Genomic DNA, 72,089 nt, shown 5'->3' with positions numbered 1-72,089 from the left:
TGGGTTTGAAGGCGTGTGTGTGTGTGTGTGTGCATGTGTGTGTGTGTAATTCTCATACAACAGCTCTATGAACTAAATCTTAATATCATTCCCCCTTCTATGGACAAGGAAACTGAGAAGTTAGGTAACTGACCCAAAGTCACACAGCTAGTGCTTGTCTAAGTGCAGTTAGTCTGCCCCAGACACTACACCCCAAACCACCATTTGATACCATTTCTATAGCAAAGACTATTGTGTGGGTCTTGTTTTCCACCGCCCTCCACTGAAGTACCCAACCGAGGTATGGGTTAAGTAAGAGTTAATCCATAACCTGGGGCTAGCCTGGGTCCTGAACCGCCATTTGTAATATTATTTCTATGGAAAAAAAATGTCCTGGTGCATTCCAAATGACTGACTTACAAATGAAATTTCTGAATCGTCTATTTGCAAGTCGGGGGTTGCCGGTCTATCTCACAAGGAAATCATTTCCAGGGGAAAGACATGTGTTTCCATCCAAAATCAATGTCTGGAAATTATTTGGCCTTTGAATAAACTCAGGCCATCCATCTCTGGCCAGGAATTTACTGCGAGGTCTCTTCATCAAGTACTTACAATGTGAATACAGATTTTTCAGAAGGCTGACAGCGAGTCACAGAAATGGTTCTGGAAGCCTTAGCATTTTCACATGGGCACACACATGCTTCTAGAAGAGAGTCCCCCTTGGCTGCCTGGCTCCTTTAAGAAGAGGCAAAAAAGCACGAATGCTGAGCTTTTCCTGACCCTTTCAGAAGTAGATTGGTGTTGGGTTCTGTCCTTCCACAAAGATAAGATATCCAGGAGAGAGAAAAGGCTGAAGGTCAGGAGAACTTTAAATTTGCATAATTTTTATTGTTTTTAAGTGAATTCTCATCCATGCTTGGATTTGCCTGATGGAAATAAGCCCCGCAATCCACAGTTTATAAAAACTACTTCAATTTCGGTCCAACCTCTAATTGCAATAAACAGAATCCGATTTTGCTTCATTTCACTTTCCTAAAGGTAAAGCTGTCATTGAATTTCATAATTGCGTAAAAGCAGTAAAACAATCTCATATCGTATCCTTAGAAAGATGTATTTTCGCTTATACACATTTTCTCCTTCATCTGGCAGAGAAAGTGGGGCGGCTCAGCAGTCATAGCAGAAACCTCCCTGGAAGAAAATAAAACCAGGAAAAACGAAGGATACAATCTAACGGTGAAAAACTACTTGGTGGAGAAAAACAAAAGAAGCAAAACCCACTGTCCCAAACTGCAAGGACACAAACCAAGTTGTCACAAAGTGGAAATTTCACAAGATTAGGAAAGAACAAAATCAAAATCTATACTTATTATGGAAGAAACGATCGTAGTCAACTGAAGTCTCACAAAGAACCCTGGCCAGCTTTATTACCAAAAGGAGAAATTCAGAATTAGACAATCGTAACCTTCACTGGGAATGGCTAAGAAACTGGTTATCACTGAACATTTGTGTCCCCCAGAATTGATATTTTGAAACCCCCTCTCCCTGTGTGACAGCATTAGTAGGTGAGGCCTTTGGGGGTGATTAGGTCATGAGGGCGGAGTCATGAATGAGAGTAATGCTCATACAAAACAGACTCGGAGAGCTCTCCGGCCGTGTCCACCGCGAGGACACAGCAAGAGGATGGCCGTCCATGAACCAGGACGTGAGCTCTTGTCAGACACCGAACCTGCCGGGGCCTTGATCTTGGACCTCCCAGCCTCCAGGACTGTGTAAAATAAAAGTTTGTTGTTTAAGCCACCTAGTCTATGGTATTTTTCGTTATAGCAGCCCAGGACTGCTAAGGTGTTCACTCTTTACACGTTCTTTATATACTTTCATTAAGTGTTTGGAAACAATTTGCTAAAACAGGCACATAATTTTGATATGTGTGTTTCTCACGTGTCAAAAGGTAAACTGAGGCATATTTAACATGTTGAGTTTATCTGAGCAAAAATCAATTCAAATCGGGCAACACCAAACTGCAAGTGCTCCACGGGCAGGAGTGAGGGAAAAGACTTGTATAAAGACGGGAAGAAGCAAAGGAAGTTAACGATTTGATTGGCTGTGTCGCCTTATTTGGGGAAGGCTGACTCGCTGTTTGTGATTCGCTGTCCTCATGTTGGATTTCTTCACCTTGAGACATTTCAGGCTTAGGTTATGGTTTGCTTACCTAGGCAGGTGAGGCATTGGAGACATCTGAGTCTAAGGGCCTCCTTATTTAATTAATTTAACAATAGTAATGAATGCCTCATTTTACAGAGTAAAAAGCTGGGATGAAGCTTGGTTCAGGCAACTTGCCCAAGGCCCTGTAGCCCAAGGCCCTGTAGCCACTGGGAGTCAAGCCAAGCATTCCAGGTCCAGAGACTGCATTCTCAACCACTGTTCCCCGCACCCTCTCACAGCTAATCTCTGAAAAAGACTTAAATTTCTGAGTTAATCCTCACAACATCTTCTAAAGTTCCGAGGAAGACAGAGGCTCAGGATGGCTTCCATAACTTGCCCGAGATGGTGTGGCTATTCACCGTTCCATTATTCTGCTTCCCAAATCATCCTGGAAAATAAAGTAGGGTCAATCCATAGAGAGCTTTCAGTACAAGGATGAATAATCAGGCAGATCTGTGATCATTCCCCAGTTCACTCCTCTTCATCCCCCAGCCTCACCGTGTCCTGTAGCACACCACCCACTCACCACCTTTGACTCCTTTTTTACAACCAGCCTCATATTTGTCTTCTTCTCTCCAATGGTCTACCTTCTTTTCTTCATCCTTCTTCCACTAACTTCAACAGTACTAGACATTTGACAACTGTCCTACTGTTTCCACTTTTCCCACCTCTGTTTTACAGGTGGGTGGATGGAATTGACTCCAACAGCTTCACAGACCATCTTGATTGCCCTAAACCAATCAGCCTGGCTTATCAATCTATTTACGATGATGGTTCAGGGATAGGAATAGTAGGATACTGGAACCATCTCTCATGGGCTTCAGAGAGTCATTTGTGTGGACCTCTTCCCAACTCTGGCTTCAGTGACATCACATTGGTAGTATGAAATCAGCCATGGTGAGAGTATTTATGCCATGGAAATCAAATGCTACAATCAGGGCTTGTTTTTCTCTTTTCTCTTTCTCTCTTTCTTTTTTGAGAGAGACAAAAAGCACACAGCAATTGTTAAACACTCACCTGCACACTACTGGATGGACATGACTTGATTTAGGTCCCTGAGATCCGAGGAGATAGTTAATCAGGCTTTGGGGAAACCATTGAAGACCCTATTTCTCCAAGAAGAAGGTTATAAAGAAATGAGATCTCAGATGACTGAAGCTACTTTGGCCACCATCAGATGACCCATCAGAAGATGAAGTTGACACACATGAAAGGATCAAAGCAATCTGGAGTCAGAGCCCTGATTGTGTGGACTTCTGAACCAACCCCTCTGCAACCCATATACGTTTTTACTCTTGAGTGTAAAATGAGACAGTAGAGTCTCTCTTTTGAAACCAGTTTGAACTGGGATTTTTTATCATCATCAATGGTAACTCAGTGATCTTGAGTTGATACACAGAGTTACGAGCAAGGCCACCCATATGGTACAACCCCAAGAGGATCATTCACGTTGACGTCATTGTAGAGAGCAGTCCTTGGAGTTGGGCAGGACACAGCCTGTGCAGGCTCACGTGGTAAATGGGGTGGGCAGACCTAAGAAACCCATCTACTCATTCCCTGTAATTCAGCAAGAGCCCAACCCTTCCCCCCTCCTCCCGCTAGTTCCCCCTTGGTTCCATTTATTTCATGGCGCCATTTTGATTAATCTCTTCCTATTACCCTGCCACAAGTGAGACACTCATTCCTCTATTTTTATTTCCTCACTTCTTCCAACAACCAACCTTTACTGCCTTCTATCCTTATTTCATGTTCTCTGTGGCCTCCGGGAATTCCTAGAAAGAATGAATAGACTCTTTAATGCTGGCCAGCTCCATCGATTAACCACAGTTTTCCCACCAGTCTTGCAAACATTTATCCTGTTATTTTCCTTTCCAGCTCCTCCATATTGGCCAAAAGGTCCTATTCGTCATCCTCCAAATATGTCCAACGAAGCTGTGTTTCAGAACCTCTGTGTGTGTTGCTCTTCTTGCCTTGAATTCCACGGTCCCTTCATCTTTCCCTATTGAAATCTTATGTTTCCAGCAACTCCCAATTCAAATCCCTTCCCTTATGACTGTCTAAGTCCAATATTATTAAATGAAACAGACCTCTTTAGCCAAAAGAGCTAATCTGTTGGATTAAAAAAAAACACACACACACAGTGCTCACTCGCAGAACCTAGGGCACCAAATACAGACAGGTCCCATATGAGACCAGAGTCAGAGGAACCAGGAGAATCAGGGATGGAAGTTATTCTCTCCATCTCTGGGGCCCCGCATCTCCACTTGTCTGTTTCTCCCTTCATGTCTGCTTTGTTGTTCTCACTCCTTCACACCAGCTCTCTGTCTTTTGTATCTGATGGTGTATTTGTCGCATCAATTTCAGAGGCCAATGGAAACAGTAGATTCTCCATCTGTCCTGATTTCCCAACTGCTTGGAGAGAGAAGCCGATAGGTCCAGCTGAGCCAATGGGTAAGCTCCCTTCAGTCTGATGCCCACCCCTTGACCGGTGACGGGAAGAAAGTGCATGATTACATAGCAACTTTGGCTCGTCCATCCAGGGATGTGGGAAGAACTGACTCTTGAAAGAGGAGGTGTCCAGGCATGGAAGAAGTGATTGGCATCCCACAAATCATTCCACGTGGAGTGATCTGAACTCCCACTACCCCCACTTCTTATTACATGTATCTTACACGGCAGTGACTTTATTCATGTCTCACTTCTCCCACTAGGGTACAGGGAACACACCTTAATTTATTTTATGTGCATTTATGTAAGAACAACCATTGTAGTTGGGTTCTCCAGAGGGCAGACTCTAGTTTACAGTTTATGTGCAGGATGTTTATTAAAAGAATGCCCTGGGTATCAAGACCCATGGAAGGGAGAAGAAGGAAGCAGGGCTGGGCAGAGGGCAGCAATGAGCTGCCAGGAAGACCAAATGACAACTCGGTGTATTCTACAGACTGCTGGGGAGCTATTGTGTAACTTGAGCGTTGTCCTAGTGACGTTGAGATAACCAGGCCTCTGGACCCTGCATCCATGAGCCATTGGCTGTGAGGATCTCCAGAAAGGGGCATGTATTTGAGCAAGCGGGGCTTTCTGAAGCTGAGGCATCCTGGAGGGGCCAACAGCTGGGGGCTGTGTGCCGACAACACGCCCAGCAGCTGCAGCCAGGAGTCCTACATTGCAGTCGCCACTGTGCATCACACAAGGCATGAGTTTGCATATCTGTTGGTGACTTCAAAGCAGAGAGGGGACAGGGAGTGAGAAGGGAAGAAGGGAGAGAGAGGGGGAGAGAGAATGAGAATAATTGCTGAGTGGAAGAATAGATGGATGGATATACACAAATAAGTCATTTTTGCACAGATCCTACTGGAAAAAAATTGAGAAAAGAAAAAAAAAAAAATTCCCGAAGTCTGAAGTTAGCCATGTGGGCAAATTCCAGATCGGTCACTTCCGATGACTTTAACCAAGTCACTAAGCATCTCTGTTACTTCTCTGCTGTCCCCATCTGATTAAAGCAAATATGCTCCCAGCATGTCTGTCCCTAATGTTTGTGTGACCTGGAGAAGGATACAAATGGGGGTCCCCACCCCACGTGTCTGAGTCAGCACCTCAACGCACACAACCAAGTCCTGCCCACACGCCTTCCCCAACTCTCTCACTAGCAGCAGCCCTGTGGACACCCATGGGCCTCGAGGGGGGTCCCGTGGGGTGGGCCACCCTCGGGTGAACAGACCCAGAACAGAGGCTCTCAGGCTCTGAGGGGCACTCCTCTTTGTCCCCCAGTCTCCTGGCTTTGTGGGGAGGAGGCTGGAATGAGGAAGGGAAAGCGAGCCCCTCTAAATTATTAACTGGTTGAAACATTTCAGACCCTCATCTGTCGATGGCTTTGCTTGATTCCAGCAGTGCTCCACTGACTTCACAAAGTTCTGGGTACCAGATCCACGGAAAAGCTCCCTTCTGGGAGATGCTGGGGCTCCTGATCTGACAAAGGGAAAGCTCATGCCAGCCTCCATCCCTAGAGACTGTTCCCCCGTGATCCTAGATGTGTGTGTGAAATTCGATGCCTGCCCTCAGGCCGATGCTTTCATATAAGCAGGTGACCCTCCATCACTTTCAGTCTGGGTTCCATCAGCTGCCACTGAGCTGAGCCCTGGGGCGGGTGAGTCTGAGTTGAGGAGCCTCCAAGAGCCATTTCTCAGATCCTTACATTCCTGTGGGTCTCAGGATGTGAGCCCCATTGGTTTTCAAAGTTAGATGTTTGGGAGGCTTGTCTCTCGCGTGTACGTCTTAAAAGTCGGGAGGCCTGACATGGGGTTGGAACCCTTCGCTGTTCAGGGAGAAGCTCTGGGTTTTGAACTCCCTCCCAGTTGGGGGACGCTGTGTTGTGGGTGGGGTTTAGGGTGAGGTTGTTCCAGCCTCTCCTACCCACTTTGATGAGGGTTTCTTCTTGTTTGCCTGATTTGTAGTTGTCACTCAGCCAGCTCTTAGGTTTTTTGAAGCGGAAATTGTTCCATAGGTGGCTGTAGACTCAGTGTGTCCGTGGAAGGGGGTGAGTTCAGGATCTTTCTACATCACCACCTTGCTCAGATACTATGCCTCGTGTCATGTCCAGCCTCAATACCACCCAGGATTCTCTGTGACCGACCCTAACCTTACAGTTCAGTAGAAGGAAGTCTCATGAGGATCTCACCAGGCCAAGATCAAGGTGGCAGCAGGGTACATTACTTCCTGGAGGCTCTCCTTACCTCGTCCAGCTTTTGGAGGCTACCTGCTTCCTTGGCTGGTCCCCTGCCTCCATCCTCAAATCCACGATGTCAGGACTTGCAAAGCCTCTTCAGGCTGCCTTTATGTGAAGGGACTGGACCAGAACACCCATCCTGGTCCTACAGACAGAGAAGTGGGCTTTTGGGGGTGAGTTCTACGCAGCTCTCCATAGCCTGAGCCAGGAAGAGACATGGATAGAAGCCAAAAGAGAGAGATCGAAGAAACAAACCCCTTCCCGTACATCAGGCAGAGGAAAAGCAGCCCCACTTCCTACTTGGACCACCAACCAGTCTAGAGAGTTCTACCAGTGAAGATAAAAGATAGTCTCAGTCTGAGGCCCCAGTTGTTTTGTTTCTAATGAGGATCTTGTGTGAAGAAAAGATACTGTCACATCCAACTGTTTGGCAACCGATGGCCTCAGTTAAATGGAAACAGAAAAAATATTAAAAAAGCATTGGGGAAAGTAAAGAAAAAAGAAATAGCGTTTCCATTTCAACACCTCACCCAGTCTACAACTCTCTCTGGTGCCTCAAGCTTCAAATCAATGGTTGTGACTATTTACAATAACCAAGACAAGGAAGCAACCTAAATGTCCATCAACAGATGACTGGATAAAGAAGATGTAGTATATATATATATATATACACACACACACACACACCATGGAATACTACTCAGCCATAAAAAAGAATGAAATAATGCCATTTGCAGCAACATGGATACACCTAGAGATTATCATACTAAGTGAAGTGAGTCAGAGAAAGACAAATACCAAAGCATACCACTTATACGTGGAATCTAAAATGTGATACAAATGAACTTATTTACAAAATAGAAACAGACTCACAGGCATAGCAAACAAACTTATGGTTACCAAAGGGGAAAAGGGGTGGGGGAGGGATAAATTAGTAGTTTGGGATTAATAGATACAAACTACTATATATAAAATAAACAATAAGGATCTACTGTAGAGCACAGGGAACCATATTGAATATCTTGTAATAACCTATAAGGGAAAAGAATCTGAAACAGTATATATATATATATATATATATATATATATATATATATATAGTAAGTCAACTATACTTCAATTTAGTTGAAGTATACATTGTATACTTCATTGTAAATCATTGTAAATGATTGTAAATTTACATTTACAATGTAAATGAAACATTGTAAATCAACTATAATTTTTTTAAGTTAATTTCTGATTTATTATATTTTTTTCAACAGTTCTTAGCTGGCTAAAAAGAGATCTGATTACTTGACAGATGTAGGTTACAAGTAAAGAATCTCTAACTTACAGATTTAAAGGCTCAAGCCACGCTATGTGCCTAGAATTCTGAGAAAAGCTTGATTAAAACAGTGGCTCAGGAGGGAGCATTTCCACCTAATGGCGCTACATACGGACGTTCTGCAGGTCATTTTGACCTCATCGTGTGCAAACTGGAACTCCCCAGTCTGCCCGCAATAACTCCCCCCGCCCCATGGCCCCTCTCAGGGGGTGATTCAGCGGCCTGAGCCTGCAACCCAGGAGCACCCCAGACTCTCCCCTGCCCCTCGCTGCAGGTGTCACACCTGACAACCCACACGACCCGGAGAGTCAGGGTCCTCGCCGTCTGCGGTCTGCCACCTCTCCCCATCACCGCGGCACCTCCTCGTTCCGGCCACCGGGATCTCTCCCCTGAGAGACTCCAGCCCCAATGCCCGCTCTGGCTCTACCTCCAGCCTGGCCCCTTTGCCACTCTGCAGCCGGAGTGATCGTCGCAACAAGAAAATCCAATCATGTTACTTTCCTGCCTAGAAGCCTTTCCAGGGACGTCCCTGGTGGTCCAGGGTTAAGACTCCGCGCTCCCAATGCAGGGGCCGCGGATTCGAGCCCTGGTCTGGAAACCAGATCCCACGTGCTTCTCGGCACCGCCAAGAAAGAAAAAATGAATAAAAAATAAAATAAAAAACTTTTTAAAAGCCTTTGCTTGGCTCCCCACTGCCCTCAGGATGAAGTTCCAACTCCTCAGCAGAACATAAAAAGACCTTCCATTTTTGCCTCCTATTTACTACTGTGGCTTTAAAAAAAAATACATCACACACATATATTTATTTATATACTATATTCCACATACAAGTATAATATATACATAAGTGTGTATACATACAATGTATAGTCTGCACATATCATGTATACACATACACACACATGTGTGTGTGTGTACAGAATATTCCCACATACAGCTAAGTGTATTCCCACATACAAAGAAAATACAAAACAGACACCAGTGTACAATGACTTAGATTTAACAAACATTACCATTTTGTCCTACTTATTTCTGTAATTTTGGATACTATTTGAAAGAAATAAAATATGGCAAATATACTTGAAAACCCTACACCCCAGCCCCAAATCCCACCCCTTCCTAACCCAGACTTTGCCAGGTGGAATTTACCTTTACTTTTTCCCACCAGCAAAGTCCAGCGCAGCCTTTAGTGAATGGTCTGTCCTTTCCACACACATTTGCAGAAATTCTCTTCTGCCTGTCTCTGTCCTGTATCAGCTGATTCTCAACCCTCATTTCTGTAATTCTGATCCACTGGTCTGTCTATCTGTCTCTCTCTCTCCTCTCTCTCACACACACAGAGTTTTCATTACTATCAATTTAAAACATTTTGAGAAAAAAAAAATACTTGCCACTTACTGACCCCACGTGCCTGTGTCATGTAGCTCTGAGTGAAAAAAAATTCCAGCAAAAAGAGGATGAAAAATAACAGCGCTTCAGGGAAATATGTTGATCTTGTCAAACATAATTTTGGTGTGTCCTCAGCTACATGTCTCAAAAACATTTCAGAAATTAAGAAAGCATCATCTTTGGAAGCAATCCGGTAAAAATGATGAAGAAACCAATGTATATCTCCAAATCAGCTTTACTTTCTTTTGATTAGAAGGAAAAAAAAAATACATTAAACCTAAGGTCAGCCCTTATTAAGAGGAAAGAAGCAGAAAGCACTAATGGTTAGGTGCAAGTGCCCCAAATATTCTTAACTTTCACAGCCAGGTCCTTTTTCTTAATGTTTTCTCAAATTTTTTGACGTTTCCTCCTGTTGAGGCAGTTTTCTTTCAGCTATTCTTATTCAGTAACTTTAAGAAACTGTCTCCATGAGGGTCCCACTGCCTGTGGCTTTGCTTCCCGGGATGCTATGCCCCTGGCAGCTGGATCCCAAAAGACATCACTGACCCCCCCGGTCTGCCCTGTGTCCCTGTGTCCCATAGACTAAATACTCAGATTCTCCTCTGGGGGTAGGTTTTCTTTCATTTAAAAATTTTTTCAATCTCTTCATCCATCTGTATTCCTTTTGGCCATCAAGTCAAAGTGAGATGGACAGCTGCTGACCGTTGTTACAGCTGCTGCTGGGCACCGGTTACCTTAGCAACGGAGAGAAAACAAACATAGGCATTCCAAGGAGCCGTACGGGACACCCCTCACCTCTAGGCTTCTGAAAATTTGAGGAGTAAATGAATCGCAAGCCCTCCCCACATCTGTCTGGCTGACATCGCAGCTGCATTAACAAGATGCAGAGGAAGGTAACGGAGACAGTAGCTGGGGGAAAACAGAAGTCGATTGTTACCAACAGTTGAGGGTGGAAAGCTCTGCGCTTCTTTTAAGCACTTTGATTTATAGCTTGTGATCTTATGTGCAAGAGTACCCATAACCCCAAGTGTTTTGTGTCCTGACCTGTGACAATGTCTATTAACCCTAATCAATCTCCCATTACGCAGAGGTGTCTGGAATTTAGCAAGCAAAGGGGTGCCGAGGTCTTGCGGGGGCAGGAACTAACCATTGTCTTCGGCCATCAGCAGGGTTTTTGCACAAGCAAGATTATCATTTCGATTAATGCAGTGGGGGAGGGGCTTCCATCTTTTAATGAGAAAATGGAGGATTGTTTTCATTTTTAATTGCTGGGGCTCATTAAGGCCTGGGGCTCTGGTGTGGACCAGGACCCCTGTGGGTGTGCGTTCCCAGACACCTCTGCAGACCCTCACCCCAGCTGTGGGTAAGCCGCCTGCCCCTGCCCTTACAACTTCCTGCTGCAATTAGTAAGGGCTTCTATTCAGGTTAAGTACTTTATTACAGAAGCTAATTGTGAAGTCTATAGCTGGTTCGCTGTGCCTTAGGAGGGATTTCCTTGCGCTTTGTGAGGGGAATTCTAAGGGTGGGTGTAGTTTCAAACTTTGAAGGACAAAGGTAGGAGCTGGCGCACCACACGGATGGTCAAGCGTTAATCTATCCGTGGAAAATGGAAATATTTTAAATCCACACCAGGAAAACCAAGCCAGCAAAGCTCCTTTTCAACTGAGATTTGGATTGGGGGTTAGAGAGGAAACACACGCTATCGTCTACCAGCACCTACAAACTGTTACAACAAAAGATCCATCTCAGATCCCCACACAGACCCCGGGGTAAGGAATCTGTGCTTTGTCTAATATATTAACCCAGGGTGAAATCATGTAGTAAAAGGGTTTCAGTAGTAACTACATATTTTATCCTGTAATAGTCTGTTCATTCCTGTTTTCTCAGAATCACCAAGGTATTTGGAGAAAAGACAAATAGCGAAGAAGAATGAAACTGGGAAAGATCGGGAATCTGTAATACTGTTTAGTTGTTTTTTATGTCATTCATCTTAAAGCCCTTTTGATAAAGAGAATTAAGAAAAGGCTTGTTCTTTCTTTATCAGATATGTCTTTCTAATTCTATATGGATTCCTTATATTTCTAGAGAGATAGAGATATCTATACAGACATCTATAAAATATAGACAGATGAAAGATAGATAGATATTAGAGTTTTGTCTGTTTGTTTGGGTTTTGTGGAATGTGTGTGTGTGTATAAGGTTTAGGAATTTGAAGGCTCCACCCCTTCTCTTTGCAAATGAAGAAATTGAAGTTCAAGGATGGCAAGTCTTGTGATCAAGGGAATTCACTATAGTGGTGATCGATCCCAAGCTTCCAGCAAGCCTGCTGAGTGCAGAATTAATCAGTTCACCTGGGTTTCATGACTGTTTAAATATCTCAACCGATTCTAACATTGTGTACAAAACTGTCATGATCCTACAAACCATTTTGCAATTTTAGTTGTAGTCGGGTCCACCCAGCACAAATCAAACCACTGTCAAGGCTGTCGCTTCTGTCTTTCCCAGTCTTGGAATTCCATTCTGAGAGGGGTTACCTGCCTGAAGGGTTTGTATCTTCACCTGGCTCAAGGCTCCAACCTCTCATAAATACTCCTGCAAACTAGTTTGCCAGGCTGTATGATAGAGGACTGTCTTTAAAAATCAAAACTAGAGGTTTTGGTACATCTCTGCAAAATGGGGACAAAGCACTAATCAATATATCTAGCCTCCCAGATGACCTGGATATTGGAAATGACACATGCAAACACCTTCATTGAAAAATGGATAAAACTAGGAGAAATTACTGTCAGATTTAGTGTAGGGTGGGTCTGGTTTAAGGAAGCACATTTCATTGAGTCACGATCCCCACTTCCCATCAAAAACTAGAGTGGCCTTGGAAGTGGAGAAGACCCCGACAAACTTTGCTAACACTTCCTTCCTTGGAGGGGGAAGGGCAGACAGTGGGACCTCAACACGCAGGGTGCAGGCCGGGCCCCCAGCCCCACGCCACTTAATTCCTCCCGGGTGCTCTCATTAGCTTCAGCCAACACAGACAGGGAGATATCCTTTTGCACGAGGGCGAGTTTCCCAGCTGTGACTCCCTAAACCCCATCTCTCAACATCCACTCACACCCCCAAGCTACGGAATTCCTAATAAAAATGCATACTCGTGTCTATTTTCTGTTCTCCCCTCATATAGAACTGCAGAATTTGAGCAGGAACCCCCATCTACTTTTGACAGAATATTATCATTTTTATGGTTTAAACAAACACAGAACTTCCTCTAAAAGAATTGGCCTAAAGGAGAAAAAAGTCCCAGCATCTAAAATGATACTGCTATGCAAAGAAAGCACCCCTTCTGAAAAACTAGAGAAAACGCCTCTCTATGAAATGCATTTGCCACAAGAAATAACAAGATTTTAGAAGACGGGTTGTCCATGGACTTAAATTTCAAGTGGGTATTGCATTTATTAATCCCATTAAGCAGTTCTGAGAAGAAAATCATCTCTGAGCAAGAGAGATGGGCATTGAAAAACATAAGTTGCTAAACTTACGGTTACCAAAGGGGAAAGCGGGGTGGCAGGGAGGGATAAATTAGGAGTTTGGGAATTACATATGCACACTACTATATATAAAATAGATAACCAGCAAGGACCTACTGTATAGCACAGGGAATTACACTCAATGTTTTGCAATAACCTATAAGGGAAAAGAGTCTGAAAAAAAATTTTTATATTATATGTATATGTACACACTCACACAACTGAATCACTGCTGTACATTGGAAACTAACACAACGTTGTAAATCAACTATACTTCAGTTAAAAAAATAAATATATCAAAAAAATTAAAATAAAAATAAATTTTAAAATACATGAATTTTAAAATACATAAATTGTGAAGCTTAAATATATGTAAATATCTGATGAGGAAAAAGAGGTGCATTCACAAAAAGTCACTTAAAAATCAATATACCTGATTACATTAAAATGTAAACGTTTCTGCCTCAAGAAATGAAAAGATGCTTTTAGTTAAGAGATTAAGAGTCACAATATATAAATATACCTTATAGGACACTAAAAAGACATTTATTCTAGTATAAATATAGGCCATGGATGTAAACAAAATTACAGAAGAATTAGAAAAGACCACTAAACATATGCCAGAAAAAGGAAAAAAAAAAAGAAAACCCGGAGAGTAAAGAAGGAATGCAAATTTTAAAACAAATTTCCTTTTTCTAATTTTCACATGGCAAAGATTTTTTGTCTTTTGCTCTTGTTGTTGTGTTCACATGATTCCTTGATGAGAGGAAGAGAGAATTCTTTTGCTCGTACGCTGCCTGTACAACGGTCAGTAACGTAATTTTTCTGATGTTTAATTTGGCAAAGTGTGCTTTGAAAGCCTGAAAAATGTTTATATTCTTCAACCCAGTAATAATAATTTTGTATTTTTATAATGAAGAAATCATCAGAGCTGCACACCAAGATGTGTAGGGTTCTTGGTATAATTTATGATATGAAAAATAAGAAAGAATTTACATGTTCCTTAGAAGCTTGGTTAAACACAATTGAATATGTACAGGCATTAAAAAAACATATTTGAAGAATTTTTATGAATTTTTAAGGAACGGGAAAATGCCAAGGATAACTTATGTAAAAGCTCAGCTTATATAGAGCAAGACACAATTGTGTATAGATAAAGCAAAGATGAAACACATTTATAAAGGGAAAGAAAGGCCAAATGCTACAGTGTTAACAATGTGTATCTCTGGGTTGTAATATTATGGAGTATTATTATTATTATCCAAATGTTCTGCAATAAACATTTATTACTAGTGTAATCAGAAAAAAATTATTTTAAAAAATCCTCGTAAGTCAACTATACTTCAATAAATAAAAAAAGGAAAAAATAAAATAAAACAAAACAAAACAAAAAATAAAATAAAATCCTCATTCAACCTACTCCTTCCACCTGGGAATGATTTGTGATTCTTTCCCTAGTAATACTGGCTTAGAAAAATAAAACATCCACACCTCAATTATTTTATTATTCCTGTCTCCAGCCAGATCAAACCTGACCTCAAATCGACAATGAACTTGTAGGAATCAAATATCACCAACATCCCTTGCCAGAGCTTTTTAGAAGAATTTCTCAGACACTGAAAAAGAAGTGCGTCCCTTTGAGAAGGCTTTGGGGGAGTGTCCAGGTGCAGCAATCACCCCAGGAATGGATGGTGGGTTAGAACAGGTGCACCAAGAGCAACTGATGCCGTGATGGGGACAAGGACGAGGTTATAAAAGATGGCTATGTTTGCCTACAGCCTCCATGTCAATCCAGGCAGGGCTTTCCAACAGAGGTTGGTATAAGTGAAGGAAAGGAATTACCATCACTCATGGACTGTTTTTTAACAGATAGCCATTTTAGACTTTTGAAAACGCAAGTCGTATTTGGACATTTCATTTCTGAATGAAAGATAACAAAAGGGCAGATGGGTCCAAGTGGCTCTTCTAGGGCAATGTGTCACCACATAGTCTCATGCATTTGCTAGGTGTGTTTAGTGACAGGTCCCCCAGCAACCAATCAGGATGAGAAATGGAATCTATTAGTGGACTTGTCGAGCATCCCTGGTCGCTGTGGATGACAGCCGAGTATCTGCCTTTCGCTGCAAACATTAAATCATTCTCCCCAGAAAGTTACCAGGCAGGAGTCACACAATACTAGAAAAATCTGAACAGTGATTGCTTTATTTTGGAGATGACATTGAGAACACCAGAAGTTCTGGTTAGAAACACATGGAGATATATTTTGGGGGGTTTTAAGCCTCAGGAATGATTTACAGGGCAACCCCTGAGACAAAGTAATAATTCACCATCGACCCATGGGGCTGTGTCTAGGTTCTGAAGCCTTGAGAATACAAGATTCATCTTTTATTATGTCTGTGGTCGTGAAAGTGAATGCTGAAAGTTAGCGATCAGTAGGAACTCTGTCATACTAATGTATAGTCTCGCCGGTTTCAAAATTAATACTCCTTCACCAGTGTGCCCAGAGGCTCCTGGATTCACCTATCTTGACTTCTTTGTACCATGCATCACATTGAGTTGAAAACATAATTTTGTATTGGATGAAAAAGACGAATGTGGTCCTTCAGTAATTAACTGAGTGTCACTGATCCTTCTAACAAACAGGGAAGCATGCCCCATCGGTAAACTAAGCTCACGAGCAATCAGTAACCCACAGAGTTAGTCATGCTGAGATGATATTTGACTATGACTGAGAAACCTCCACTTCAGACAAAGGCAAATGCATTTATCACTTGTCAGTGCTTCGGTCTCCACACCCTTGCTATCTCAGGGCACATGTGTTTATTATAACCTACTAGATCTGTCTCTTAAAGTATGGTTGTGATGCCTGGCCATTTCATTTATCCAGTAGTCCTTGGATCGTTCAGTTTTTCCAGATGAAAAAAATATATATACCATGTTGGTCACAGAGATTTCACAAATCTATTTCACAAATATAATCGTCAGATGATGATTTCCTCCAAATCTCTACAAGTTCCCTATCACCGTTATTTCAATAAAGGTGGCACAGGGACCGCATTGCTTGGGCAGTTCCCACCGTCCCACCCCCCGGCCCCCACTCCCACTGACATTCCAGAAGCTATATCCCTTCACTTACAGGTTATCACTGATTTTTGTTAAGTGTGCATTTCTAGCTCTGATTGTTGGATTGCATTATAATCTCGATCCACATGAATGGGAAAAAGCCAACCGTTAATTGTGAAAACAGTGTTGCCTACAAAGGGCACTGCTACTCTACATTTTGAGATTACTTGGGTCACATACAAGAATTCTTTCTCCTACCAAGTCTAGATTTCAAATTTCTTCTCAGATAAGGGCTCTCGCTTTTTTTTTTAACCCTTGACTTGGGCAGCTACATTTACAGTTTGAGGTTCCAAATATGCCTGCCCACAGCTCAGCATGTAATCTCTTAGCCCTGGTCCTAGTAGATCTCTGCTTGCGTTTTAGGGTTTTAATGCTGGGTTCTCATCCAGTGCCAAAACTGTGTGCTCCCCACTGGGCTGAAGACAGTGGTGTGGAGGTGGTCTTGTCAATGCAGAGGGGAACATTTGGAAGGGTAGGATATAAATCAAACTATTACCAGCAGTGAACACTGAGGAGTGGGGCTGGGAGAGACTGGTGTGAAAAGAGGAATAAACTCACCTTTTACTCTGTGCATCTTTGTTCCAATTCATTCCTAGATCTTTCCAAAGCCCCTTGCTATGTGCTGGGAGAGAATGCAGGGGTACCTACTCTCAGGGAGCTTATCTTCTAGGGGGAAAGCCTAATTCATAAACATATAAACAAAGAAATAAATTCAATAAATACACATTGGTAATAGCACAGTGAGGAAAATAAACAGTCCACAGACATCGGCTTTGGAGACAAGAATGGCCTCTCCGGAGCCGACCACACATATCCTCTGGGACACGTAGACAGTTTGAATTGTATTCAGAGAACACGTATCTCCTTTAAAGAAATGCTTTTGAAGCAAACAAAAGCAGAGCAAGCCTGGCAGCCCTCAGCGGGATGTTGGACTTGAAGCCTTGGTATCTGCCCTCCTCTCCCTTGGCAGTGGACTTGGCTGGGCCGGGTAGGGGGGAAGGAGCATTGAGGCTGGACAGGGGCCTCTCGGAAGCAGAAGCAGATCCTTGTCAAAGGCTTAGACCACAAACAGGAGACAAGGAGCCTCCATTCATTTTCTGAAATGCAAGGAGAGGCTTCAGCGGGGGATGGTACCGTGAATTCCTCCAGCTCAAGCGACTGCCCAGGCCATCCATCTGAACATCCCTGTAATCCTGCTGCTTCTGATGTAGTAGGTGCTTAATAAATGTTGCCTGAAAGAAATGGGAATAGTCGTAGGACTTTCTGACCTATTTAGTGATGCGAAGACGAGGTCCATTGTGACACCGACCTCAACTGGGAAGGAAAATTCTTTCATCTATTTTTGCAAAGAATTCCTGAGCACCTGGGCTCTATAACCCTCCAACTGCTTATAACCCTCCTCCCCATAAATGTCCTTGGAGCCACCAAATATCTGGACCAATTTCCTGTCCATCCTTTCATTGAGTGCAACATAACTAAATGGGGAAACCAAAAGCCAGTCCCATTGGAGGAGATTGGAAGGGCACCGGGGCTGGAATGAGGCACTGGCCCCCGGGGGAAAGCTTGGCACTCCAGCTTGGCATGATCTGATTCCCCACTGGGCTCGGAAGGCTGGTGCAAACTTAATCATCTCTGCTCCGCAACACCTCCCCCAAGTGAAGGCAGAAGTGCCCCCGGCCCCCCGGCATCCCCCAAAAGGAACCCTGGGCGGTCAGAAGCAAGCAGAGAAGGTCTCCATCCCACGCAAGGGAGAGTCTGACCCAGTTGAGACCCACGGAGCCAGCCAGCAACCGCCACCCACGTGGTGCAATGAATGCGACTGGAAAATAAAGGAAATGTCCCATTCCTTCCACCGAAGTTGACTGTAAAATTCCAAAGGCAAAGTCAACTCTTCTAACGAGCGGAAGAGAGTTACAGACTTTGCTCCACCGTCCCTGCACGCTCGGCTGGCCTTTACGTTACCGTGTGAAGTTCTGTCCTGTGTGAATTTAGGCAAGTTACTAAAACCCTTGGAGCATCAGATTCATCCATGGGAAAACAGAAGAAGAATGGCCCAGCCCTCTCTGTCTCGTTGGGAGAGCCCCAGTCTTCAGGTGACAAATGACAAGTAGGTTCCTAGAATCCACAGACTGTGGCTCAACCCAGGTGTATCTGTCAAGCAAGAAAAGAGGTCTTGATTTACGTAAAAAGAGAGCAGCAAGGCCTCCCTTGCTCCTTAGGGAATGAGATCAGCTGCAGGTAGCCCCCCGTTTTGTGCACATGGGAAAAGTACACTGAGTTCACAATGTTTGTTAGGACCTACTGATGCTGACCTAGGCCTAGAGATGATCGTACTAAGTGAAGTAAGTCAGACAGAGAAAGACAAATACCATATGATACCACTTATATGCGGAATCTACAAAAAAGATACAAATGAGCTCATTCGCAAGACAGAAACAGACTCACAGACATAGAAAACAAATTTACGGTCACCAAAGGGGGAGGAGGGGAGGGATAAATTAGGAATTTGGGAGTAACACATACACACACTACTATATATAAAATAGATAAACAACAAGGACCTATTGTGTACCATAGGGAACTATACTGAATATTTTGTAATAACCTATATGGGAAAAGAATCTGAAAAAAAAATGTATATGTGAATCACTTTGCTGTACACGTGAAACTAACCCAACACTGTAAATCAACTAGACTCCAATAAAAAATAAATAAATGTTAAGGGGTGAATTGCAATCAGGAAGGGAAGAAATCCAAAACACATGATGCGAAGGAGCATGTCCATTTGGTGACAATTTAGAATATAGTAAGAGTCCTGATTAACAGTATGAGAAAGAAGCAAAGGATGCGAGGAAACCTTGAAATATCAAGCCTGGATGACTCAAAGTGGTCACCCCACTGGGCAGGAATTAGGGCAACGCAGAGGGGGAGTCACCTCTGAAATAAGGACATGCCTGCTACCAGATCAAAGACAAGGAGGGGGCCTCCCATTTCCACGCAGACTGTGAAGTCAGAGGCCATCGCGTGCTAAGTGGTCACTGCACGTTAAGTGGTAGACAGCACGCATGTGCAGACAGTCCCGTCTGATAAGAGAAAGCACAGACTCTAAAAAGAGAGTGATTGCAAAGCATCGTGAAAGCAGGTGCCCCGTGGTGGTCGCGTTCTCCACTAGAACGTAAGCTCCAGGAGGGCAGGACCTGGGTCCCCTCACTGCTGCATCACCGATGCCTGGACCAGTCCTGACACCAAGACAGTGTTCCGTGTGCCACTGCAAGTGAGCTGGACACAGAAGACCCAGGGGTGACTGGGCAAGAGGATTGAACGGAGAATGGCTTTCTGGAAGGAAGGGATGGAGAGTCAGCTCATACAGGGAGACATGAAGAGGGACAGGGAGGGAGAAAGGAAGGATAAGCTCCAGGTAAAGGCAATCACCCGGGAGAAGGACCAGCAGATGACAGCAAGAAGAGGAAGGGGAGAGAGGCTGGGGCCCACCTGCCGGGGGCAGACGGACTTATAGGCACCAAAGTCAAGGTCTTTTTCGTAGTACTACTCAGAAAAGCTATCGTCATTTTGAGGAGGTGTATAGTTTAGCTTAAAATCTCCCCAAAGGTTCCAGTGCGGAGAGGAAACCTGTGTTTGCTGAGTGTGAAACGGTTCAGCATCTCATCAAGTGCTCAGTGATCACCCTATGAGCGGACGACTTGATTTCTCATCGTAATAAACCTTGACTGAGAGAAAGACTCCCGAAATTCAGAGGTGTGAGTCCTCAGGAAAGTCCCTTGACCCTTGTTTTCCACTGAAGACCCTTATGCAAAGAGAAGAGAATGTGGGATCAGACCATCCTTAAGTCTCCTTCCAGCAAGGCTCAGGAACCCTAAATGGGAAGATCTAGAATTGCCTTTGTCCCCTGTTTAGCCGATCCAGCTTCCGTGCTCAAAGCAGAGAGCAAAACCCAGCATCTAGGAGGTCCTGGGAGGAAAAGCTCGGACTGCCGTTCTTCCTCCAGTGTTATGTTTGGCAAAGAAGTTTTGTGAAAATGATACCACTGATTTTCCCTATTTATTTTTTTCTCAAAGACTTTCATATCAAACAGAACAAAAGAAATGAACTCACCACCGTTTGTTAAGGTAGTTCCAATGCAGATTATCTATGGGTGCCTCAACTTTAAGGACCAGACGTAAATACAAGTCTATTATGTGTAAAAACTAAGTCAGTGACCAGCGTGCGTATCAAAATCCCGTGCCTGGTACACCAATCTGCTTCCAAACACACCTTGAATGTGTGCAGCAGATAGAGGGTGAATTTCTTCAGCGTACTGGGAAAGGTTGCTATTTTCTAATTCAGACCTAGAAAATGACCCCCCAAGTGCCCCTTTGGGAAGAGACAGAAGATAAACACAAAAACTTCCGTGGAAATCACAGCCGGAAAGTCAGAAAGGGCTGAGGCGTGATCCTGTCCCCAAAAGCCTCATTGTGGGTGTGCAGACAGGAGAGCCGAGAATTCCAGTGGGAGGGACCCAAATGGACCAGTGGAGATTGTACGAGGCCATGAAAATGCAGCACAAGGCGAGACTAGATGGTACCAAATACCGGGATAAAACACTGGTGATGCAACCTTTTCAGCGACGGTAACTCATTCCTGCTAACGCAACCAATGAATGGCTCCTCTGGTGCCGAAAAAAATGTCATTTAACTGCATGAAAAAAATGGTTCAATTAAAAAAGTGGGGGCAAAGAAATACTGTTTAGCAGCATGTTAAATATTTGCAGATAAATGAGAGGGAGCAGCGGGTGGTCTGCATCAGGTCACTGTTATTCCCAATGCTTCCAGCAATGGCTTCACCAGCGTGGCCTTAACGTTCTCTGGTCTCATGGAAAACTTTCCTTTTTAGTCGATCCTTACCTGGATTTTCTGTAATCCTAATACAAGCCCCTAGCAATCCCATTGTACCATTCCTCCTATGGGAGATAGATTTTCTTCTTCTTCTTCTTCTTGTGTCGATAGATTTTCTTCTTCTTCTTCTCGTGTCTTCTTATCAGTTGCTTCTGATAAGAAAAATGAATCTTAAGAGAAAACAAATGCAATTCAGAAGAGCCTGGGAAGTGAGAGTATTACAGAAGTCTCAAATCTCAACTGGTTTCAAATTGGAGGTGCTTTTGAGAGAAAGCGCTAACGCAGTCAGGAGGTTAGGAGGTGGAAAGATGATTCATGTGAGGCTACCGCATAGAATTTAACGAGAAGAACCTCAAAAGAGAGGCGCTGAGGGGAACCTTGGAGTCCATTTCTGTAAAATCTGGTGCGATGGAGTTGGGGATATTCAGGAAGAGGTGGGAAGACGATCGATTTCTGTGCATTTATAAGATGCCATTTAGGGTACAGTTGAGGTGGGAGAAAGCGTAGTGTAATAAGGTCAATTCAAACCTGAATACAATTTAAAGGGAAAAAAACCCAAGACTATGAAAACTGGGTCTCAAATAAGATCAACATTCAGAGCAGATATGCTTGATAGCCATCTGTTAAGAAGGATGAGAAGCTAATATTTTCTTGCTTTTTGTCCAAGTGATCAAGGTCCGACATGCGCTGGTGGAAGCCGATGGCATCCCCAGCTGCAGAGCTTACAGGGGAACCCTCTGCAGACACCCCTCTGTTCTTGGAGAGTGGGATTTGGAGGGCAGAGCACGCCTTACAATCACTTGCTACCAAGCTCTCTCCCGTGTGAAAGGAGGCCCTTAGCAGGAAGGTCTTGGAATTTGTGGGTTCCCCAGTTCCCCTGACCATGCTGGCATGCTCGTCTTCCTGTGAACTTGACCCTCGTGTTATTAAAACCATTTCTATTCATTCACTCATCAACTCTGTATTGAATGTCTTACCGTGCTTACAAGGCATTGGAGGTAAAACAAGGAACTGCTCCTGCCCTCCTGACTCTTGGGATCGGTGGGGAAGATAGACATTTGTTAATTCATAAAAATGTAAAGACGCAACTATGATCAAAGTTCCTGAAGTATAGAACTTGGTGCTGGAATTCGGTCTAAAAGAAGGGCCTGCCTCAGTCAGGGGTATCAGGAATTCAGCTGAGTGGTCTGAAAGATAAGTAAGATTAACCAGGTGAAAAGCAGAGGGATGAACGTGCCAGGAAGAAGGAACAGCATGTGCAAAGGCTCAGAGGTAGGAGGAAGCATGCCAAATGGTAAGGACTAAAAAAAAGGCAGTGTGACCAGAAGAAAAAGTAGAAGGGAATTCTGGAAACCTAGGTGGGACCATGGCAGCCTAGAACTAAGGTAGCAAGCAGCAATGGATTTGAAGAAAAGAGGGGAATCAGAGAGAAAATGGAAGGGATTTGATGATAGATTAGTCCGGGCATCAGTTGAGAGAGAAAAAGAGAAATCAAAAATGACTCCTACGTTTTCAAATTGAATCCTTGAGTGGTAACATATATTGATTTGGGAAAGCCGCGTGGCTGTGTGTTGTGTTGGGAGGGGGAGGGTTTTTTCCGGGAGGAGGAAAATCAGGAATTTTGCTTTCACCATGCTAAGTTCAAGTGTTCTCTGTGACATCCTAATGAATGAGTCAGGAAGTAGAAGCAGATTTGGACTCAGAAGAAAGGCCTGGGCTTTAGAGAGAGATTTGAGAACAACCAATATCAAGATGGTACTTAAACAGGGAAGAATTGAGATGCTCACCTAAGTTCAACATCTAAGCCTCAAGGAACCTCAACACTTAGAAGTCTGATAAAGAAGGAGAAACAAGCATAAGGGACTTAAAAAAAAAAAAACCCAGCTCAGAGAAGATCTTTGAATCATACCAGCCAAGAATATAAATGTTCCAAGGAGGATATAACCATCATCAATGCCAAATGCATCTAAGAACATTTTTTGATCTGATTTGTTTGATAAGGACAAAGTGATATCCACTGGTTCAGGAAGCATGAGGTCCCTGGGGCACTTGGCAAGGTGTTTCAGATGTATGTTAGGGGCAAAATCTCTAATGTGGAGAGTTGAAGGATAAATATGGTGGGGTGGGGGGGGGTGATAGCATAGAGACAGCCTGTGTGAGACAACCCTTTGGGGCATGCTTGGCTGCTATGGGAAGAGAGGATTTGGACTCAAGGAAAGTTTGGGGTTTGTTTATTTTTAATGAGTTATACTTACTGTTTGTGGTATGTTGGTAAATGTTTAACCACTGGCTCTCTGGGGGGAAAGCCCTGGTTTATAGCATCAGCCAATCTCTGCAGTGTAAGTACTCTCACAGGGGTTGATTTCCAGCTACCGATGTGATATCGCTGGATGCAAAGTTGGAAAGAGATTCTTGGAATTGGTTTTTACAAGTCAGTGACATCTGGTTCCAGCACAGCCCTGCTCTTAAATGTTTGCACTTTGAAAACATCTTGTTCAGAGCGAAGGATTCACAGTGCAGGATATGGAGACCAAACCAAAGGAACAAAATCCTTGCAAATGAGAGAAAGGGATTGGAGAACAAGAGGGAAGAGGGAAGCTGGCCTTTGCCAAGAGGAGGAATATTCCTCCGATGTAAAAGGAGTTAAGAAGGAAAAGGGTGTAAATGAAGATGCTGAGGGAATCCTCGTCTGTCCTTTCTCTAGGTACTAGGTGCCAGGAAACTTCAAGTGCTTTACATACATTATCTGATTTAATCCTCACAGTCACCAGAAGACAGAGATTTTATTAGGAGCCCATTTCACAGATGAGGACACTGAGGCTTGCAGATGAATGGTAACTTGGTAAAAGTCATCCAATCAGTAAGATTAGAATCCAGTTGACCCTACCACAGAACCCATGCTCCTGCCCACAGTGCTGCCTTTCTGCACTGCTTCATAGGCTGGAGCTGCTGCAGCTATTTTGTCACTAGGAGGAGAGAGCCTGCCTGAGGAAAAAAATCAACCAAGCCAAAGCCAACAAACAAGAAAGAGAGAAATCAAGTCCTGATCATTTCATTTGAACCTGTAGATCAAACCATGCATCAAGCTAAAACTACCTGTGGCTAAGAGATGTATGCCAGTAAATTCTCTCTCTCTCTCTCCTCTCTCTCAGCTTCTGCAAATTTGATCTTCCTATTACTTGCAACAGAAGAAAACTTAACAAACACAGCAAAGAAATACAAATATTTCAGACCAGAACTTTAGAAATTCTATGCGAGAATACATTGCAGTGTTAGGAATCAATATACTATGGATCAATACCGGTGTGCAGCTCATCCATGTGTGTGGATTACAGCTGTTACATGTACCACTCATGTATGTGAGTTTGGTGTTTTTAACATTATCTAAGTTACGCTAGAATCAAAGGACCATTTTTAAAAAGAACAAAAATATTATAAATAGCAATCAACCAGTACAAGCAACCAGTTTGCATCAGTGAAACTTCATTTCCTGTACCCTAGAAGTGCTCCTTTGTTTTGGTAAAGGACATCCCGCAACCTGATATGTGAGGCAGCATGATTTCCTTCACGCTTGTAAAGTAGAGCAAAGATCACACTTCCTGAATAGAATATAATGCTTCTAAAGAGAGATGACCTCCTGGAAAGAACCCTGAGATGGTAATGCCCTCACAGAAATATGAGACCTAGACATCACTGTTGTTATAAAAAGACTCTTACCTCGACATTATGTGGGATCCCTGACTGGGGTACCAAGGCTCTATTTAGCAGAAAGTGAAAACAAAATAGTAACAAAGTGAATCACTGAGACGCAAATCTCTTTCTTGTAAGCCAAGGTCTAGCTTTGCTAGTAGCCCAGCTCTTGCTCTGAATTGTTGACTAACTGGTCTCACAGTCTGTCTATCCTCCCCCTATCCGAACCCTCCGGGTTTCGCCCTAACTCGATTCCCCTGAGACGGACGTGAACACTACAGGAGAGACCAGGACAGGCCGCTGGTGAAGAAACCCCAACCCCTGGTCCCATTTGGTCCTGGGTCCTATGGTCCTGCAGAGCCCGAGCGGGGTTGGGGGGGTGGGCGGGGCGGGAATTGATGTTCTGGGGGCAGGGGAATTATGCCCGCAGGAACGAGAGCAATTATGCTAATTGAGGAGACCTCTTTGTTGTGAGATTTCCAGAGCTGGAAGCAGCTTGTGTCAGAGACTGACAGAAGTCCTAAAAATAGCACGCCCCCCAGGTGTGCCCCAGGGGGTGATGACAGAGATAGCTGGGAGGTTAATCTGGGAAGAAAGCAAATATGCTGGAACCAGAGGTGAACAAGCACCAAACAGAAGGTCTAAGATAGTGAACCGCGTGAATCAGAGAGCGGAGCGGGGAGGGCTGTCCCGGGCTGGGGGTGGGGGAGGGAGGCCGTGTTGGCGGCGAGGGGGCGGGGCAAGAAGGCAACACACTGCAAAAAAGCATCCTTTCTGGAAAGTTATGCGTTAATAAAAAAGTCAAGCCCATAACTAATTTTAAACAGCAAATAAAATAAAGACTGCACAGTTGCTGATCAGAAATGAGGTCAATCAGTCGAAGTGGGCGGTGGTGGGCTGGTGGAGGGGCAGATGCGCATGCGTGCTGCATCTCCAGGCAGGCGTTGGACCCGCAAGGACAAAGGTTTGAGCAGATGCCGCCGCTGGGAGAAGCTGCGGCCCCTCTCAGCGGCGACTCAAAGGCCCCATCCGGGCACCCAGGAAAGTGCCTTTAAACCTGGGAACACAGAGCGCGCTGAAACGTTTCCCCACACTTAGACCGAGGGAAGAAAACCACTTTTTTCTCTAAACTTTATCCTTTTGCTGCAAAAGATCAACGTAAAACCAGAGGAAAGAGACTACTGGTTTACCCAAATTAACCTTTAGTTGAAAGGACATCTCTTCCTGACCCAGAAAATGAGTAATCACCTTTTTTTTTTTTTTCCCCCTTAAATTTCCAAAACCAACCATTCTCTCTGTGCAGGAACTTCTCCCTCTGTTTCCAAACCTGTTTTTTTGTTTTCTGGTTTTTGTTTTTCCCCTAAAAGGAAAACAAACAAAAATCCTCTTTGCATGAACTTAAATGTCACCTCCAGCCTCAACTCCAGTTTTTTCTGCCTCTTTTCGCAGCTAAGGGTCTGCAACAAACAGGCCATACACACTCCCGTCACTTCCTTACCATCTCTTCTGCCTTCATCCTGAGAATCATGACTCACATCCTCACCTCCCCACCGAAACTGCTCTGGGGGACCTCTGCTCCCCTCATCAACTGACCTCAATGTCTTTCCTCGGGTCCCCATCACTCCTGGTCATTCTGTGACAATCAGAAGTGTTGTCTCAGAACTCTCTCTCCTTGTGTCAGTGATCCCTTAGCAGTGTGGTTCTCTAATCACTGAGAAACCCTGCTGCAGTGCTTCTCACTCAGTATCAGAATTCCCTGGGGGCCTATTAAAGGCAGATTGCTGGGCACCAAACCCAGAGCTTTTGACTCAGTAGATGTACGCGGGACCTGGAGTTAACATGTCGAACAAGCTTCCAGGTGAAGCTGGTGTAGGCGGTCCAGGGACCACTCTTCAAGAACCACTGCTCCAATAGGTGTCAACCCAGGCTTGTCTTTAAAATTGCCCAGGGCTGAGGCGCTTTTAAAGGTACGATGCCTGGCCCCAACCCTGGACCAATATAGTGAGAGTATCTGGGTGAGGGTCTGGGCTGTCTCTGTGATTCTGACATGCATGACTCTGTGATTGACAGTCTCTGCATTTACTTCCTTTCCCAGTTCTACTTTGTCATGTCAACCTCCATGGTGACCACGTGTCAGGTTCCGTCCCTTAGATCTTAGCCCTTCAAGTTTGGTATTCTCTCCCAACCGGTGGGAAATTATGAGGCCTGACCTAACGCAGTGGCTCTGGGGAAAGAGACAAGGTCAGCTTTGAGAGATATTTGGGATCTAGAAATAACTCTTCTTAATGACCAATTAAATGTGGACGCTGGAGGAGACAAACAATTCACTTATTTAGTAGTAAGTACAGAAATAATATTTGCAACCCTTTTCACATACTGGGAAGACCACAGCCAACACCCCACCCCAATAGTTTTACAGAAATATTACGCCAAAACTTGTGTCCACCAGATGGAAAATACTCATCTACTCAGGGATCAGACGGCATAATGCCCCTTGGCATCTTACCAAAAAAGTAATTAGGCCTATGTGGAAACAAAGTTTTGTTTTTGTTTTGTTTGTTCCGCATTCTTGGAGGTTTCTTTTCTTTTTTTTCTCCTGATAAATCCAAACATCAGAAATAATACCACACTTGCTGTTCGCTTTTTGATGTCTGTTTTCTTTCTCTCCCTACACATTCACACAGAGCTTTCGTCTCCCTTTTCTTTTACTATTTTTTCCCTCTTTGCCTTCAACGTAGTCATGTGTTCCAGGAATGCAAGATGGATCAATATTAAAACATTTATCTATAAAATTCATTACAACAGCAAATTAAATATGGAGGCAGTGAAAAGGCATTTGATAAATTTCAGTTACCACAACTATTGCTGAAATAAACAAATGAATATGATAATGAATATTATCAACGCCTAAGATCAAACATAATATTAAATGTAAAATAGTAAGCAATCTCATTAAAACCAGAAAGAAAAAAAGGGATGCCTTCAAATGCCATCATTTGTATGCAACATTGTTTTGGAGGTTCTAGCTAATGCAATAATAAAAGAAAGTAAAATGAGTGGTATAAATTTGGAAATGAAAAGAGCAAACTATCTTTATTTATAGATTATATAACCATATGCTTAAAACACTCAAGAAAATATAGTCATTTTTTTTTAGAAGTGATTAGAATTAAAGGGCAAAGTTGGATTTTTTTTACAAAAGATTAATAAATACACAAAAATGCAAAAATTGCCTTTATACTAGCAGGAGTCATTTAGAATGAAAAGAGAGTTTTTAAGATTCCATTAATGATCACATGAGAAACTTTAACTTGCTAAGGGATCTACATGAAGAATAGAAAAAGGTCTATGTGAAGAATACAATGAAAACCATAAGGTCTAAATCAATGGATGGAAAAGCAACATCACAACAAAGTCAATCCTTCTCAATACAAATTAAATTAACTTCCCATAAAAATCATAAAGGGCTCTTTAACGGAGACAGACAACATGATTTTCAATTTTATGTTAAAAATCCATGTGTAAGAGTTGCTAAGAAAATGTAGAAAAATAAAGAGGAGGCACAGACTATATGTGAACTGGTGCAATGAAAATAGTTTGGGTCTGGCACAGGACTGGTCAGAGGCAGCAGTGGAAAAGAGTCCAGAAATAAATCCAAGTATATATAGGAACTTAATATATGATAAAAGTGGTATTTAATTCAGGCGTGAAAAAATTATTTATTTTATACATGAGACTGGAATGATTGGCTATTCATCTGGAGTAAAACAATTTTAGTTCCTTACTTCGGGCCATAGACCAAAATAAACTTCACCTGCATTAAAGATCTAATGACAAAAAAAAGAAGAGGAACAATGATTACTGGGAGACAATTCAGGAGATATCTCACCATTGAGTGAGAAAGTTCTTACTAAGCAAAACAGAAACTCACAAGTCATTAAAAGGCTAAATACATTGTATTTCAAAAATCAACAATGTCTAGGGAGGGATAGATTGGGAGTTTAGGATTGACATGTACACAATGCTATATTTGAAATAAAATGCCTGTCCACGAAAAAAAAAATCAACAATGTGTGAATGGCAAAAGACACCATTAAAAAAAGTCAAGGGGCCTATAGATTGGAAAAACTATGAGCTGATATCTGGGAGTCAAGAATTAATATTCCTGTTGTACAAAGGAAAAGAAAATAATTTTTTACAATCAAATAACCAACAGACAAATGGGCATGGAATAATAAACAGGAAATATACTCAAGGGAAAATGCAAAGGGCCGATAAACAGATGAAAACAGGATCAGACTTAACTAGCAGCGCAGGCGAACACAAATTAAAGGGCAAATAGGATGCCTTTCTCCACCTTTTTTTATTAGAAAAAAAATGAACGCTAGCGAGGAGGTGAAGGAGGAGGAGGAGGGTGGAGATAACATAGCTATATTGTACTTACAAAGGTCCAGCGGCTGTGCTAAGCACTTTACATATAATAGCTCATTTGATTCTATCAGCAGCCCATGAGGTTGGCGCTATTGCTATCCCCATGTTATAGATGAGAAGACATACACGATTCTCCTAAAACAATACTTATCCTTACCACATTGAGTTCTCTGATAATTACTATTCTATCCTATGTTACTTTACTTGAACATTGCTGGTCAGGACCCAGTAACTTAATTTTATGATACACAAATGCTTAAACCCACAGTTTGAAAAACACTGATCTAGAGAGATGTTCATAAAATATTAAATTAGAATAACGAGTTTCTGAGTAATGTGTGTACTGAAATCTCATTTATGGAAGAAAAAAAGGAAGGAAGGAAGGAAAGAAGGAAGGAAGGAAGGGGGAGGGAGGGAGGGAGGGAGGGAGAGAGAAAGATGCATCGTGTATATGAGTATAGACTCTGTAGTAATGGGTATGTGTGTTCAGGCAGAAAAAAAGAAGGGTCCACACCTCATCATTCATATCGGTTACTTCAGGGGGTTGGACAAGGTAGAAGAAAGATTTTGCAGCTTTTCCTTGTACATCTCTGTTTTGTTTTCAAGCTGCAAAAAAGAATCCTTTGCTTTTGGGGTTTTTAAAGAACAATTCAACAAAACTGGGACAAAAGAGTTTTGCAATCTGTAGATTTCTGTGCTCTGGGATAAAATCTAAGTTTTTTAACTTTATTGCATCTCATGCTTCAGTGGCCCCCATTCAGCATTTGGCTCCCATTTACTAAAAGAACAAATCTTGCAATTCCACCTATAAACAGGGATAAACCTGATTATGGTGTCTTCTTATCAAGTGAGAAGGGTAAGTTCTTATTCTAACCTGCAGTAATAATGCAACTGAATGAAAGGGAAAGGATCTCCATGGAAAAATACCCAAGGAGGCTTATAGGAGAGAGGTATAATTCCACTTGAATGAAGTCTCATTCGTTCATTCAGCATGTACCTGATTTGATTTTTTTTACCTTAATTTTACATACCCAAACTGCCACCTCTCTTTCTAAATACTTTGCACCTTACATGAAATAGCCCATTTAATTGCTGGAGGTTTCCCCTATAAACCAGAAGGTTTCGTATGTCCTTTAGACCCTCCTCTAACTGAATTGTTCAAGATTCTGGAGGCTTATTCAGTTCAAACATCAAACAAGCCTGGTTCCCTCTTCCAAAGTCTAAGAGAAAAAATAATAATAATTAGAATTTTCTATCAACTTCTGTGGTGGTTGTTAGTGCTCTGTGCCAGCTTCATCTTCTGGGCTCGTACTAGGACTGTACTACCCTGCACACTTGGGGTTAGATGCAGCTACAGGTCTGGCTCTGACAAATGAAAGGAGTGAAGAAGCAATGGCTCATGTAAGATCCAGTGTGTGAATTTGCCTCACCATTTTCTGCCTCTGTAACGATGGAAATAATCTCCATCAGCCTGTCCTCATGATGGTCATACAGAGGGGAGAGAAATAACCTTGAGTCGTGTTATGCTGCTGAAACTTCAGGACTGCTTGTTACCACAGCATAACTTATCCTATCCTGACTGATACACTCCATGAGCACAGAAGTCTTAATTGCAAACTCCTGGCATGCATTACTAGTAAGACCTGTACCTTGCCACCAAGGGGATGTTTGTCCACGGCTGTGGTGCTGTCTCTGCTCTCTGGGAACCTGCCAGAGCCCAGTGGGCTTCGTGACTGTGATATGTTTAGTTACACTCAAATTCTGAACCATTGTTTTCACTGAAGGATTGGGGGGGGTGACAAGGAATTGAGAATAAAGAAGGGATCGGTGATGTTTGGGTACCAACGGAAGGAAGGAAGTCAATAGCCAGAAGGGTAATGAATACTTAAACATTTTTTCTGGGAATTCCCTGGCTGTCCAGTGGTTAGGACTCTGTGCTTTCACTGCCGAGGGCGCGGGTTCAATGCCTGGTTGGGAAACTAAGATCCTGCAAGTCGTGCAGCCAAAAACAAAAGCAATAAAATTTTTTTCTGCCCATTTGGAAAAAGGCCCAACTTCCTGTAATCTGAACAATGAACAGAGTCGAAGAAGCCAAATCCCCGTACTCTTGAAGTCATCACCACCTTCCCTTCTGGAACGGCCGGTCTGAGACGATATTCACTGTAGATTCAAAAGGCACCCAGAAATCTGCCCAGAAGGGTGGTAGGGTTGATGAACTGTAGAGAGCGTGGATTCTCTGTGATTTCTGTGCCAAATTAGGAGCTGAATTGAGATGCTCTCACCCTAATTTGAAGCGGTCTTTTGAAATCAGAACTTCTGGCAAAACAAAGTAAAACCACAAATTATACCCAAGGCAAAATATACTGTGGAAGTATCCCAGATCCTTTGAGATCCGTGAAAATAATCTCAGTTTCTAGAGAAACTGCTCATCTGTATTAGAAGTACATGTACCCCCATGACACTGTAATGAGAGGCCCAGGGCAGGCTGCTGGGATAGAAACACTTCTTGTGGGGAAGGCTCTGGAATAGACTGAACTATTTGGATCATGCGGGCACACCAAGTTGCCGAATATTAAAGCCTGTATGTCATGCCATGGCTCTGTGTAAGGAAAAATCGATATAACTCAGATTGTTTACCCATCCTTTCATTCACGTGTTCCAGAGACTCTCCCAGGTACAGTGCAGAGCACCAGAGATATCCATATTTAACAATAACAGCGACACAATTAAAAGGCAGTCTTTGCCTTTCAGATTGTAATGAGAGAAATAATATCCTAATAATATAGAGTAAATATATTCTAATAACATACCTATGAAAAACCTGCTATGGTCGGATGGAGAAGAGAAGGAAAAACTGACATCTGGGTTCACAGAGCTGGTAAGAACCAGGGATAAATGCCACTTACCTGAACTGGGACACAAGAGACTTAAGCACAGGGTCCCATCTGTTAGTGACTAATGCGTGATGTTGGAGAAATTAGGTGTAGCCTGTAGAGCTCTAGGGTTGTCGTGATATGTGTGTTTATCCATATGTATTTATGTGTTTTAACTACCAATGCATTTGCTAGGCAGAAAAGATTTGCACCCAGAGCAAAGGTAAAAGACCTCTGAGAGAAGAAAACACACACTGGCTCTCTTTATCTTTCCGTCCACGTTTCCAAATAACAGTGCAATTTCCCCGTCCTGTCTAATTAAGATGATCTTAAACAGACCGTGATTTCGAGGAAAAAAAGAAAACCAAGTCTTTCTAACAGTTTCAAATCATTTATCTTGATTAAAAAGACAGTCTTTAGTCCAAACAAGCCTGTCTTATTTAAACCTGCATGAAGAGTAGGCTTCCTCCTCAGGAATGGAGGATCTGTACTTTCTATGATCCTTGATGAAATTGGAGTTAAAAGGATATCTTGGAAGCACACACAGAGGTCAGGACATGGTCCTATCTCTGTGTTAAAAGGAAGCCAAAACCAACCAGCCCAGCAAAGAAAACTTCATGACCCTACAGACCCTCTACTTATCACACTCTTTCCTTCCCTTTATCCTTGAAAGTCATGCTGGCTTCTTTTTTCCCACCTCATTCTTGTACCTGCACCCCACCTGCAGCCAGACGCCACCCTGCCCCTCCTCCCAAGCTGCATCTTCCCAGGTCAAGCATCTCTTCTTGTTGCCAAATCCGGAAAGGCTCTCTGACCTCATTCTAGACGCATAAGTTCCAGATTTGGGCACTGTTCTCTCTTCCCTGGGCTCTGGGACACCCCTCCCTCTGGGTCTTGGTCCTTTGAAAACATGACCTGTTTCTCATGCCCCTGGAACTCTGCAGAGGATTTTACATACGTCCTTATTGGCATATCACAACATCCCTATGAAATGTGTGTTATGATTGTCCTTTGACAGAGGAGAAAATAGGTTCAAGGTCACAAAGCTGGACCTTGGCCATATTCATGGGACTGCTTCCTAAGGCCAGGCTCTTTGCTGCTATAAATGCTGAGAACAGGAAGAGCCAGCCCTCACTGACCTCAGCTGATGGTTGTCTTTATTTTGAATTCTGCCATTTGAATAAAAAAGATACCTTTAGCAGGACCCAGAATTCCTGCCAATGCATCCTATGCGGCAGGTACCAGAAAAGCTTTGCATAAGCTCTCCCTCAGGTAATCAGCAAAACAAGCCATGAGACCGTGACTATTATTATCCCTGTTTTACAGTTAAGGAAACAATGGTCGAAAGAGTTTGCCCCAAACCCCAAACCACAGAGCTTGTTCGTGGCAAACTCCTCCTCAGGTAAGAGGGACTCCAAAGCAAGTGCTCAGAACAGACGCCCTTCTCCCCAGCACCCCTGAGGGCGCCTCTCCCATGTCCTCCGGGGCCCTCCCCCATCCAATCCTCTCCCCCTCCCTCTGTCTCCTGGCCGCACACTCTGTCCAGGAAAACCTCAACCACACACACGAAGTCACCCCTGCACTGCCAACCCTGAGTCTGCATCTCCAGCCTCTTCTAGGTCCAAAACCATCCATCTATCTCACCACGACAGTCTCCATTTTCAGAATCCAAAGTCATCTCAACCAAAGGGGGGAAAAGTCAAAAGAAATAAAAAACAGAAACGGGATCATCTTGCCATCAAAACGTCAAAGCCTCCCCCCTGCCCTTGCTCACCCGGTGATGGCATCCGCATGTGCACCATCAATCTGGCAAGAAGTGTGAGTCATTCTTACCACCTCGTCTTCTCACCAAGGTGGTCCCCAAGTTCTCTTAGCTCCATCTTCCCGTAAGTGGCATGAGCCCCTCTCCTCCTGACTCATGTTGCTCCCACTTGTGTCCACCCTCATCTTCTCCTTCCAGGATTTCTTCAGTGACCTCTAGACAGTTCTCCCTGTGGCCGACATGGCCCGCCTCTGACATGGACACCTGCAATTCTGCAGAGCATTCTTTCTAAACTTTTCTTATCATCTCACGGACTCACACAGATTTGTCTACCCCCCCCCCACACACACACACACATTTGTCACACTTGTGGATCCAGTTCCAGCTCCTCTCCCAAGCTCTACACTGAAATTTCCAGCTACCTACAGGACATCCTATGTAGATGTCCCTCTCGGGACAGACAACTCAAAACAGGAGTCAGCAGATGACTTCTCTCTACGCAGACATTCCCTAAGGAGTCTCTTCCTCTTTTGTAGCCCATCTTGGTTGGTGGTACCGCATCGTCCCAGTGTCACAGGCTCAACACCTTGTCCGCATCTTAGACTAAATCCTTGTCCGTCGTTACTGTCTATTTCTAAAGCATCTCTCTTCCGTGTCCTTGTCACCTCCGCTGCCAACGCCCAAGTTCACTGACAGGTCTCATCCCCCTTCAATGTATCCTCTGTCCGATGGCAAGAATAATCTTTCTAAAGTATACAACTTACTATGCATCTTCCCGTCTCAAAATCTTTAATGGTTTCCCCTTGGTATAACACAAATGCACAATGTAAATATTAAGAGAAGATTGCTGAAAGTTGAGGAGAGATGAAAATGGGGCAGAGCTACTCAGGAGACGCTGCCCGGAAGGTGAACTTGGAGTCGGATTTGGTGAAGAAGGAAGCAGAGATGTTGTTGAGAACAGAATGAACGGGCATTCCTTTCTTATCCGAACGCTTCAGAAATTAACGGCATTTAAATGAGAAAAATGGTATTTGTCAGACTTCCCGCTTCAGAAGACTAACATAATAGTAATGATTTTTGACAGTCTAAGTATTCCCACTGAAAAAATTGAGGAACGAAGCAGAAAAAAACTGTTAGACTTTTGTTGTCAGCATTTTTATGCTGTTGCAATACTCTTGCATTGATGATTCCAAGGGAAATGGAAGTGTGGACAGTTTTGCTACCGAGAAACAGGCCAAATATTTAGCACTTGAATTGAAGAGTTCCTTTTGACAGTTGCAGACTTAGAATATATTTGAGTATGTGTTCCAGGAACACATTTGGAGATGTTGCCGGGCAGAATCAGGATCCCCCCAGGATCAAGGTGACAAAGAACTATTTCAAATGTTTTGTAAGTCAGTGAAGTAGACCTCAATCAATTGGCAAAAATCCTTGGCTTTGTTTTATTTCAATTCCTTTATTTTTGTGGGGCATATAAAAGGGAACAATCTGGTTTTGAAACTGTCCATATCAAAATAATGTAACACCCAGCTCAGCCTAATGTTACATCAACGTCTAAAGTAATTAGTACAGAGAATATAAATTAGATGTTTCTTCCCAACACTCAAGGGAATATCTGAAATGCAGAACAAGGGCTGTTTTCAGAGTTATATCAATACATTAAAACTTTAGGACATTTAAGCAACAATCTCATGCCTTCCCACAAGCTACCAAATTCGCAATCTTTGGAAATGTTATAAAAATAAACAGAAGTAAAAGTTATTTTTTAAAAAGCATCTGATTATATAAAGGTGACCCATTTAATCATCTTAGGAGACAAATTGATAACCAAGCTTTTTTTTCTCAATTAATTGATGGAGACCCAACTGCTCACATTATCAGGAAGTCCAGGGTAACCTCCTTGAGGTCTCCTTCCCCCCCCAACACACATCCCCTCATGTATTGTCCAAATCCCCAGGCAGAGAGAGAAATGGGAAGTGTGACAAGTCCCCTAAGAGGACCCAGGCTGGGTTTGCCATTGTTCTCCTTGCTGCCTCTGAACCTGGTCCCTTAAGCCTTGTTCTGCCCCAAGGAAGCATCCTGCCCTTGGCCGCGGCTCTGAACCACCTCGTTCCCTGTCCCGAGATTCCCAGGCTGGGCCTTGAGACCGACTTGCTCAACCATGTGGGGTCACTGGGTGTTGAGAGGAGTCACAGCATCTTCAAGGACACTGTCTGCTTCTACTCAGGCCAAGGGGGACTGGAGGCATCTCTTGATAAGTAGGTCATCGCAATGCCCCCAAGTCCTGCTGCCTAAGTCAATGGAGGCTTTGAAAACTCCTGGAAGGACAGATGTCAAAACGCGTATGTTGTTATGTCCACCTGGTGAATCTGGGCTGATCTTCATTTTTCTTTTAGTTTCTGTCTTTTCTAAACATCTCCCAGGAGAAGGTATTACTTCTGTAACCAGATTTTTCGTGCTATAAATTTTTTTAGAGAATAAAGAGAAACTGCCATAATGGTCCCCGGATTGTTGAACAAATATCTATTGAGTGTTTCTTACATGCCAGGCACTTCCTAGGCACCAAGAATGCATGAAAGAACAGGACGGCCCTACGTTCTACTAATTCACTGGCAAATAAGCAGAATGTAAATTGGTCCTGGTGGGCACGGGTGGAGGGGTGGTCACCAACCGCTACCCGAGAAGCCATCCAGAAACCATCTGGTACAGAGGAGGTACTGTACTGTCTTCACTTGTTTTAGGAAAATCACACCAACTGTTGGAAAGAAATTCATGTTTATCTTGCATTTCAGAGTAAAACCACATTACTTCTGAAATTATCTATAACTAGGCTGATTTATCTGTTAAAAATAACTTTAAAAATGTGTTTTTTCCAACTAAATCCAGGTTGGATATTGGCATCTCTCCTAATGTTTGTTTTTTCCCTCTTCCCCCCTCATCCTCCAGGCTTCTACTTTGCAACCCAGCCTGCAAGTGCCCCTGGAGCACAGAGCAGCAAATCACCATGGTGACCCTGGCCACCCATCCCCACAACGCAGAGCCGTGTGTCAAGTGGGGCACAAGTCGTTCTTCATCTGAAGCTCGGGCTTCACAGGCTGGGGCTCAGAATAATCCTTTTTCACTGTGCGGAGTAAGAGTCTCTGAAGTTCGCCTGCGCCTGGCAGCCTGGGTACCGCGGCTGAAGGTTTCCCTGTTGAAGCAGAGCATCTGACTCACCACGAAACACAATCCACAGCCACATTTGCTCCGCTCCTTTGGAAATGATCCCATTGACTTTCTTCTTCTTTTCGGGTTCTCAGACGTTTCCCAGTCTGATCCAGGGTGTCCCAGGAGCCCCCTTCGTGGCTCATCCAATGTAGCCAAGAACCACACCCTGACACAACTCACAACACACACGACAGCTCTCAGCGGTGCTTCAGAGAAACACAAAGAAAAGAAAGATCAGAAACCCAGGAGAGAAACCTGTCTATTGGAGGTTCCCTTCATGAGACACCAGAGGAGACCCTAAAAATTGTCATATAATAAAGAGCCCTGGTGGTTGAGCTTAACCAGCTTCTGTAAAACAAGTTTCAAAATTCTTAAAGAAAACACTGCTCGAATTTAACTGAAAGGGTCGACATTCTGCAGTTGAAAGCTCTCACCATGGCCTGAGTAGAATCTCCATCAGTCGGCCTCTTGGAAAGTGGAAGAGAGCTGCCCAGCCCAGCCCTCTGGTTCCACAGAGACGTTGGATGAGGCGGAGTTTTGCTTCCTCTCCTGAGCCAAAGAGAAGCTGAGAATGCAGGGTGGTCAGTCTTCAGTTATCCAAACCTGAGAGCCAGGAAGACACCCTTGAACAGATGAACGCCACCAAGTCCATGCATTAAATCTAGACCAATTCATTCCTAGGAGTGCCCTATGACTTCTATTTTAAGTAATTCTAATAAGATTGATTATCTAGTTTTCCAACACATAGCAGATTAATCAAGGCAGGGATGCTGTTAGAAGCAGGAACGCTGATTTAAAAATAAAAAATGACACACGTGCTAAAAGTAACAGGTGTTGGTGAGAGGAGAGATTAAAACATTTTTCAAAAGTGAACAAGGGGCTTCCCTGGTGGCGCAGTGGTTAAGAATCCACCTGCCAACGCAGGGGACACGGGTTCGAGCCCTGGTCCGGGAAGATCCCACATGCCGCGGAGCAACTAAGCCCGTGCGCCACAACTGCTGAGCCTGTGCTCTAGAGCCCCAGAGCCACAACTACTGAGCCCGTGTGCCACAACTACTGAAGCCTGAGCTCTAGAGCCCGCGAGCCACAACTACTCAGCCCACGTGCCACAACTACTCAGCCCCCGTACTGCAACTACTGAAGCCCGCATGCCTGGAGCCTGTGCTCTGCAACAAGGGAAGCCACCACCATGAGAAGCCTGTGCACCGCAATGAAGAGTAGCCCCCGCTCGCCACAACTGGAGAAAGCCCACACGCAGCAACCAAGACCCAACACAGTTAAAAATAAATAGATAAAATAAATAAATTTATTTTTTTAAAAAAGCGAACAAGAACCTCCAACACAAAGCAGTGCAGGCTCATTGGGGGAAGAGGCGAAATATTCTAATCCCTTGACCCACTTCTGAAGATTCCACAATAACTGATACTCATGAGGAAGCCTCTGGGTGGTAAATAGCAAATACACTTGACATTCAGTATCCTGGTCCAATGAAGCGGAAGGGGTGTGTCTCAGACAATTTCCCATCAAAAATGATCGTGTAGGGAGAGCTGACTGCAAAGGGGCACGGGGCGGTGCGGGGGTGTCTTTGAGGTGATGGAGATGATCTATATCGTGATTAGAATGGGGGGGTCACATGGATGTAAGCGTTTGTCAGTTCATCGAACCCTATACTCAAAGGGATGCATCTTATTGTATGTAAATTGCACCTCAGTGAAATTGATTTCTTTTCTTATCAATATGTTTTATTGACCTATAGCTGATCTATGATGTGTTCATTTCTGCTGTACAGCAAAGTGATTCAGCTATATATACATTCATCAGTGAAATTGATTTCTAAAGTAAAAACAAGGTTCAAGTTAAAAGTTGGCACTTATGGGGCAAGAGTCTACTGTCTGGGAATTCACTGATAAATGCAATGCCAACTTCCCTGCTGGTACAGGCTACTTACATTAATTCCAGATACATCTATGGAAACTTCAAGAGGAGAACTGGACTCTTTGGAAACTATAATCCAGGAAGGTTGAGAAAAACTTTCTTCCAAAGTGCTCTTGACTGACGTCAATAGCTTTTACTGCTTTTTGTTTTGTTTCCAATTCCACAAAGGCAAATCCCTTTGGATTTCCAGTAGACTTATAATGTGGTATACTTATATAACAAACATTGCCACATTTCCCAAATATTCTTTCAATCCAACTGTGATTAACATTTTTGGGAAGTAACTCCTATGATAAATTCGAAGCTATATTTAATAAAATAGTAAATCTTGAAAGAAAAAAAAAAAACAGAGAGAGATACATCTATGGGGCCAGCCACTGTGTTGGGCCCTGGGGATGCAAAAATTGGGGAAATATACTCCCTACCTTGGAAAGGCTCCTAGTTTGATGAATTTGGTGGCTAAAGGATATATTTACTTTCAACTCTACACACTGGGATCTGGTGATGGCGGAATTCAGGACCACGGAGAATCTCTGACACGGGTCACGCTTGTCCTTCGCCTCTCTGGTTTGCTGACCTGCACAATTCCCTGCTTTTGGGAAAAAGCCCTCATTTTCAAGCATCATTTTAAATGGGGATCATTTCTACACCCTCACTAAGCAAGAACCCCCCAGGGACTTGCTGGCAGAGTGGAATTCCCTCTAGATTTTTGAGCAATAAAACAGGACTTGTCACAAGCTGTCGGAATCCAGTAGCTTTGAAACCACTGATGCGGTGAGAGAGGAGTCGTGACATTGAAATCATATGCTGTAACTCCCCAGACGCGGCCAGGAGAAGCTGTCTCAACACTGAACGTTCTGGGACTGTCTCTGAAAATCTATGGAAGGTGACAAGCAGGAACAGATTAGAAGACTGAAGAGAATAGCATCGTGGCCAGAACCTGTATTCAACAAATACATATTTGTTGAATGAATGAAGAAAATACAAGCTTTAGCTCCCATGGCTACTTTATAATAGAAAAGGGCTGTAAAGCTGAGACTCTGACAAAGTGAAGGGATTCAGTCTCTGAGTGTGGGCAGCCCTGTGTGTCTTCCCTCCACCGAGTCCTTCCCTCCGACAGCCTCATCCTGATTCCAAAAGGCACACATGCTCACTCAGAGGCCACCTGGAAGTTTCTGTTTGTCTGGGGACCCGGAAGGAACCTCTTGCCCAGAGCTAAGCCAGGTCTGTTATGCAGGACAGTGTGTCAGTCAGGGTCCCAGCAGGAAACAGAAACTAGCCCAGGCTGTAATTACCTTCATGGCGGGAATGCTCCTGGGGGTGTGGACACATTTCAGGGAACCAAGGCGGGTTGGCGAGGTACCCAGAGACTAGCAACAGGCCTAGGGTCACCAGATTCAGATAAAAAGGTGGGATGTGCAGTTAAATTTGGATTTCAGAAAACACTGAATAATTTTTTAAGTTATAAGTGTGTCTCAAATGTATTTAATACTTAATATTATTGGTTACTTACCTGAAATTTAGGTTTAACTGGGTGTCCTGTGTTTTATCTGCAGCCCTACCCAAGCCTGAAGGTGTTACTGGAGCCCAGGAGGAGGGACAGACCTGCAGGAGCCATGGTCATGGGAAGACACTGGTCAGAAATGCAGCCAGGGCAGCGATGAGCAGGGAAGGAAGACAAGACCTCTCTCTCCTCCTGCCCTCTGATCCCTCGGGCACCTCCCATTGGCTGAACACAATCGGAATCCAGCCATCAGGAGGGCACAGTTCTACAATCCTTAGGAGATGATCTCCCAAGACAGAGAAGTGAGCAGAGAAGCATTTGGGGATTCTTCTTCTTTTTGCTAAAAACCACCAGCAAAACCAGATTCATAGCAAGTATTTACAAACAGTGGACTCCAAGCAATTATACAATAACAGTAGTGTCCTGATTTCACAGGGACATAGTCACACCCGAGCCTCTTTCTGAATGTAGATGAATTCCGCCCACAGGAAGCTGGGGACAGTATAATAATGAGCAAAGGTAGTAAACGGCTTCTTGGACGGGTGGGAACTTCTTGTTGGCATCTGGGAACGATCTCGAGAGAAAAACAAGTGATTCCTTTGGCCATCCTTTTGCTGGAAGTTAAAAACCAAACACTGTGCCAGGTTTAATTTGCAATCATCGTTGAAAGAATCGAGCATGTGGGGACTCCCAGCTTTTTTTTTTTTAGTAGAGATCGTTGTGTCGTTATAACTCAATTCTTTATCATTTCTAACCTCTTTGTCCCCTCCAAGATCGAGTTATACATCAAGGGCCTAAGAGTGAAGTCACGTGAAGACCCTTAATTTAAGGAAGTGGGTGGAGAGAGAAGGGTCTGGAAACACTGGGGAGGCATTAGGCAGTCATCCAGGGTTTTACTTCCAGCTCCCTCTTCGCTCAAGTCACCCAACTTCTCCAGGGCTTAGTGTTTTCATCTGTATAATAAAGGGGTTGGTTTTGAGCCACTTAGGACCTTTCCTGATCTAGGAGTCCCTGAATCCAGTTTCCCGATGTTTTGGAAACTCAATTCTCCATAACCCCATGGAGGGAGAATGAATAGAAATCTCATCCAACTGTCAGCAAAAGTGGCTTCACTATTGAGAATTAACCAAGGAGACTGACCAAGCCCGTTGGAATCCAGCTTCCATTCCACTGAGATTTCTCCTTCTGGCTTCAAGAGGAACCATCATTATTGTAGGAAGATAGATAAGAAGGCAATCCTTCCTGAGTATCTATGACGGGCTATTCCTCACATAAACTCAAAAAGGGATTTATTTCATCAAAGGCACAAAAGCCCCAACTTCTAATGTGCAGAGGATCCAACCAATGGCCAAAGAGAGAACAAAATGGGGAAATCCCTGTAGTACATGGACCACCTTCCTGGAACCAGTCTTCTTAATTGGAGCTCATCTGTTTATTAAATGCTGTGTCTCTTCATGTCCTGGCTGTGTCTCTTCATGTTCCTTGTGTTCAACGGTCCCAAGAACAAAGCAAGACATCTTTGATCATTTTCATAAGAATATAAGACTCTGTCTATACCCTCTCAAGGAGCAGCAGGAGAAAAGGTGTGGAGGGGTTTAGAGGAGTATCCGGACACTCTGTCCAGCTCAAAGGAAGAAAAGGAACACAAGGGCTCATCTCACTGCTCTCCATCTGAACTGCGCCATTTCTAAGTGGAAATCCAATCGATGCTTTTCTGTCCCAGCTGAAGAGTTCCAAATACCTCAGTTGTTCATCTCTGTGTCGAATTCACAACCTAGAAAGGTCCCATAAGCAGGAGCTGACCCAGGTTTGCAGAGGGCAAAGAGGGCAGAGGGGGCAGAGAAGGCAGCCTCCCCTTAATCCATCCTTAGTAAACAAAGAGTAATATGGGCTCATATGAAGAAACCAGTTTTCAGATGAGCCCGCAGAAAGACCCCATTTAAAGAGTAAGTGTTCGAAATTCTCACAAGCCATTGGTGTCCCAGGGCAGTGGTCATGTTCTCCAGCCTTTGAAGCCAGCAAGGAATCTAAGAAACCACCTGGAGTTTCCACGGGCGCGGGGCGAGAGCCCCACAGGATTGTGCGAACACGGATCCTGCAGGCATTCGCCCTGGGTTCCCATCTATAAAATCACCAAATTTGAACAGACAGCTGCTGTTCAGGCTCTTAACACGGTATCTAGAGGGAGATGTGGAGCTCTCCTCGAGCTTGCAACCTAGCCGTCATTCTGATGAGCAGTAGAGTTGAAAGAACAGGTTGGAAAGCCAAGGACCTGTCAGTCTCCTTCGCACTCCAATGTTGCCAGAAGGTCTATAAAAATGCCATTGTCTCTCAGCTGATGGTGATTATATTACCCTTTACATTGGCTGTTGGTAATAAAAAAAAAAAAAAGCAAATACCATTTTTGCACTGCTCTGGCCTTCCTCTGGCCTTTTTCAAGCAATAATAGACTAAATATAAAGAGACAGAAGTCATTACTCGGCTCTTTAACTAGTGCCAAGGAAAATGAATAATTAGGGGAATATTATTTGCGAGAAATGTACACGGTTGCTTTTAAGTTGGAACAAAAAGAGGAGCTCTTTAAAAATATATCATTTCGGGCTTCCCTGGTGGCGCAGTGGTTGAGAATCCGCCTGCCAATGCAGGGGACATGGGTTCGAGCCCTGGTCTGGGAAGATCCCACATGCCGCGGAGCGGCTGGGCCCGTGAGCCACAATTGCTGAGCCTGCGCGTCTGGAGCCTGTGCTCCGCAACAAGAGAGGCCGCGATAGCGAGAGGCCCGCGCACCGCGATGAAGAGTGGCCCCCGCTTGCCACAACTGGAGAGAGCCCTCGCACAGAAACGAAGACCCAACACAGCCATAAATAAAATAAATTAAATAAAAAAAAAAAATATATATATCATTTCCCCTTTATCTTAACATGGCATTCGGACTCTGGCATAATATATTAGGGTCGCTACTGTTTAGATCTTAGCAGAAAAAAAAAATGCTTTTAGTTTCCATTATCCTATTATAGGTCCCAAATCAAACAGAGACACAGAGGAGAGATGAAGAGGGTGGAGAAGGGATGCAGCCCTGTTTGCACAGTTTCCAGATCGTCTAGCAGAGCAGCTCATGTTTGATTTTGGTCCCCTGGGACAGCAAGGCCCCAGCACGGCTCTCTGACCCCCCTGGAACATCCAGATCAATGGTCGGAAGCCATTTGACTTTTCAGGCATGCGCTCAACTCTATCCTTAAAGTTGCCAGGAGGAGGCCCACCCAAGTGACCTTGCACGTGCCTGGGCACCTGAACGGTGCTGGGCAAGGTGGTCCTCCCCGCTCTCTGTGGCTCTCTCTCCCTCTCACCCCATCTCTCCTCCTCCCCACCCCCAGTCTGGGTCTTCAGCCTCCCCTTAGGCAGGAGGAGTGGGCATAGAGAGAGCAGGGCAGGAGGTCCCAGGCTCAGAGGGGCTTTGCTCAGCCTTGGGCAACAACAGAGGTGGTCCTGAGGCTTCAGAACCAGAGGCAGCGTGAAGCCCGAGTGCGCCCAGGCTTGTGAAAGTGAAGCTACGATCAGAGAGACACACTTGGTCCCTGACACTGACTCTGTGTTGGTATAGATGAAGCCTGAGGCATCGTCTTCGGGAATTGTTTGACTCACTTGGTCAGACAGAGAGCCTGTGTCCTCTGTTCCCTAATGCCTGGGCTCCCCGCTCCTGGCTGCTTCGGCTGGCAGAGCCCTGCTCCTTTCCTCTATATTATGGGCTGACTTACGTCCCCCCAAATTCGGATGTTGAAGTCCTAGCCCCCTGTACCTCTGAATGTGACCGTATTTGGAGACAGGGTCTTTTAAGAGGTGATTGTGTTAAAATGAGGCTGTGAGGGTGGAGCCCTAACCCTGTATGATGGGTGTCCCCATGAGAAGATGAGATACCAGGGGTGCACGCAGGGGCAGCAAGAGGGGGGCTATCAGCAAGAGAAGGAGACGGGCCTCAGGGGGCCCTGGACACCTTGATCTTGGACGTCTATCTCCAGAACTGTGAGACAATATATGTCTGTTTTTTAAGCCACGTGGTCTGAGGCATCTTGTGATGGCAGTTCAAGCAGACTCATACACTCTACAAAGGTCAATCATCTGCCGCTTCGTGAAAAGTTACCGCACTCATTTCCTAAGCTATCATAACAAAGTACCACAAACCGGGCAGCTGAGAACAACAGAAATTTAATGTCTCACAGTTCTGGAGGCTAGGAGTCTGAGATCGAGGTGTAGGCAGGGTTGGCTCCTTCTGAGGGCTGGGGAGGTAGATTCTGTTCCATGCGTCTCTCCTAGCTTCTGGTGGTTTGCTGGCAATCTTCATTTCCTTGGACTGTAGAAGCATCATCGCAACCCCTGCCTTCCTCTTACATGGCATTCTCCCTGTGTCTTTGTGTCCAAATTTCCCCTTTTTATAAGGACACCAGTCACATTGGATCAGGTCTCATCCTAATGACCTCATCTTAACTTGATCGTCTGCAAAGACCCTATTTCCAAATCAGGTCACATTCACAGACACTTGGGGTGAGGACTTCACCATCTTTTTGGAGGCTATAATTCAATTCATAGCAGTTACATATAGCAAAGGATTTACTTTCCAGAATGCCGATGCCACATGGTTATTTATGAGTGAACATAGGAGAAACCACCTTCAGCCCTGCTCCTAAATCTTCCCCATCTACTCACTGATGGTTTGAATTGTCTTATCAAAGAGCAGAACTTCTCTGGGCTCCCTAAGAAAGAAAGCTTCCACCTCAGGTCGAAGAATTCCTACTGCAAGACATCCCTACTGCAAGACACACGCCCAGAGTGGAGTTCTTCCTGGCAGATGCTGTCATAACCAAGGAAGTGCAAGAAAATTAAAGGGCTAATGCATAAAGGGCCGCCAGGTTGGACCCTGGAGGGGGAAGAACAACGGGGTTTAAAGGAGGCTGGGAGCTTCAGAGATTTGTGTGTGTGCTGATCAGACCATTGCATTTTTCCATCCTGTGTCTGTTGTCGTGTAGACTTGGCCTTTGCAGCCAGAAGAGAGAAGAGTGGTTCAAAGGAGCTGCTGATGAAATGCACATGATCACATAAGACTCGGAGCTGAGCAAATCAGAGGGGAGCTGCAGATTCTTCTGACAAGAACAAGACGGGGAGAAAAGAAGAAAGACTGACGGAGGCTTTAAAAGCCACCTTGGCTTGTTTGCTTGCCTGGAGGTGATTAATTATACATCATCACAGGAAAGGCACAGGTTTCAGAAATGCTCTTCGGTGAACTCCATCCATCTGTGCTTTTACGGAGTCAATCCAGGTGATTGACACGGGAGGGAGGACTTGGATAAAGAGAAAACCTACAAAGCAGTTTTGTTCCACATGTATTCGCTCTTTCAAAGCACATTCAGCAGGAAATCCAAATCACTGGTGCAAACCTTTGCATTTAATTTGTTCCCAGGGGCACGATGGGGGCCATTATGCCAGAAGCAGAGACATGAAAATCCCATTATTTGAAATACAGTCATTGTATTTTTGTTTCGCTCTAGGCTGTACATTGAGAAGTTACCAGTAAACCGAAGAAAGTCAAGAAGCATAGGAAGTAATGTTGGGGGTACTTGGTACCAACAGGAAAGAAAGCAGCTTGGGAGCACCCAGAGATTACTGTTAGGAGAGCTTGTTTAAAAATCACAAGTAGCAGCAGGTCGTGGGCTGGGGTGAGTGTGTGTGTGTGTGTGTGTGTGTGTGGTGAAAATACAATCCAAGCGATTTATGTGAACCACTGCTTTGTGAAGTGCCGGCCCGCAGTTATCCCCACATTTCTGAAATCGCTTGTTTCAGAAGAATCCATGGTTCATGACACCACCGAACTTTTGAAGTCTGCACCCCAGTAAGGCACATGGCTGCACATTACTACTTTGCTGGAAAAAGAGATAAAATATCAACAGGGTAAGTTATTTAGAAGACACTCTAGCCTCACTTCCCTCCAACCCAGCCCTGTCGGTGCCTCGGCATCAGAAGCTACCTGTCCTACATTTTCTTGGTCTTGGTTCATTCCACAACCTCGACCACACCCAAGATCACCCCGGACCTGACTTCCAGCCATTTCTATGCTCCATTACTGGGAGGCTCACACACCCCCATCCTTCCCTGCTTCTTCCTGCCTTCCCTTCCCTGCTTCAGTAGAGAACCTCAGTGCAGTGTGAGTACCTGCGCACGATGGAACCCTGTTCCAGAAGGTTCCATCACCTCTAGCAAGACCTCAGAAGGGGCTGCACATTAACGCACAGATGGCAGCAAGGGCCAGACTATCTTCCCCACACCTGCTGGACCCCACAGGCCCAAACTCCAGGTAACCCCTGCTCTGGCAGAGGTAGAATTTCAGCCTGTGTTACTGCCCCTCTTTCGTACAAGTGATCTCTCGACTCCCATGTAGATCATGCCCGTGTCCATTTTGGCCAGAAGGAGTGGGCCATCCTTCCTCTCTTCTAAGAATCCCAGAGGAGATATTCTGCACTTGTTTCTGTAACTACATCACATTACAGAGCATGAAGACTCAGCAATCCACGGTTGCTTCCTTTGCGTCTCTTCTTCCTCTCAAGGCAGAACCGCAGCCTTATCAGCTACTCTTCCTCACACCCAGAAACACAGAGGGGGGAGGAGTCATCGTCATCACCACCATAATCTTCATCTTCATCATCACCATCACCACCTGCATCCTCTTCATTTTCATCTACGTCATCACCACCACCATTGCATTTCCCTTAACATGAATAACAATATAAAGCAAAGGGGAAAAAAGCAGCCTCCTGGGTAGAGGAAAGTTTTCTAACTCTTAACTGACTCGGAATCATCTTTTTTTTTTTTTTTTTTTTTTTTTTTTTTCGGAATCATCTTTTGATAATCCATTGTCTCACTCCTCCAATGACAACTATTTTAAACCAAAGCCCATTAATTCTGTATTCATATTTTTCTAATGAAACATAGGTTAAGAATTGCCTTTCCAATTGCCCTAGACTGATTCTTCTTTTAGTTATAACAAGCCGTCTAAAGCCTCCCACTCAGAGGCCATTCCTGGTTCCAAGAACTTTCAGTGCCTCTCGGCAGCGTCCTCGTTGGAATGAACCTCAGCTGCACACAATTAATCCCCGACCAGGATGCTGCTGGATGAGTGATTCAGCAACATTTCAAAGGACCCGACTCATCTTCATGCAGAAACAACATATGCTACAACGAAGTTAATCCAACATGGAACATCAAGAAATTAAGCAGATTTATTCGCAGAGGGTGGGGAAGAAACTGCAGACAGGGAGGGACAGGGCACATTCAGCTAAGAGAGGGAAATCTGCCTGTCCGGGAAAATATGTTCTTCCTTTCCGAGGTCAAGTCCTCGTGACTCTGACCAGCATTTCCACATGCCACCAAAATCTGCAGCTTTGGCAGTGAATGTTATTTTGAGGGGGGAAAAAAAGGAGTTTGTCGTCAAATAAGCATGAGAAACAGTGGCCTAATGGAAATTCAGCAGATTTTTTTTTTTTCTTACTGCAGGACTTCTCAGAACCTTTATTATTGCGAAAGTGTGCAGTGAATCTCTGGGAGGGCTGATGGTCAGCATTTTCCAAATCATTCTCAGCTAAACGTCCTTGGTGGTCATCAGTACATGGTTTAGGAAACAATGACTTAGATCGTGAAGTAATTTTTCTTGGGGAAATGTATTTCCTGGGAAAGTGTGTAATGCCCGCCAGAACTCGGAGAATAATTGCACTTAGTTACTTGGAGTTACAGCAACCTGGCGGGCAAACTTCAACCAAGCAACTATGCTTCTTTACAGCTAAAGTTTGGCCCTTCCTTTCCGTTATAGGCTTCTTGATTATTACGGTCAGGCCCTCTATAGCTTTAGTCCTCCAAGTGTGGTCCATGAACCGGAAGTATGGAGATCGCTAGGAGTTTGCCAGAAATGCAGCATCTCATGCCCCAGCCCAGACCTCCTGAGTCAGAATCTGCTTTTGGACAAGCCTCCGGGTGATCTGCACGCACATTATGGTTTGGGGAGCTCTGTGCTCCACAACAGGGCTGGTTTTCAATATCAGCATGCGTCAGAATCAGCTAGAAGGAAGGGAGGACAAGAGCCATGTGTGATATTTGGATGCAGCCGCTTTGACATAGCTGCGTTGATCCTGAATTTGATAAATCCTGGAAAAAAACTTTAATGTACAAAACAAACATCCTCGGCTCACCTCACCGATCAGCTTCTGCCTGTGTTTGAAGCTCACAGCATCCCTCGGCCTCAGCTGGTCCCCCAAGGAGATGGAACGAGGGATACATGCAGATGAAGCGGGGTCAGGGATATTATTGTACACAATACTTGGTAAGAATTGTCAAGCCATACTGTTCTTATATATATATATTTTAAAGACACCAATTGTACTTGAACATTTGTTACTTTTTTTTTTAAATTTATTTATTTTTGGCTGTGTTGGGTCTTCGTTTCTGTGCGAGGGCTTTCTCTAGTTGCGGCAAGCGGAGGCCACTCTTCATCACGGTCCGTGGGCCTCTCACTATCGCGGCCTCTCTTGTTGCGGAGCACAGGCTCCAGACGCGCAGGCTCAGTAGTTGTGGCTCACGGGCCCAGTTGCTCCGTGGCATGTGGGATCCTCCCAGACCAGGGCTTGAACCCGTGTCCCCTGCATTAGCAGGTGGATTCTCAACCACTGCGCCACCAGGGAAGCCCTGTTCTTATATTTTGATGTGACTCTTTTTATACAGAGTCCATGATGCACAATCGACCAGATCGGCTGAGTGAGTATTTCCTGCCCCGCTTGACTTCATGCACGTAACCAGCAAGAAGTGTTCTTTGAGCTTTGCAAGTAAAGGAAGCAGATGACGGGGAATCAGGCGTTCGCTCTGCCCGGTGGGTGTGAACATGTGTACGCTGCATGGCTCAGAGTGCAGGGCTGAATCTGTGTCTGGGATTAGGTTGCGAAGTTCATGTCCAGGATTAAGAGTTCAGGCAATGGTCGTGAAACCATTTTCATCCATGTGAGCTAATCGGGAATCAAGCCAGCAGCCTTGATCCCGTTAACACTGGGTTCTAATGAGCCTGTCCAACTAGGTAGAGGGAAGCAGATGGCCCCAGGAGCCCAGGGGTACATATATGGCCAAACAACCAGAGGGTGCTTTCCCTCTTTAAAAAAAGGAACCGTGGGCTTCCCTGGTGGCGCAGTGGTTGAGAGTCTGCCTGCCAATGCAGGGGACACGGGTTCGTGCCCCGGTCCGGGAAGATCCCACATGCCGCGGAGCGGCTAGGCCCGTGAGCCACAACTACTGAGCCTGCGCGTCTGGAGCTTGTTCTCCGCAACAAGAGAGGCCGCGACAGTGAGAGGCCCGCGCACCGCGATGAAGAGTGGACCCCGCTCTCCGCAACTGGAGAAAGCCCTTGCACAGAAACTAAGACCCAACACATCCAAAAATAAATAAATAAATAAATTTATAAAAAAAAAAAAAAAAAAGGAACCGTGCTCCATGGTACAGACAGAAACGAAGTCCACATTTTAACTCGGCCACTCTATCCGGATGATTAGAACACAATGGAGGAAACATGTAAAACATTACTGTTTTACGTTGACCCTCTAGTTTTTCCAAGCAAGCTTTTCCAGAAGCCTAAGTGATTGGCACGTCTCAAACCGCTGTAGGTCACTGAAAGTCTTGGGCTAAATCTGCAGCCTTGCCGAGGAGCCCTACAGGCAAATCTTACTGAATACTATTATTAATAATAGACTTGGAACTATGCCTTTACAGAAGAGCTTGCTGGAGAGGCTGCGTGTGTGTGTGTGTGTTTCTCATCTAATCCCTTATTAACACCCACAGACAATCCTTGAGCTCTTTCATTAATTTCTCTTTAGCACCCTTTCCTTATAGGGAGAGAGCCACTTGAGTCATTGGCAACCCAGCCAGCAGTTTATGATTGCAATGATTCATTTTACTATTGTTTGAGAAATCTCAAGATACGGACTCTCTGCAGTAGTTAGATTACGTGTATACAGGATGGTCAGAGACTCTGGTCACTGGTACAGACCAAGAAGTTCACAGACAACCATAAGGCAGGGAGGTCGGTGCCAAGATCCAGGTTTACATCTGATGCTGCTGAAGCACAGAGGTGTGTGCGCCTTGTTGGGGGTGATCAGGGAAATCTTTTCAGAGAAGGAGGTGCTTTAGGTTTGGCTTAAAAATAACAAGGAGTCACCTAGGAAAGGAAAGAATATCTAGATCAAGCATAGAACCTTTGGGAAGAAGAAAAAGAGAACAGAGAAGCTTAGCGCATTCACAGACAAGGGGCTCAGGGTGCCTGGGAATGATGGGGGTGAACAAGAGATGCAGGCATGGGGGGTTGGGCGGGAAGGGGCTGAGGTCAAAGGGCCCCGTCAGTGAAGCCAAAGAGTCTGGATCTCATCACAGGGGCCGTGAAGGACACAAAGGCTTTGACGTGGCCAGACTCACCCTTCAGACCCCCTACTCCACCAGCAGTTTGGAGAATGCGTTGGAAGAAGGGGAGAGTGGAGACAGAGGCCAGTAAGACAGCCATTGCATGTCCAAAAGGCAGGGTGGTGAGTGTGGATGGAAGAAAAGAGGGGCTGAGGAGTGTGAATCCCTGGGAAGTTCTGTGTTAAGAGTAGGGATGGGACCGGCCTTTTCCGCGTCCAGGCGGCCTGAGCTCAAGCTCACCAGGGAACGGGCTCAGCAGAGTTGGGACGCCTGGTTGGGGATGCCACCCCCAGGGACGGCAGCTCTAACTCAGAGAGGCCCCATCCTACAGAAACCCATGCCTGCGGGGGGCATCCTCCCGGTCTCCGTGGGGCGTCCAGCCACAGTGCCAGCAATGCTGCCACGTGCCCTACAACCCAGGAAAACATCAACTTCCTGGGCCCTTCTGACCGTGACACTAAACCCCACAACTCCTGCCTCTGCTGGTGGAAGGAACGCAGAGAAGAATGTTTCATAGTCTCGAGAACCTCCTGGGTGTTAGGGATTCATTTCCCCTGAAAGGACGTGGAATTTCATTCCCTGCCCTTGTGTCCTTAGCGCGCTTGAGGACTGGTCTCTCAAGCCAGCCATCCCAGCCCACCCCAAGCAAGAAACTTTGGGGCAACTGGAGAACAGCTGGCCACAGTAAAGTCCCCTAAGCCCGTGGAGACATATGCTAGCCATCAGCAGGAGGCCTGGGGTTTCCTGCAGAACCGCGTTCAACCCCGTCCCCTTCCCCGACCACCACCGCCAGCACCGCCCATGTGTAGAGAAGTGTTCTAGGATCAGCTGGAGATTGTAAAAGAAACAAAAGACACAGTCGCCATCCTAAAAAACGTATCATCTAGCTGGGAGAAGCAGAACATTCACATATGTACAAAACAACTTAAAAACACATTTACACAGAAACAAAATTGAAAGCATAAGTGGAAGAAACCACTTCCTAAACCAAGTCACAGTTGTAGGATGTATCCTGAGTGCCAGCAAAGAAAACCTCCCTTTCAGACTTCATCATCTCCTTTTGTTTAGAGTTCGCCTCGTCCTAGAAAGGTTTTGAGAAAACGTGGAAGAATTGGTTGAAAGAAAAATAGAAAACTAGAACAAAATTGCCCAGCGTTAAGTCAACATAAGCATGGTATAGCTGTGCTTCAAAGCTACGGCTTCTTCTTCCCGGTGAAAATGAAAGCATGATTTGTTATGTAGATTCCATGATCGGATATCAATGGGACATTGAATTCTAAAATTTTACTGCTCATAGTGTGGTCCTTGAACCAGCTCCATCGAGCTGTTAGAAAGGAAAAATCTCAAGCCTATCCCAGACTTACTGAATCAAAATCTGCATTTTAGGAAGATCCCAGGTGGTTTATAACGGCATTTAAGTTTGAGAAGCACTGCCCTAAAAGTCATCTGTCACCTGGAATTTCACAGAGGAGTCCCTGAATAATAAAAGAGGCGATCTATCCACAGGGTTTTTACAACAAATGTGGGAAGTAACTGAATGGCTGTTTCTGACAGCAATTTTTGAAATAAAAAAGGATGTAACAATAAACCTAAACTTAAGGCAAAGAGTTCTTAGATCTGACACCAAAAGCACAATTTATTTTTAAAAATTTGGTAAATTGTAAATTGGACTTCATCAAAATTTAAACTTCTGTCTTCGAGAAAGATACTGCTGAGAGAGTGAAAAGACAAGCTACAGTCTGGGAGAAAATATTTGCAAACAATCTATCCGACAAATGACTAGTATCTAGATGATATAAAGAATTCAACACTCAACAGTTTAAAAATCCAATTAGAAAATAGACAAAACATATGAACAGACAGTTCAACAAAGAGGAGATGTAGATGGCAAGTAGGTCAAAGAAAAGTTGTTCAACCTCATAAACCATTAAGGAAATGTACATGAAAACCATGATGGTTTATATCACCATATACCTATTTCAACAGCTCAAAGAAAAAGTAGCGATAACACCAAATGCTGGTGAGGATGTGGAGAAACTGGGTCTTTCACACATTACTAGTGGGAATGTAAAACGGGACAGCCACTATGGAAAATAATTTGTCAGTTTCTCACCAAAGTAAACATACACTTACCGTGCAACCCAGCAATCACATTCTTGGACATTTATCCCAGAGAAATGAAAACTTATGTTCACACAAGAACATGAATGCTCACAGCGGATTTAGTCACAGCCAAAAAGTGGAAACAACACAAGTGTCCTTCAATGGGTGAATGGTTAAATAAACTCCAGTACCTTTGCGCTAAGTAATACTGCTCAGCAATAAAAGGGAAGGAACTGTTGATACACAGCAATTTAGATGGATCTCAAAGGCATCGTGCTTAGTGAGAAAAGCCAATCTCAAAAGGTTACATACTGTGGGATTCCATTTATATGATGTTCTCAAAAGGACAAAGCTATAAGGAGGGAGAACAGTTTTGTGGTTTCCAAGAAACAGGGATAGGATAGGGGGTGGGGTGACTGTAGAGAGATAGTGAGGGGCACTTCCTTTGCAGGGATAAAACAGCTCTATTTCCTGAGTTAGGTGATGGTTGCACAAATCTATCCATGTTAGCAAACTGCTTAGAACTACACACACACACACACGCACAGAATGAGCCCATGTAAAAACTGGTGGAAATTGAAAAAGGGTTTTAGTTTAGGTAACATTACTGTACCAATGTTAATTACACGGTTTTGATATTGTATTACAGTCATAAAAGATGTCACCATTGATGGTTCACAGGACTCTGTAATATTTTTATAACTTCGGTGAATCTATAGTTATTTAAAAATAAAAATTAAAAAATAAATAAATAAAAGCTAAATCTAAAGGCAGTAAGGCAAAAAACCAAGATAATGTGATTTAAAGGCCATTGATATTTTGGTAAACCAGCTTTCCAGAAAAATAAAAACAAAAACAAAAAACCTGATTCCTAGCTTTTGCCAATTTCTACCATGTAAATACTCCCAGTGATCGATGGGTTGCTAGTTTCAAGCTACCAATCGGTAGAACAGCTGGCCTGCAGAATTCCTGAATAGATAACAATCGTCTCTCAGAAGCCAGTATAGAAGCTCTAATGCACCACTGCCTTCTGATCTGATCCTTGGACCATCTTTAACAGACTCGCCTGGAGAAACTTATTAAAAATTCATATTCCTGAGCCCCAGGCCAGAACTATTGAGTCAAAATCCTGAAGGTTCAACAGGGAATGTGCATTTGTCACCAGTTCCTCAGGTTATCTTTATGATCTTTACAAGTCAAGCACTGCTTGTAAGCCCAGCTACCGGAAGCAGTAGACAGAGCAGAAAACCAGCCCCCGCTAGATTCAAAGGAGTAGAATGAGTCGTGGAATTTAGAATGAGATTTTATCACCAGCTAGTAAAAGCAGGGAATCAAAGGCTGACTGGTTTGTGGGTTGTTGAAGCTAAGTTCCTCTGAACGCCTAAGTCCCATCACAGTGATTTTGCACAAATGGCTTCTGACTTCAACAAGTTTCACTCTGCTTTCTGTTTAGTCCTCCTAAGAAAAATCAGGGTTCAATTAAACTATTATTGATAAGACCATTTTTTTAAAGTAACATTTCTTTTTTAACCCATGGTCTAATTCAGTGACCCCCAACTTTTATTGCACACTGGAATCGTTTGAAGAACTTTAAAAAATATGGATGCTTGGTCCTCCCCACTAAGATTCTGATTTCATCAATCTGGGATGTGGCTAAGGTTTTAGGAGATTTTGAAACTGCCCAAGCGGTTCTAATGTGCAGGAGAACCGCTGCCGGATTCTACTGTATTGTAAGTCATTGAATTTGGTTACCTGCTGTACTTTGTTTATTTAAAATGAAAATGTTATTCTTTTTGAATAGGTAATACAAGTTCCATAATTCAAAACAATATCAAAAATATATAGTGAGAAGTCGTGCTCCCACCCTCCTCTACCCCATTTCTGCCCTTCCACACACACTTCCACCTTTACATGGTATTTCCTTCCGGGATTTCTTTGTGCAAATTCTATATATGCAAATGTACATGTCTATAACATATTCATATTTGCATACGTAAATTTGAAGGAAATGATATAAGGATATAAATATACAGACAGATAAATAATATATTGTTGTTTTTTAAATGGTCCACATCAAAAAAAACTTTATTAAAAAAAGAAAAAAGAAGGTAAGTCAGAAGAAATCCAGAATGCAGCACAGAGAGACAAAAATATGAAAATATGGAAGAGGGCTGAGAGATATGGAGGGTAGAGTGAGGAGACCTATATATTGTATACGGCCTCGTTTGATTGTGTTTGCTTTACTGTGCTTCAGAGATATTGCATTATTGTTTTACAAATTGAAAGTTTATAGCAGCATTGCATATAAGGAGTCTATCTGAGGCGCCGTTTTCCCAACAGTGTTTGCTCCCTTTGTGTGTCTGTGTCACATGTGGGTAATTCTCGAAATGTTTCAAACCTTTTTATAATTAATATTTGTTACTGTGATCTGTGATCAGTGACCTCTGATGTTACTATGGCAAAAAGATTACAACTTCCTTAGATGATGGATAGCATTTTTTTGCAATAAAGTATTTTAAATTAAGTTTTCGTTAATCAAGTTTAATTAAGTTTTAATTGATTAATGCAGTTTTTTAGACAGAATGCTATCGCACACAGACTACAGTATAGTGTAAACATAACTGGGAAAACAAAAAAATTTGTATGACTCACTTTATTGCGATGTTCGCTTTATCGCGTGGTCTGGGATAGAAACTGCAACATCTCTGAGATCTATTGAAATACACCTATGTGTGTAATATATTCATATTTGCATAAAGAAATTCCAAGGAGACAATACAAGGCTATTAATATACATATAGATATATAATATATTGTATATATAATATACATACATGTATGTACATTTACAGCCTTATATGGTCTCCCTGGAATTTATTTTTTATAATCAACTGGACAATATGCTTACATTTGCTCTTACATGAATTCAATTCACCCAGCCACGACCAGGCACTGACATTTGACGTGTCCTCCGTCACAGCTGTAGGGTGGCACTCACGGTGCAGAGAAGAGTCTAGAACTCCAGTAGCAAAGGTCAGATTAGTGTGTGAACGTGCGTGTGTAAGGGTGTGTATGTGTGTGAGGAGTTGATTACCCTAGATCTCGAATAGATGGGTACAGTTAAGTTTCTGAGCCTGGAAATCAGAACCAATTCTGCACTCATTCATTCATCCAAACAGAGGCTCAGAAAATATCTACCGCCCAGAGTTCCTACCTGAGACCACCCATTGGCTCCATCCACCTCTGGGCAACATCTCTCAGCAATTGTTTGAAAAAAATTTCCCCTGAGTCAATATCTATTCCTCCTGAATCCTGAGCAAGAGATGTCAGAGCTTAACAAGTCAGGCCAATGGCTGTACCCTAACAAGTTTTGGGACGCCGCTGCTGTGTTCTTTTTTCTCAGACGGAAGCCAGCCAGCATTTTCAAAATTGAGAATTTTCCTATAAAAAAATGCAGGTTTCAGGTCTAGCTTATAACACGAAGCTCCCACTCCCTCGTGGCTACAACCTGCTGGCCCAAGGGACGCCGTGGTCTTGGGACAGGTCACATGACCTCCAGACCCTCCCATTCACTCCGAGGTCTAATTCACTCTGTTCTGTTACCTGCCAGGCTCCCCTCGGCCTCCAAGCTCCCTCCATCCTTCACGGGAGTTTTCGCTGCACAATTCACCTCTCACACTGTAATGTGGAAACCAGTGGGTCGGCAGGTACCAGGGGTAAGACACGCCCCCAGTTCTGCCACTTTCCAAAACCTCACCCATATCAACACCGACCCCACCAGCCTGTCTGGGTCCCTCCGTGTTTACTTCACCCAGAGGGTCGAATCCCATTGCAGTGACAAACTCTCATGGCTGGAACAGTTTTTTAAATTTACTTTGTGGACGCTTACACGTGCCACTCAGAGCTGATTTAACACCAGGTCCTGGCAATCTAATGGCCCTTCATGATTAATACCAGTCATTTGTTCAAAGTTAACAGCCCCGGAGTGACAGCCATAGATAAATGAACCACATTAGAAAAACACTAAAGCAAGCATTTATAGAGTGGAGTCATTGAAGAATATGATGGTAATAGAGATCAGCTCTGCCTACCATACGCGATGAATGAATTTGCTATGTTGAAGTCATTTTTACCCAGTCCCTTTCCAATTGTCCCGAAGTTGTCCATATTTATCTTGATTAAAAAACAAGCCAACTCCTAGCGACATTAATGGGTTTTATGTTCTTAGAAGTGAATATCATAAGCAGATGGAGAAAGTGAGGGGGGCGTGGGGAGAAGGCTTTGCCTTTCCATCCACACAGTTTATCCCAATGAATCCAAGGCGAGGAGGAAGGGGCCGCGGTAAATTAGAGGACTTGTTTGCCGTCTAAGTCCGCCAAGGACAAGTAGACAAATTTGGACTTTGCCTTCCTTTGCTCACGCCTGCCTGCGCCTGGTTAAATGGTCACTCGGTGGAAAAATAAATGTGGCCGCAGACGATTGCTTGAAATGCCACTCCCGGTGTTGCGAGGCCGTTTACAAGGACACAGAGTTTAAATCCTTGTTGGACTCTGCTACCTTCACCAATATTTAAACAGAGAGTGGAGGTCTCACCTCTGAAGAGCCAATGCTGATTGGTTCCACTCGTTGGGGAGAAAATACTCATACCACTTAGGAAGTGACAGGACTGGGAGGGACCCCGCCCGGAGGGACCCCGCCCCACATTTTATGGATGAGGAAACTGTGACCCGAGGGGTGAAACTTCTTAAGCTGGAGAGGTGGGGTGTCAGGGCCACGGTGAAGACCCCCAGCCCCTAACCGGTCTCTCCTTTCTCACCACCGCACAGGGAGGAGGAGGAGGGAGAATACCTCGGGACAACCATTTGGGACTTACCTGATACAGAAAGTCAAGACAATAAAACTTGCTTCTTACGGCCAATTTTGGGGCTCGGCCCCTCCTCCTTCCCTTCCAGAAGGAGATGCAATAGCATATATATAGTGAGTGTACATTTATAATTTGAAAATGATCTATAGCTGGAGAATGCATATTGACTTTGTCTTACAAGCTGCATAAAGTGAGACTCAACCAAATATTATTCTTGAGTAGAACTATGAAGACGATCGTCTGCCTCTGATTGATTTTCAGATGCAAGGATTTATCAGAATCTGGGAAGTGTGGATGGGGAAAAGCGTATATCTATCAATTGGGGACATGAATTTCAAGCAGTTGAGAAATAGCTACATCACCTGAAATATCTAACTAAACATTTTTAGGAAATTGACCTTTTTTTCTATGCCATGAATGGGAATATGCCGCAAACCTTTGACAAGGTTTCACTTACTACCCCAACTGTTTGGGGACTATTTCATTATTTCCACCCAAGTTCAGGTGCTGGGCTTTGCCTTCTAAACCATCACTGTTCAGCTTAGCGCTAAGAATGCCTACGCCCTGTTTCAGGGATGTAGCCAGTATTCTCGGCTGTTGAAAGGGGCAGCAGGAGGGGAGTTGGGCTCGTAGAGCATTTTGAATGCCTTTGACAAAGCCTGGAGGTCCGGGCCAGCATCCTCCTCTGGGTGATGCAGAGTAGGTATTCAGGCATCAAAGGAAGGCCCTCACCCCCTGGCGATGAAGACTAACAGCATCCTGACTCCTCAGTGGGAATGTCGTACACTGCGGTACTCACTGAGATGCTAAGGAACGGTCCGTGAGCGATGGCGCGCCTTCCTCTGGGCTCCAGGCACTGTTCACAGATGTACCTCCAGTGTACATGCCAACCCTGAGCCTCCAGCCATGATGACCCCAGAAGGCACTTCGGTCCAAACTTCCCCAATTTCCTTAAGGGCTAAGTCCCGTACCCTTCGTCCTGCCCCCTCTCTACCCAGGATCACCTTCTTTTGGCATCCCAAGTCAGGCCGCTCCTTCCAAAGTATTTTTCTGGTCTATTGTTAAAGCTTAAACTTCACACTGTGTTTCTCTGGGGCCTTCCCTTTTGTTTCTCAATTTGTAAGTTAAAAAAAAAAAATGAACATTTGGTCTCTGTTTACATTGCCATCATAACAACTCCAATTCTATTCAAGGTGATGTTGATGTACATGACTGATTAAAGGACAAGACACTTACAAGAAAATGAGGGAAAGAAATGCAGAAAGATTAAAATCTTGAGAGTGTTTCAATACATTCAGACTCATTTGATGTCATGTGTTTCAAATATATTTTACCAATTTATCATGTAGTCTGTGTGTATGGTGCTGCATTTTTGTTGGTGGTGGGTCTTTTGAACAGAAGTTTTCTCTTTTTATAGTTTTTTAAGAGGGTAAAGTGTTTAATATTTTTGGAATCGGGTCTTTTTTTTTAACTTTCTTATTGTATGCTTACAAGGACATTTCCATTTTGAAAAAATTCACTGTGGTACGGAATTTTTTTATGGTAGTGAATTTTTAAATTCACCATTTAAATAGAGAAATAGCCATTTCCCTGTCACTTAGTCCATAGAGCTAATCTCTCACTGCAGACACTAAAAATGCTAGATTCTCACTTTCCCAGCATCCCTTGCAGCGAGAGTGGTCATGTGACCCAACCCTGGCCAATGAGAGAAAATGGAGACTATTGTGGGGGCTTTTGGGAAAGATTTCCCGCTGTTATAAAAAGGAAGAAAGCTTCACCAAGGAGTTCCCCCTGCCCCGCCCCCTGCTATCATTACTGCCTCCTTCCTTCTTGTTTTTAGAAGCAATTCTGCATAAACTGGATGTCCGGCACTATGGCAGCCATTTTGCTTCCATGAGGGGATGTGACCAAACCCAAAAAGGCAACCTGATGAGGATGAAAAGAGCCTGATTGACACTTTGGGCCCCTGAATCAGCCTGTGATTGTAATGTGACATTCTTGTAATGTGACATAAGTGAAGCTTTCTTGACTTAAGCCTCTATGAGTCAGGGACACTGTGACTTGCAGATAGAAACAACTAACTGTACTCACACTTATATTTTCTTTTACTTCGTGTGTGTGTTTTATTTAACCCAAATCCAAGATTTAAGATTTGTTTCATTTTCTGTTGTGAACTTTGTTTTTTATAAATGGTTAATTAATTTTTCCACAAACATTTATTCAGTGATTCATACTTAATGTTTTAAAATGTCACCTTTAATATGTATCAGATTCTTTTCTATAGTAGGGTCTCATTAAGCCTCAAATTCCTCATTAATAAAATTGTTATAAGAATAGTGCTTACCATATAAGGTTGAGAGATAATGTAAATTTCTAAGACCAGATCCTGGCACAGAGTAAATACACCGTATATGTTAACTATTATTATTATTCGTTACCATTCCTATCATTATTTTATTCCTGGTCATAAACTTCTTCCTTGGTTTTATTTTTCTTGTTTTTTGTCTTTGGCTGCATATCTTCATTATATACTGTTTTTAATTCTACTGGTAGTTAGCATTATATTTGGCAAAATTATGTTTAACCTCTTTTACTTCAACTACAAATTCAAGAATGAAATGGTGTTTTTGAGCCTTTCCTATTTCAGATAAGCACTTTTTAATAAATTTAGCCCTTTAAAAAAATTCTACACCTCTCTATTGCCCAGTTCCTCTTCTTACTTGCTATATTGAGTTGGTAAAGTCTAGAATTTTAGGCCCATATTATTATAATTAAATATTGTTTTTCTCTTAAATATCTTCTCCTTTAAGAATAATTTTTGACATTTTAATTTTGTTTGGAAACCAGATTAAGCAACATATTCAAACTTTAATTCACCTTAACTTGATATAAAAGTTGGTCACCACTCATTCTTTTCCATCAAGATTTTATACAATCTCAAGGCTTCTTTCTGTTTCTTCTCTCAGATGGCTGCAGTATATTATAAATATTCTTCTTCAAGAAAGATACATATTATTGATAAGTCTCTTGCAGAGAATGTCTTGTTGTTCCCTTCATGTGAAAAAAAAAAAAAAGAATAAAATTCTTGAATCACAATAAGGAAGGAAAAAGCAGAAGATAAGATCAGAGAAATAATGTCGGAAAGGGGATGGGTCCTGATTTCCTGAGGGCCTCTAGAGCCTTTGGAAAGATTTGGGCTTTTACCGTGAATACCCAGGGGAGTGCTGGAAGGGTTTTGAGCTGAGAGATGGAAGGTTCTAACTTCCATTATTAAATGACCATTCTGGCTACTGTGATTAAAATGGGCCAGAGACTATTATAATGATCCAGGCAAGGGATGAAGATGTTGGCGCCAGGATGGTACCAGTAAAGTTTCCAGATCTGCTCTGATGGTAGAGGCAACAGAGTTTCCTAATGGATTTGATGTCGCAGATGAGAGAGGAGATGAGATTTGGGTCCTGAACAACGGAAAGATGGACCTTCCATCAACTGGGATGAGGAAGATGATAAGTAGGGATGAATTTAGGGAAGGGGGGCATTAGGGGTTGGGTTTAGACATGATACGTTTGAGATGTCTGTTAGGTATTTAAGTGGAGACACTGAGTAGGCGGTTGGATATACGAGCCTTTCTCCCTGGAGTTTGGGAGAAAGACCTGCATTGGAGATACACATTGGGAGTCATCAACATCTAGATAGTGTTTAAGACCACGAGCCTAGGTAGACTCCAACAGTGTTTTTTATAATACTACAAATTATAAAATGAACTCTTATTTTCTTCTAATGTATATTTGAATAAGAACAGATTTCTTTTTTTCAAGACACTGGGTGTATAAGGGAGGGGTGGCCTAGTTCAGAGTTTGTTGAGCTCTTTCTCTGATCCACCGCTGGAGGGCCGGCGTACCCACACAGCTCCGAGCCCAATCTAGCAGGCACTCAACTCTCATAGTTCTAATTACCAAGATGGGAATTTGTCTCTCACACCCCCTGCCGAGGACTCTGATATTTCCACGTAACCAAGAGCTTAGCATCCACAATCCAGCACACACTGCTGGGGGCCCTTCCTCTCACTTCACTTGGAAGATTGTTGCCTACCATGGCCAAGTCCTCCCAGCCTCCTTCTGCCCTGCTTGCTTCTGGAAGTTATTTCTTCAAGAATTGCCAAAGACTAAGCCTACAGAGTAAATGGATTCCTCCCCAAGCTCGGAGTGTGGGGTGAAATATGAAATACATCCTTATCTCGGCTTCAGTGGGAATATTATTCATGAAGAGGTTAAGTCTGAGCAAGCCAGGTGGGAGAACCCAGATGCTTTTCCTCCCTCAGGGCCCGTCTACCTTGCTCTATCTTCTGGCCTTGGGTTGTTCATCAGGCTGATTTTCATTCCCGCTCTCTCTTCAAAACTACTTGGGAGGGAAGTTGAAAAAAATTCATAAAGAGCCGCTAGTCAAGATGCCATCTTAAGCCATTTCAACTACAAAATGAAGTCACTCGGCAAATAGATCATGTTAACATTCAGAAACGTAAATTTCTAAACTCTCATCACCAAGGCCAATGTGCTAAAGTCAACAGAGAAATGCCAAACAGTGGATACTAAGTTTCCTCTCTCAGATCCCTGAACATTTTATAAATGATCTCATTTATCTCTCCAACTACAAAAAAGAAACCAACGTTTTTTCCAGTCTCTTGCCATAGTCTTGGCATGGAGTAGGTACTGAATATTTGTTGAATGAAAACACGTTAGAGTTTGCAGGGATTATATAGATCATGTAGTCACATTCTATTATCAAGGGGGGAGCTGGAACCCAGAGATGTTAAGCAAATGGTCCAAGAATTCAAAGGAAGTTAACGAGAAACGATCATTCTACCATTAGCTTTCTAAATGGTAGGTCCTGTCTAAGGGTTTCACAAGTGTTAAGAGGAGTGACTCTCAATGTACAAGCGCTGACATGCAAGAATTACCCATTTCGCTGTTTTAGGTCCAATAAAATCTAAGCTGGAGCCCTGAGACTACGAAGCTGGTGGAAAATTCAGTCATTTGGGGATCCCTCTTCCAAGAATTGCAACAGAACCAAGAAGGTCTATGAAATATTGCAATGGTAGGAAGGGCTTCTAGTTCATCGTAACCCTGCTGAAACCCTCACTCACTGTCTGAGCCCGTAGTGATTTATTAAGATTTGGAGGGCTTTCTGCTCTGTGCCACCCATGGGTGAAGCTTAGGAATCGGTGCCTGGGCTGGATGAAGCCTCCCTAAGCATCCTGAGAAGATTGCCCTTTGCCCCCCACTGTGTCTTGATACTTTAGGAGGAAGCCTGTGACTTTGTGCTCTTACCCAATCCTGGCTTCTGACACTCTCCTTTTATTGTAGAAACAAACTGATAATCTCTCCCCCTCCCACTCCCTCTATCTCCTGAGATCCCTCAAAGGAGATTCTTTGAATGGATTTCATCATTGCATCATTGCGTTCAGGATTTAGTAAAACAGAAGCTGGGAAGGGAAGAGGCTGCCAGGCAACTCTGCTATCATTGAAATCCTTTCCCAAAGCAGAGACGCATGAAAGATCTGTTTCCTTTGGTGGAATGGATGTGGGGGGAAAACACCTATATTTCTCAAAAAATATACTGCCAGACTCAGACTATTTCATTAAACCTCACAACAGACTTGTGACGATGACTGTCATCTCTGATTTTCAGATGAAAAAATGGAAAACTAAGAAGCCTTGAATAACTTCCCCGAGTTAAGCCAACTGATAGGTGGCCAAGAAAAGAATCTGCCCAACCTCAAGCCTATGCGCTTTCTTCTGTGCTGGCTTTGGAGAGGTGAAGAGAATGCGGCAAAGAGGTGTGGGACCATCAGGACCCGGTGGCAGGAGCCGGTGGGCCCGTCGTGAGATTGAACGGACGAGTTTGCTCACCTGGAGTCAAGCGTCTACAATGGAATTTCCCTGGTTCAGAGAAAAGGATGGTAGAAAGAAGTTTGTTTGAGGAGCAGAAACAACAAATCTGAATTATCAAGTGGGGACACTTAGAAAAGAAGGTGCCTTGGACCTGGTGCTCTGGGTCTTGGGCTGTCCATCCTGAGCCATTCAATGTGCTCCAAAAGGCGAGACATGTTTTGCAGCATTATTTTGAGTTGGGATTTTTTTTTAATGGATTCCAAATGAGAACCCTGTCCTCTTCGTGGGACAATCTCTTGTTTTAATGCCAAAGCTTTACTGTTTGATGGAGGAAATGTTGTCAAAGTATGGTTCCCATTGCTCAGTCATCAGAAAACACATGGGAGGGATATACAGACTTCCTGGACACACACAAACACACACACACACACACACACACACACACACGAATAACTTTCCTAAATAATTTGATGATGACATTTGGAATTGATCTCATACATATTAAACCCTCTGCAAAGTCCTTGTCTATGAAGAGAGGCTTTAAATATTAAGCTTCCTTGCCTACAAAGATCAAATACACCCTCTTGTGGTTAAATGGCATATTTTATTTCCAGATGATTTCTGTAATAGAGCTCATGAGATGAGACTTTGAAGAATAATGAGTATTTGAGAAGAAACAATGAAACTTATCATGCATTTTTAAAATATCAACGAGGGCTTCCCTAGTGGCACAGTGGTTAAGAATCGGCCTGCCAATGCAGGGGACACGGGCTCGAGCCTTGGTCCAGGAAGATCCCACATGCCGCAGAGCAACTGAGCCCGGGCACCACTGAGCCTGTGCTCTACAGCCGGCGAGCCACAGCTACTGAGCTCACGGGTCACAACTACTGAAGCCCGTGCGCCTAGAGCCCCTGCTGTACAACAAGAGAAGCCACCGCAATGAGAAGCCCGCGCACCGCAACGAAGAGTAGCCCCCGCTCGCCGCAGGTAGAGAAAGCCCACACGCAGCAACGAAGACCCAATGCAGCCAAAATAAATAAATAATTTTATTTATTTTAAAAATTATTAAAAAAAGAAACTTGGAAGCATTTTAAACTAGACAATAGTATGATCTGATTTGTGTTTCTTTTAAAGATGCCTTTAGGCGGAGGGAGAAGATGGCGGAAGAGTAAGATGCGGAGATCACCTTCCTTCCCACAGATACAGTAGAAATACATCTACACGTGGAACTGCTCCTACAGAACACCCACTGAACGCTGGCAGAAAACGTCCGACCTCCAAAAAGGCAAGAAACTCCCCCCGTACTTGGGTAGAGCAAAAGAAAAAAGAAATAACAGAGACAAAAGAATAGGGACGGCACCTGCACCAGTGGGAGGGAGCCGTGAAGGAGGAAAGGTTTCCACGCACTAGGAGCCCCTTCGCGGGCGGAGACTGCGGGTGGCGGAGGGGGGAAGCTTTGGAGCCACGGAGGAGAGCGCAGCCACAGGGGTGCGGAGGGCAAAGCGGAGAGGTTCCCGCACAGAGGCTCGGCGCCGAGCAGCACTCACCAGCCCGAGAGGCTTGTCTGCTTAGCCGCCGGGGCGGGCGGGGCTGGGAGCTGAGGCTCGGCTTCAGTCGGATCGCAGGGAGAGGACTGGGGCTGGCAGCGTGAACACAGCCTGAAGGGGTTAGCGCACCACAGCTAGCCGGGAGGGAGTCCGGGGAAAAAGTCTGCAGCTGCCGAAGAGGCAAGAGACTTTTTCTTCCCTCTGTGTTTCCTGGTGCGCGAGGAGAGGGGATTCAGAGCACCGCCTAAACGAGCTCCAGAGACGGGCGCGAGCCGCGGCTATCAGCGCGGATCCCACAGCAACAGGGGCGCAGAGGGAAAATCGGAGAGACTCCCGCACAGAGGCTCGGCGCCGAGCGGCGCTCACCAGCCCGAGAGGCTTGTCTGCTCCCCCGCCGGGGCGGGCGGGGCTGGGAGCTGAGGCTCGGCTTCAGTTGGATCGCAGGGAGAGGACTGGGGCTGGCGGCATGAACACAGCCTGAAGGGGTTGGCGCACCACAGCTAGCCGGGAGGGAGACCGGGAAAAGGTCTGCAGCTGCCGAAGAGGCAAGAGACTTTTTCTTGTCTCTTAGTTTCGCTGCGCGCAAGGAGAGGGGATTCAGAGCGCCGCCTAAATGAACTCCAGAGAAGGGCGCGAGCCGCGGCGATCAGCGCGGACCCCAGAGACGGGCGTGAGACGCTGGGGCTGCTGCTGCCGCCTCCAAAAAGCCTGGGTGTGAGCACAGGTCACTCTCCACACCGCCCCTCCCGGTAGCCTGTGCAGCCCGCCACTGCCAGGGTCCCGGGATCCGGGGACAACATCCCCGGGAGAACGCACTGCGCACCTCAGGCTGGTGCAACGTCACGCCGGCCTCTGACGCTGCAGGCTCGCCCCGCCTCCTCCGTACCGCTCCCTCCCTCCCCGCGGCCTGGGTGAGCCAGAGCCCCCGAAGCAGCTGCTCCTTTAACCCCGTCCTGTCTGGGCGGGGAACAGACGCCCTCAGGCGACCTACACGCAGAGGAGGGTCCAAATCCAAAGCTGAACCCCAGGAGCTGTGCGAACAGGGAAGAGAAGGGGAAATCTCTCCCAGCAGCCTCAGAAGCAGCGGATTAAAACTCCACAAACAACTTGATGTACCTGCATCTGTTGAATACCTGAATAGACAACGAATCATCCCAAATTCAGGAGGTGGACTTTGGGAGCAGGAGATATTAATTTTTCCCCTTTTCCTTTTTTTTTGTGAGTGTATATGTATATGCTTCTGGGTGAGATTTTGTCTGTATAGCTTTGCTTTACAATAGCTTTATTTTACTTCACTATATTATAGCCTCTTTCTTTCTTTCTTTCTATTTTTTCTCCCTTTTACTCTGAGCTGTGTAGACGAAAGGCTCTTGGTGCTCCAGCCAGGCATCAGGGCCGTGCCTCTGAGGTGGGAGAGCCAACTTCAGAACACTGGTCCACAAGAGACCTCCCAGCTCCACGTAATACCAAACGGCAAAAATCTCCCAGAGATCTCCATCTCAACATCAAGACCCAGCTTCACCCAACGACCAGCAAGCTACAGTACTGGACACCCTATGCCAAACAACTAGCTAGACAGGAACACAACCCCATCCATTAGCAGAGAGGCTGCCTAAAATCATAATAAGGCCACAAACACACCAAAATACACCACCAGACGTGGACGTGCCCACCAGAAAGATAAGATCTAGCCTCATCCACCAGAACTCAGGCACTAGCTCCCTCCACCAGGAAGCCTACACAACCCACTGAACCAACCTTAGCCGCTGGGGACAGATACCAAAAACAACGGGAACTACGAACCTGCAGCCTGTGAAAAGGAGACCCCAAACACAGTAAGATAGGCAAAATGAGACGACAGAAAAACACACAGCAGATGAAGGAGCAGGCTCAAAACACACTGGACTTAACAAATGAAGAGGAAATAGGTAGTCTACCTGAAAAAGAATTCAGAATAATGATAGTAAGGATGATCCAAAATCTTGGAAATAGAATAGACAAAATGCAAGAAACATTTAACAAGGATGTAGAAGAACTAAAGAGGAACCAAGCAATGATGAAGAACACAATAAATGAAATTAAAAATACTCTAGATGGGATCAATAGTAGAATAACTGAGGCAGAAGAAAGGATAAGTGACCTGGAAGATAAAATGGTGGAAATAACTACTACAGAGCAGGATAAAGAAAAAAGAATGAAAAGAACTGAGGACAGTCTCAGGGACCTCTGGGACAACATTAAACGCTCCAACATTCGAATTATAGGGGTACCAGAAGAAGAAGAGAAAAAGAAAGGGACTGAGAAAATTTTTGAAGAGATTATAGTTGAAAACTTCCCTAATATGGGAAAGGAAATAGTTAATCAAGTCCTGGAAGCACAGAGAGTCCCATACAGGATAAACCCAAGGAGGAACACGCCAAGACACATATTAATCAAACTGTCAAAAATTAAATATAAGGAAAACATATTAAAGGCAGCAAGGGAAAAAAAACAAATAACACACAAGGGAATCCCCATAAGGTTAACATCTGATCTATCAGCAGAAACTCTGCAAGCCAGAAGGGAGTGGCAGGATATACTTAAAATGATGAAGGAGAAAAACCTACAACCAAGATTACTCTACCCAGCAAGGATCTCATTCAGATTTGATGGAGAAATTAAAACCTTTACAGACAAGCAAAAGCTGAGAGAGTTCAGCACCACCAAACCAGCTTTACAACAAATGCTAAAGGAACTTCTCTAGGCAAGAAACACAAGAGAAGGAAAACACCTACAATAACAAACCCAATACATTTAAGAAAATGGGAATAGGAACATACATATCGATAATTACCTTGAATGTAAATGGATTAAATGCTCCCACCAAAAGACACAGGCTGGCTGAATGGATACAAAAACAAGACCCATCTATATGCTGTCTACAAGAGACCCACTTCAGACCTAGAGACACATACAGATTGAAAGTGAGGGGATGGAAAAAGATATTCCATGCAAATGGAAATCAAAAGAAAGCTGGAGTAGCAATTCTCATATCAGACAAAATAGACTTTAAAATAAAGACTATTACAAGAGACAAAGAAGGACACTATATAATGATCAAGGGATCGATCCAAGAGGAAGGTATAACAATTGTAAATATTTATGCACCCAACATAGGAGCACCTCAATACATAAGGCAAATACTAACAGCCATAAAAGGGGAAATTGACAGCAACACAATCATAGTAGGGGACTTTAACACCCCACTTTCACCAATGGACAGATCATCCAAAATGAAAATAAATAAGGAAACACAAGCTTTAAATGATACATTAAACAAGATGGACTTAATTGATATTTATAGGACATTCCACCCAAAAACAACAGAATACACATTTTTCTCAAGTGCTCATGGAACATTCTCCAGGATAGATCATATCTTGGGTCACAAATCAAGCCTTGGTAAATTTAAGAAAATTGAAATCGTATCAAGTATCTTTTCCGACCACAACGCTATGAGACTAGATATCAATTACAGGAAAAGATCTGTAAAAAATACAAACACATGGAGGCTACACAATACATTACTTAATAACGAAGTGATTACTGAGGAAATCAAAGGGGAAATCAAAAAATACCTAGAAACAAATGACAACGGAGACACGACGACCCAAAACCTATGGGACGCAGCAAAAGCAGTGCTAGGAGGGAAGTTTATAGCAATACAAGCCTACCTCAAGAAACAGGAAACATCTCGAATAAACAACCTAACCTTGCACCTAAAGCAATTAGAGAAAGAAGAACAAAAAAACCCCAAAGCCAGCAGAAGGAAAGAAATTATAAAGATCAGGTCAGAAATAAATGAAAAAGAAATGAAGGAAACAATAGCAAAAATCAATGAAACTAAAAGCTGGTTCTTTGAGAAGATAAACAAAATTGATAAACCATTAGCCAGACTCATCAAGAAAAAAAGGGAGAAGACCCAGATCAATAGAATTAGAAATGAAAAAGGAGAAGTAACCACTGACACTGCAGAAATACAAAAGATCATGAGAGATTACTACAAGCAACTCTATGCCAATAAAATGGACAACCTGGAAGAAATGGACAGATTCTTAGAAATGCACAAACTGCCAAGACTGAACCAGGAAGAAATAGAAAATATGAACAGACCAATCACAAGCACTGAAATTGAAACTGTGATTAAAAACCTTCCAACAAACAAAAGCCCAGGACCAGATGGCTTCACAGGTGAATTCTATCAAACATTTAGAGAAGAGCTAACACCTATCCTTCTCAAACTCTTCCAAAATATTGCAGAGGGAGGAACACTCCCAAACTCATTCTACGAGGCCACCATCACCCTGATACCAAAACCAGACAAAGATGTCACAAAGAAAGAAAACTACAGGCCAATATCACTGATGAACATAGATGCAAAAATCCTCAACAAAATACTAGCAAACAGAATCCAACAGCACATTAAAAGGATCATACACCATGATCAAGTGGGGTTTATCCCAGGAATGCAAGGATTCTTCAATATACGCAAATCAATCAATGTGATACACCATATTAACAAACTGAAGGAGAAAAACCATATGATCATCTCAATAGATGCAGAGAAAGCTTTTGACAAAATTCAACACCCATTTATGATAAAAGCCCTGCAGAAAGTAGGCATAGAGGGAACTTTCCTCAACATAATAAAGGCCATATATGACAAACCCACAGCCAACATTGTCCTCAATGGTGAAAAACTGAAACCATTTCCACTAAGATCAGGAACAAGACAAGGTTGCCCACTCTCACCACTATTATTCAACATAGTTCTGGAAGTCCTAGCCACAGCAATCAGAGAAGACAAAGAAATAAAAGGAATCCAAATCGGAAAAGAAGAAGTAAAGCTGTCACTATTTGCAGATGACATGATACTATACATAGAGAATCCTAAAGATGCTACCAGAAAACTCCTAGAGCTAATCAATGAATTTGGTAAAGTAGCAGGATACAAAATTAATGCACAGAAATCTCTTGCATTTCTATACACTAATGATGAAAAATCTGAAAGTGAAATTAAGAAAACACTCCCATTTACCATTGCAACAAAAAGAATAAAATATCTAGGAATAAACCTACCTAAGAAGACAAAAGACCTGTATGCAGAAAATTATAAGACACTGATGAAAGAAATTAAAGATGATACAAATAGATGGAGAGATATACCATGTTCCTGAATTGGAAGAATCAACATTGTGAAAATGACTCTACTTCCCAAAGCAATCTACAGATTCAATGCAATCCCTATCAAACTACCACTGGCATTTTTCACAGAACTAGAACAAAAAATTTCACAATTTGTATGGAAACACAAAAGACCCCGAATAGCCAAAGCCATCTTGAGAACGAAAAATGGAGCTGGGGGAATCAGGCTCCCTGACTTCAGACTATATTACAAAGCTTCAGTAATCAAGACAGTTTGGTACTGGCACAAAAACAGAAATATAGATCAATGGAACAGGATAGAAAGCCCAGAGATAAACCCACACACATATGGTCAACTTATCTTTGATAAAGGAGGCAAGCATATACAGTGGAGAAAAGACAGCCTCTTCAATAAGTGGTGCTGGGAAAATTGGACAGGAACATGTAAAAGTATGAAATTAGAACACTCCCTGACACCATGCTCAAAAATAAACTCAAAATGGATTAAAGACCTAAGTGTAAGGGCAGACACTATCAAACTCTTAGAGGAAAACATAGGCAGAACACTCTATGACATACATCACAGCAAGATTCTTTTTGACCCAGCTCCCAGAGAAATGGAAATAAGAACACAAATAAACAAATGGGACCTAATGAAACTTAAAAGCTTTTGCACAGCAAAGGAAACCATAAACAAGACCAAAAGACAACCCTCAGAATGGGAGAAAATATTTGCAAATGAAGCAACTGACAAAGGATTAATCTCCAAGATTTACAAGCAGCTCATGCAGCTCAATAACAAAAAAACGAACAACCCAATCCAAAAATGGGCAGAAGATCTAAATAGACATTTCTCCAAAGAAGATATACAGATGGCCTACAGACACATGAAAGAATGCTCAACATCATTAATCATTAGAGAAATGCAAATCAAAACTACAATGAGATATCATCTCACACCGGTCAGAATGGCCATCATCAACAAATCTACAAACAATAAATGCTGGAGAGGGTGTGGAGGAAAGGGAACACTCTTGCACTGTTGGTGGGAATGTAAATTGATACAGCCACTATGGAGAACAGTATGGAGGTTCCTTAAAAAACTACAAATAGAACTACCATATGACCCAGCAATCCCACTACTGGGTATATACCCTGAGAAAACCATAGGTCAAAAAGAGTCATGTACCAAAATGTTCATTGCAGCTCTATTTACAATAGCCAGGACATGGAAGCAACCTAAGTGTCCATCGACAGATGAATGGATGAAGAAGATGTGGCACGTATATACAATGGAATATTACTCAGCCATAAAAAGAAATGAAATGGAGGTATTTGTAATGAGGTGGATGGAGTTAGAGTCTGTCATACAGAGTGAAGTAAGTCAGAAAGAGAAAAACAAATACAGTATGCTAACACATATATACGGAATCTAAGGGAAAAAAAAAAAAAAAAAGGCCATGAAGAACCTA

The sequence above is a fragment of the Balaenoptera acutorostrata genome, chromosome 20 (genome assembly GCF_949987535.1).
Source record: "Balaenoptera acutorostrata chromosome 20, mBalAcu1.1, whole genome shotgun sequence".
NCBI classification, from domain to species: Eukaryota; Metazoa; Chordata; class Mammalia; order Artiodactyla; family Balaenopteridae; genus Balaenoptera; species Balaenoptera acutorostrata.
Note: the sequence above shows the minus strand (reverse complement) of the source record.